The sequence below is a fragment of the Lissotriton helveticus genome, chromosome 4_1 (assembly GCF_964261635.1).
Source record: "Lissotriton helveticus chromosome 4_1, aLisHel1.1, whole genome shotgun sequence".
In the NCBI taxonomy this organism is placed as follows: Eukaryota; Metazoa; Chordata; class Amphibia; order Caudata; family Salamandridae; genus Lissotriton; species Lissotriton helveticus.
In genome coordinates, this window is record NC_136063.1 from 792,557,027 (window position 1) to 792,629,115 (window position 72,089).

The following is a 72,089-nucleotide window of genomic DNA, read 5'->3' on the forward strand; positions in this document are numbered from 1 at the left end:
TTGTTATTTTGTTTTTTCAGTGCATAGATCTTTTTATAAACATATTTTTATTAGTGATGCTGCAAACAGAAAATAAAACTATTTCACCATCCAGAGCGCAGACTCTATCACATCCTTTGGTAAGCTTGATAGCGCAAAGACGCCCCGCCCACCTCCACACAACCAACATTCTGTTGCCCCCCGCACCCCCTTGATGTGCATCAGCAAAGCAGCCGATGGAATCCAGGTCAGGAAATAATTCTCAATTATTCCAGATTTTACCCCTTTTTTTGAAAGAACCCCTACCTGTGTATTTCACTTTTTTCAGCCAGCATACTCCAGTTCTTGTTTCTTTTCCAATCCTCAATATCTGGAGGGTCCTTGGGCAACACACTCAAGCAATATTTCTTTCTGCAAAACTCAGGCCATGGACCGTTCATATTTTATGGTATTTTGGGACTTTTGACTCATCCCCTAATAACACATATCTTTTTGCAGAGTCATCAAGACCCACTCCTCCCACCCGGGACATACAATCTGCAGGCTCCGTACAGTATGACTGTATTGCTGGTCAGGCCGACCGGGTGAGAAAAAAGGTTCCCACCTGCCCACAACCTTCCAAAGACACATTTTATGTGCTCCTTTCAATATTAAATAGTGACGTCCTTGAGAAGTATGAGTGGCTCAGGATGTGGAACTGGGTGAGTCTGGACATGGATTTTATCGCAACCACTTGCAGGCCTCTTCCCATTCTCATCTTCAAGCCCCTAATGCCCACCTCGTCATGAGCTGCAACAGGCCGTCTGGAGAGTTGTGTTGCATTTTTTTGTAATCCAATGATATGGTGTTGCAAGGATTCTGCACATACACACAACTATGCGCAGGAAAACAGGACCTCAGTGAATAGGGGTGTACCAACCTACCACATCAGTACCCAAAATCCCAAACCGACTAGCTATAGTGTCTCATTCGTTCTGCTACAAAGATCACAGAGCTACAAATGATTAGACAACCCAGAACACAACACTCCCGACTCTCTCAGGAATCGCGGGAGCAAAACTTATTTTTTCACTCACTCACTCATACTTGTCCACAATGAAAATAGGCAGAGTCACTGAAATAGTTCAAAATATTTATTTTAACTATTGTGCTCTACAATACAGTATATGTGTCACTACTAGCAGCAAAATGCATAAACTCAGCACAGTTAGCATTGTTACAATTCCTTAGAATACAAAGGGAGAAGGTATTTATAAAGACTGTGAAAATAAGGGCTTTTAGGCCAAACCACTCTCCCTTTGGCTAGAAGAAGTTTATTTTATAAAAAGGACGGCCTCTGTGCTTTGACAGCAGACCCCATACCTTAAAGCCTGGATATAAGGTTTACATCATCGGAACATCGGAGCTCTTCTCCATGGAACGGCTTACTCCAAGTGTGTTAAAACAACATGCAACAACACAATATCAAAGCACGAGTCTTCAGTACTGAAGCTGTGTGTAGCATGTTATGTCTAAATGCTAGGGACTGACTAGAAGGGCATTTTTGATCGACCTTGCACATCTTGTTCAGACTAAACTCCAAGAAAGACAGAGAACGCGAAAGCAGCCCGTACTCATGTGAAATTTTGCGATTCCTTAAATGCAATGTGTGTAGCCAAAAAAATTTGCAAAATGCCCTTAAGGAATCGCAGTGTTAAGTTGCGAATTTCTTGAAAAATGCACATTTTTGCATTTTTGCAAGTGCCATGTGACGCACATACATGACGCACATGCGCCACATGTGCACCCATGCATATTTCAGGGGTGCAACAGGGTGTCCTTTGGACACCCCTGCAGCCCTGAAATTATTCTCAATTTGCGATTAGCAAATTGCGAATCCCAAATTGAGAATAACTTCCCATTCATTCCTATGGGCCTCCGGGCCCATAGAAATGAATGGGAAAGTATTCCTTAATTGCGATTCCCAATTGACTAATCGCAATTAAGGAATTCTAAGAAATCGCATAAAAAATGAGATTTTGTACATACATACCCATTTGCGATTCTCAAATAGCGATTTCTTAAAAATCGCTATTTGGGAATCGCAAATCGCAAATGGGTATCTTGATACATATGGCCCTAGATCCCCATAGTTGGCGATATTTAAATACAAATCCTCAACATCCAAAGCAGCATAATACTTCAAATCTGAAAACAATGCATGTACTGCTTGCACATCCAATCATCAGAATGTATGTCCCATGTCACCACATCTCCTAAAGAGACGCGAAACACGTATGGTACCCTACATACCTCGTTCGGACTGTGAATTTCGTAAGCTACTTTGTCCCAAACGATGCCATCTGCAACTGGGAATGCTGAAATGTGAACATGAGACTGATCACGTTTCATGGTATGTGATGATGGAAGAAGGTCCAGAATTACATCAACCAAGTTTACCTCAGAGCGTTCTGGAAAGTAATGACCATTGATTAGCAAAAAGAACACTGTCACAAATTCAATTGACATGAAGCGGTAAATCAGGATAAGCACCAACCAAATGTAGGTCCATGGAGGTACCAGGTAAGTCTTTTTGAACCAAGAGAAAAAAATACTTAATTTAGTCGGTGGGTCTGCCAAACGGGATGTCGAGGACGAGCCGTAAGAGAGGCTGGCATGATCTCCATAGTAGCCACTCGTAGGTCGATTAATCAGAGTTGGAAGTGTTGGGTCCGCTTGATGTTCTCCAGGACTGTTCGGCACCTCACTCATGGACTCTTCAGGATGATATATATACTCGACATCCATAGTAGAAGATAGAGGTCGGATGGGTGAAAGGTCAATAATAGTGTCCGTAATTTTCTTACCCTACGAGGACCAGTGGAAGATGATGAAGTCAGTGGATCCAATGAATTTGCATTGCACAAAACTGCAAGTGTGACACTATTTAGAATCGGCAACATGGTGTAGCTTGACATTGTTCACTGAAATGTATCTGTTGTCCTTGCGACCAGGTAAAGGTGGTAAAATAACTGTATGAGTACCCTTCAGTCCAAGCACTGGAACCGGTGCACGATAAAAGGGACCAAGGGACATATGTATGAAGCAGTTTTGCGATCGCATACACTGCGTATCGCAAAAAAACGGTGTTTGCGATCACAAAACACAGCTTTCCTATGTAAGAGACACATTCTGTGCGCAAAATTGCTAATGGCAAAATCAGCGATTAGCAAATTTGCGATTCATACTACTTAGCGATTATTCGGCGAATTCTCCAATTGTGGCCCAACAATAGCGCATATCGCAATTGTTGGGTACGCAATTTGCGAATTCGCAAAACGGAATGCATGAAAAAATCGCAATTTGCGATTTGACGAAATACACAATTTTGAGCAAGTGGTAACCAGGTGCAAACTATTTAAGGAGGCCCACAATGCAACATATTTTTTTCACAATGGTTGGGCTGTATGTGATAGCCAGGAAGCTGCGACTCAGAGCTGCTGCACAGAGAAGGAAACGCCAGGAAAGGATCTCTTGTGCGCGCATAACCCTGTTCCAGCGGACTGAGGAGGAGATCCATACAAACTACAGGCTGGATGAAGAGAGCATCCTTGAATTAATTGAGGAGCTCCTTGAATTAATTGAGGAGCTCGTTTTTCTCCCCTTTCAATCTTTCACCTTTCTGCGCCTCTGTTCTTTTGCGCCTTATTTCTGCCCATTTCCCTTTCTCTCCCTCTGCTCCTTCACTCGTTTTCACTCGTTTTTTTCCCCTTTCTATCTTTCACCTTTCTGCACCTCTGCTCTTTTGCGCCTTATTTTTGCCCATTTTCCCTTTCTCTCCCTCTGCCTCTCGTTTTCACTCGTTTTTTTCCCTTTCTATCTTTCACTTTTCTGCATCTCTGCTCTTTTGTGCCTTATTTCTGCCTATTCTCCCTTTTTTCTTTATCCCTTCTTTCCTCCCTTTACCTTTCCCCGCCGCTGCTGCCCCCGCGGCCCCTCCCCCCCCAGCACGACCGGCCCAATCCAGCGCCCCTCCCCGCTCCCGCCTCCCAGCTGTCCAGCCCTCCCCGACCCCTACTTAATGGCGGCCACTGCGGGGACAGGCGAGCAAGACCACTGACTCATTGTCAGTGAAATTGCTCTCCCACCCTCGCAGCTCCACCATTAAGTGAGGTGCCCCTCCCCCTGCACTCTTGAGTGTTGGTGATCGAGGCCCTCCTCCACCCGCAGGTTTCCCTGCGCCTCATCCCTGGTGGTCCAGTGGACCTCTGTCTCCTTTCTTTCTTTCTGCTCCTTCACTCGTTTTTCTCCCCTTTCTATCTTTCACCTTTCTGCGCCTCTGTTCTTTTGCGCCTTATTTCTGCCCATTTCCCTTTCTCTCCCTCTGCTCCTTCACTCGTTTTCACTCGTTTTTTTCCCCTTTCTATCTTTCACCTTTCTGCACCTCTGCTCTTTTGTGCCTTATTTTTGCCCATTTTCCCTTTCTCTCCCTCTGCCTCTCGTTTTCACTCGTTTTTTTCCCTTTCTATCTTTCACTTTTCTGCATCTCTGCTCTTTTGTGCCTTATTTCTGCCTATTCTCCCTTTTTTCTTTATCCCTTCTTTCCTCCCTTTACCTTTCCCCGCCGCTGCTGCCCCCGCGGCCCCTCCCCCCCCAGCACAACCGGCCCAATCCAGCGCCCCTCCCCGCTCCCGCCTCCCAGCTGTCCAGCCCTCCCCGACCCCTACTTAATGGCGGCCAGGCCGCGCAGCGGCCGCGGGCTGCGGGCGCGCCGCTGGTGCACCGAAGGCGCATCAAAGGCAAGCACGTCTGCGCCCGTCTGCGACCCGTCCGCGACCAGCACCAGGAACCCTGGACCTCCTCCCCGCCAACGCTACGACCCAGCAGCACTCCACGCACTCAACCCAGGCTGCAACAACAACTGCAAGCTAGCATCACCAGCCGACACCCATGGACCCTTCAGCTGTCACCGCTGCCGGCGCACCTGCAGCACCGCCAAGAACACGGATCCAGCACAACCCACCCACAAGAACACCACTGAAATAAAGACCCTGCAATGCATCCTCCTCAACGTCCGATCCCTCCACAAACACGCCACAGAAATCTGGGACCTCCTCGACAGCACAACCCCAGACGTAGCATTCTTCACCGAAACCTGGACCAACACCACCTCGGGACCGGACATCGCCATCGCCATCCCCCAAGGATACAAGATCTCCAGGAAGGACCGCCCCATCCACCCAGGAGGAGGAATCGCCATCGTCCACAAATCCAGCCTCTGCCTGAGCACACTCCCTGACGAGTCCACAGAACTGATGGAACACCTTCACTTCAAGATACTGGCCAGCCCCACTGCCGCCCTCCGAGGAACCCTCATCTACCGACCCCCTGGACCCCGCGGACCCTTCGCCAACTCCATCACGGACATTATCTCCCCGCAGGCCATCGCATCCACCAACTACACCCTGCTGGGAGACCTCAACTTCCACCTCGACAATCAACTGGACCCCAACACCACATCCCTCCTGGACAACCTCCACAACATTGGACTCCGCCAGATCGTGACCGAGCCCACGCACTCAGCAGGACACACCCTCGACCCCCTCTTCACTACAGGAAACTCCATCACCTTCAGCCACACCACCGAACTCCCATGGACCGACCATCGTTGCGTCCACTTCACCTTCAGAACACCCACCATCCACAGACACCAGCACCTGCTTCCACAAAGAAACTGGACCAAAATCACCGATGACCAGCTCACCTCCTCACTCAACAACTCCACCCCAACCATCGCGGAAAACGACGACCCCAACACCGCAGCCCGAACCCTGCATAGATGGATCTCGGACAGCACCAACACCATAGCCCCCCTCAAGAAAAACAACAATACCCGTGCCAAGAAAGCCAGATGGTTTACCACCGAACTTCGAGAGTCCAGGCGCACATGCCGCCGCCTCGAAAAGGCCTGGAGAAACACCAAATCCACAGAAGCCCACAACAACTTCAGAGCCGCCACCAACGCCCATCATCAACTCATCAGAGAAACGAGGAAAAAAGCGATTGAAGACAGAATCTCCACCCACGCACACAACAGCAAGGAACTCTTCAGCATCATCAAGGAGTTCGCCCAACCCACCAGCGAGTCTACCGACATCCCTCCCTCACAAGACCTCTGCGACAAACTCAGCATCTTTTTCCACCACAAAATTAAGAGCATCTACGACAACTTCGACGAAGACAACCAACACACTGAACCCTCACCAACCACACCCGACACCCGGAAACCAGCGATTGATGACTGGACAACCCTCACCACTGAAGACACACTGAAGATAATGAAGTCAATCCACTCAGGGGCCCCCACGGACCCCTGCCCCCACCACATCTTCAACAGAGCCGCCAACACCATCGCACCCATCCTCCGCCAAACCATCAACCGCTCCCTGGCGACCGCCTCATTCCCCGACGACTGGAAACACGCCGAGGTCAACCCCCTCCTAAAGAAACCCTCAGCGGACCCCACCGACCTCAAAAACTACAGACTCATCTCCCTGCTCCCGTTCCCAGCGAAAGTCATCGAGAAAGCCATCAACAGCCAACTCGCCACATTCATTGAAGAACACAACATCCTCGACTCCTCCCAATCCGGCTTCAGAAAAAACCACAGTACGGAAACCGCCCTCCTCGCCGCAACAGACGACATCCGCACCTTACTGGACAAAGGAGAAACAGTAGCCCTCATCCTCCTCGACCTATCAGCGGCGTTCGACACAGTCTCCCACCGCACCCTAATACGCAGACTCCACGATGCAGGAATCCAGGACAAGGCCCTCGACTGGATCTGCTCCTTCCTCTCCAGCAGGACGCAGCAGGTCAGACTCCCCCCTTTCCTCTCGGACCACACACCTATCACCTGCGGAGTCCCCCAGGGCTCCTCCCTCAGCCCGACGCTCTTCAACGTCTACATGGCTCCACTTGCCCCCATCGTCAGAACCTACGGACTCAACATCGTGTCATATGCAGACGACACCCAGCTCATCCTCTCCCTATCCAACGAGCCCAACACCGCCAGACGCAACTTTCGAGAAGGCATGGAAGCCGTCGCCAAATGGATGAAAAACAGCTGCCTACAACTAAACACCAACAAAACAGAAGTACTCATCATGGGCCCAAACCCCGATGCCTGGAGTGACACCTGGTGGCCAACCGCCCTCGGAAACCCGCCAACCCCCACAGACCACGCACGCAACCTGGGAATCATCCTGGACTCCGAGCTCAAAATGGACCGCCAGATCAACTCTGTCTCATCTTCCTGCTTCCACACCCTCCGCCTCCTTCGTAAGACCTTCAAATGGATCCCCCTCGAACACCGAAAGACAGTCACTCACGCCCTGGTCACCAGCAGACTCGACTACGGCAACGCACTCTACGCCGGAATAAACAAAAACCTCATCCGTAAGCTACAGAACATCCAGAACGCCGCCGCAAGACTGGTCCTCAACCTGCCAAAACACTGCCACATCTCCCAGCACCTGCGCACACTCCACTGGCTCCCCGTCGAGGCGAGAATCACCTTTAAGATGCTCACCCACGCACACAAGGCCCTCCACGGCACCGGACCAGCATACCTGAACAGCCGACTCAAATTCCACGCACCCCAAAGGACCCTACGATCAGCCCAGCTTTCCTACGCTGTGGTCCCCCGCACCAGAAAGACCAGATCGGGAGGCCGCTCCTTCTCCTTCCTCGCGGCCAAAGCATGGAACGCCCTTCCGCTCCACCTCAGACAGACAACATCGCTCCCCATCTTCACAAGAAACCTCAAAACCTGGCTCTTCGACAGACCCCCTCCTTGATGGAATGGAACCTGCACCCCCTAACCCCCCCCACCCCTAGCGCCTTGAGACCCTTACGGGTGAGTAGTCGCGCTTTAACAAACTCCTGATTGATTGATTGAAACCTATTCTTGAACACCCCACATGCAGGACACACACCATCCCCACCCACATCCAGGTCCTGTGCTCACTGCACCTCTTGGCATCAGGTAGCTTCCAGGGGGTGATAGCCTCAGCAGGAGGGGTCTCACAGAGTGCATTGTTGCACTTTTTCCACGCGTTCCTTGATGCCATGGTGCAGAGGCTGCATCACCACATCCACTTCCCCAGCACACCACAGGCACTAGACCAGACGAAGCAGGAGTTCTATCAAATTGCACAATTTCCTCACGTCATTGGATGTATAGATTGATCACTTGTCGCCATATCACCCCCTCCCAGAATGAGTATGTGTTCAAGAATCGCAAATCCTACCATTCCCTGAACATACAGGTGGTGTGTAATGCTAAGCTCATCATCACCAACATTGTCGCAAAATACCCAGGCAGCACGCACAACTCTTTCATCTTCCACCACAGTGGGATACACCATCGACACACAAGTGGGGAGTTTGGTGAAGGACACCTACTAGGTAAATGCATTTGTACAAAGGACACACTAGTAAAGGACAGCATTGGCAGGACAGTGTTTAACCATATTCCTCCCACCCCACAGGTGACAGTGCGGATGCGGTCCGTGAATTCATACTGACTCCTTACCTTAATCCTGCCAACGCTGGGGAGTGGAGGTACAACAGTGCCCACATAGCAACCAGATGTACCATTGAGCGGACCTTCGGTATACTCAAGAGCAGATTCAGATGCCTACAGATGCCTACACAAGAGTGGAGGGGCACTACAATACAGCCGCCAGACCTGTTGCAAGATAGTGGTAGCATGTGCCATGCTGCACAACATCGCCACCATGAAAGGCATACCAGTGGAGCTCAGTGCATCACATTCATCAGATGAGGAGGTGCCAGCGCCAGGACACATGCCAGCCGGTGCAATTGGTGCAGCTGCTGGGCGCCAGAGGCGAGATGAGATTACACAGAACTATTTCTAGGTAAGAAAATATGACACAATGCTAAATATCAATTATGAGACTGTGTTTTATTTCCTTTACTTCAGGATTAATGACAGCACACAACCTGTATAGCACACAATGAATTGTCCAATGCCCAGCACATGTTAGGATCACATTGCGAATGAACAATCAGGAGCAAGTGTCATGTACACTGGGTTGATGCACCCATCTCCTTGTCCAAGTTTGAGCACCTCAACTGCGGCACTGTCGGCCCGTAGCCCTTGGCTTGGGGTACACAGTGCCCTCCTCACCTGTCCCAGAAGCCCTACTGTTTTGCCCACTACGGCACCTATCCGGGGGGGTGTAATGCTGCTCCTGCCAGATTGGGTGTCCTCATCTATTGCAGTGAGGACTCCTAAGCCAGTAGTGCAAGCTGCCCGCAGCTCATCCACAGCACATGCCACCTATACCAAGACCCTTACCACGTCCTGGCTGTTGTGTGCCACCTTATGCTGCATACTGATGCTGCGCCTTGACAGCACACTGATTGCTGAGGAAAGGTGGTTGGCCGCCCTGGTGTAGAGGTCTATGTGATGCATATCCCTGCGTCTAGCAGCACGATCCGCCCTCAGTTCAGCACAGAGTGCCTCCAGGGCACCCGTCATTCCCATGAAGCCAACCCTCATTTGCCTCTGTAATGATCTAATGTTTCTCGCCTGCAGGCGCTGGACTTCCAACATGTGCCTCTCCAGCCCTCCGAAGACTGTGTACTCTCCTGGGACTGCTGCACTGGTGGATGCCTGGATGGAATTGGTGGGATCGGATTAGCACGTGCTTGAGCACGGTGTTGTGGCTCTGGCTGTCCCGGGACTGGTTGGACATCGCCATTGGTGTCCTGGGCTTCCTCCTCCAGTAGGGGCAGTGGTGGCACTACATACCGCCTGCTGCGTTTTGGAGGGATTACTGGGCTGCCCTCCTCTTCCATTTCCTCCTCCTGCCCTGTTGCCTCTGGGTTAGGGGATTCATTCTCGCCTCCACTGACTGTTGCCTGTGATTCTGATGGTGCTGTGGACGTAAATGCACACATTAATTTTCTGTACTGACTTCCACTTGTCATGCATTAAATTTCACTGTTTGGAGTTACATGGGTCCTGTCTGTCTGTATTTTGCCTTTTCTGATGCGCACATACTGTTTGGGACTGGATGGGTGTCAATGCTCCACTGTAATGTGCATGTGACTACATTTCCCATAATGCATTGCTGAGTGTGCTTGTGTACCTCCACTGGACTTTCAGTTTTATTGTATCCCTGGGTCTCTCCTGGGTGTGTGGGGGTAGTAGGGGGATATCATGGGTGTGATGGCATGCTTCGTACCTTGTCTTGGTCCCGGGGGTTCGGAGCTGTCCAGGTCTACCACGCCCATTACACTCTCTGGAAGTAGGGTCCCCTCAACCAGTTCCTCTAGTGGTGTGGAGGCGGTGGCAGTAGAGGTCCCACCACCGGTCTTCTTGGCCTGCTCCAACCTGGCAGCGACCCTTTCCTTGGAGCACTGGTGCATATCCTACCAGCGCTTCCTGAGATCTTCCTCGCTTCGGTGGGTGACGCCAATTGCGTTTACTTTGTGCTGGATATCAGCCCAAATCCTCCTCTTGCGTGTCTCAGGCACCCGCAGTGACTTCTTTCCAAAGAGGTGCTTGTGGCTAATGACCATTTCCCGAATAAGGACCTCCAGCTCAGTTTCAGAAAACTTTTGTTTTCTTTTTCTCTGTGTCTCCCCCTGCTGCTGTTTGTCCTGGCTGGCCATGTCTCCAGTGTCTGCTATTGTTTGTTGCAATGACGAGATCCCTCACCTCCACTCCTACTCTCTCACTGTGCTTCTGAAACTCAGGTGCAGCATGGGTAGTCACACTTCCTGGTTGTGATGTCATCAAGCTGCACCTGAGTTTCCGATTCTCTAATTTGCGAATTTCGCAAATTTGCGATTTTTTGGAATAAGTCATCGCTATTTGAAATGTCGCAATGAAAATAGCGATTTTTACAGAATCGCTTTTATTTGCGATTTTTTATTTACATACCGTTTTGCAATTCTTAATTTGCGATTCGTGAAAAATCGCAAATTGGGAATCGCAAAAAGGGAGTTTGATACATACGGCCCCAAATTCTTTTTTGTTCTCCAACTTTTCTCGTACCAGATCTCTGACTGGTGGAAGCCAACCGGCTACTGGAATTAGCCATACTGCATCACTGGAAGAGGGTAAATGTTCAGTTGCATAGCTGTCATGTGTCTTTTGTAGATCCTGTAACACAGTAGAACGATTTAATACGTCAAATGTTGTGGCAGTCGGCACAACGTCTAGACCATCTAGATCTGGCACAAACATTTTTATGCTGAAGAGCATTTCGTATGAGGTCCACCCACCCAGAGATCGTCTAGGGAGATTACTAAGTGCACGGTGAACCCCATACAAGTGGGCAAGCCAGTTCCTGCCAGTACCTAAGACTCTAGCTGTCAAGGATTGCTTTAAGTCACGGTTCATTTGCTCCACAATTTTATTGCCCTCAGGCCTGTAGGGAGAAGAAAAGTACACCCGCACCCCCAAAGACTTCATTGCATCCTTGTACTCCTTAGAGGCGAACGCTGGACCTTGGTCAGAATGGAAGGTACCACAAGCAAAAATCCTGACAAAGACACTCAAATCCCTGATGACATTTTGAGCGTCAACACTGTGTTGTGGCCAAACCCAAAGGAATCTAGTGCACGAATCAACTGCAACAAATATATATTTATACGCAGCATCAGAAGAAAGAGGACCGCAGAGATCAAGATAGATACAGACAAAATATTGATTAGAAATACATAGCTGTGTTTGGGGTGGGCGTGTGACCGTAGACAGCTTGATTTGCTGACAAATGTCACAAGAAAGTACATAATTACTGGTCTGTTTATATAAACCGCGCCACTAGTAATGTTGCTGTAAAATAGAGACTGTCGCCGATACACTGACATGCGGAGATGCTATGCCTTTGTGTGCTGCTTTGATCAAGGTAGGTCTGCGGTCCATGTTGGGAACCATCTGATCCCGAACCAAAGGAATCAAAGCATAAGGAACCTGTTCGGGAGTTATGTGATAAGAGTATTTTGAAGGTAAACGCTGAGGATAAGCAGTACCCTCCCTTATTGCAGCTTTTGCTGTCAAAATATCATTATCTATTTTAGTCATGGATCTTGTAACTGCTGCTACGGAACATGTGGCTGCAGCAGACCTGACCGCTTCATCAGCCAAAGAATTACCAAGAGCATGTGCTCCCACACGCTGATGGCCAAGAGTATGTATAACATGTGTGAGGGGCAGACGTTGTTTAAGATCTGCCACTCACACCCAAAGCATTTTATGCTTAATTGCGCTGCCTTTAGAATCTCAATAGTCATTCAGAGACCAAAAGAATGAGTTGTCATTAAAAGACTGGACACAGTAATAAGAATCGCACACAATAAGAGTATTCACATTTGGATAGGCAAACTCGAGAGCAAGTACAACAGCACGCAGCTCCGCCAATTGTGCCATACAGTCTCCAAGTGCCTGAGTGTGCACAATGGGAGACTTAAACTCTCCATTAACTATTGAGCCAGCAACAATTGCACAAGCAGCGGAATAAGCATGTTTAGAATCCGTGGCCAGTTGAACCGAGCCATCTCTATAAATGATGCATTTGTACTCATGTAAAGGAAGAAGAGACAAGGGAGGAGGATGAATGTGTTCATACTGTAAAAGCTCCTGTGTCTGTAAGGAAAGATGAAAGATAAACGAGACATCAGCCGATGTCAAAGAAGTAGCCCATTGTATCCAATGAGGATCTAGTGATTTCGAGTTAGGTACAGTCGCCATAGTCACGGCTTCTAAAGCAGGGAAGGGCGTGACCATAAAAATGCGTTTGCCTTGCGCCAGTGAGTGTTCCTTCAGAATCGCCATCTGTACTGCCGTCAATATTTTTTCAACAGTTGAAAAGTGAATTTCAGCAGCAGTGTGTAAATATGATTTGTATGCAATAGGTATTGTGTCACCCTCATTGAACGTCAAGTAAGTGAATCCCACTGTCCCATAAACGATAAGTATTACCAGGTTTGTGGTGTTATGGTGTTATCACCTGTCAACTAGTAGTTAGTTGCAAGCAAGTCAGTTTGCAAAGAATTTAGAATAGAAGTAGGTTCCGGAATCCAGCTGGCAGAAGAAAAAGTCAGTTGTATTAATGCATAAAGTGGTTTGATACACTGAGCATAATCGGGAATGTATGTACTCCCGAAATTTTAAAATCCCAGTTAGGACTGATGTTTCTTCAGTGTAGAAGGGGGTTGCAATTGTGCACATTTCTCCAAAAAGTGAGGGGCCAAGCCCTTTCCTTCATTATTGAGCTCATAGCCCAAAAAGAGCACAGCCAAATGGGCTATGTGCAATTTTGCAAAATTAAATTTATATCCATAGTCGGCAAAGGACAAAATAATCCTGTCGACTCGGACGGATGCGGCATAAGCTCGTCGTCCATCAAATAAATGTCATCTATGTACGAGAACGCATCAGGGTCAATGTCGTTCAACAAAGACACAATCCATTCCGCAAATGCCCCAGAACTATTCTTATACCCCATAGGCAATCGTGTAAAAATTTTTCTGATTCCTGACGGCAGTGAATGCTGTCAAATCACGGCTCTCATGTGCGAGATTGTGACTGTAGAAACCATTGGAAATATCAAGTGTAGTTTTGTATTTTTTACGAACAAGATTGTTCACCAGCGCAGAGCTGTGAGTGTTCTGCAACGAAATGTGTGACAATGTCTATTCAAATTTCAGTAATCCAATACAATCCAATAAGAACCATCAGGTTTTGATACCGTAAAGAGAGGATTATTCACGGGTGATGTACATGATTCAATCACTCCTTGATACTCCAACTGCATTAGAATATCACAAACGGAAGCCTTCGCTTCCCGTCTGATTGGATATTGCGGTTGTGGCTGTGGCATGGAGCATAAAGGTATTTCATAAGCTGGTGAATCAATGTCCCAACCCACCTGATTAAGATAAACTGCTGGGGCTAGGGCCTGAGCCCACTCATCTGCGAAAGTCTGTGCATGCTCCTCAGGGACACACATAACGCAAAAAACTCTGAAGTATCACGTCTTCCCCTCTGGAAGCGGCTAACACAAAGGGTTGAGGCCAATACGCCTCCGCTAACAAAATGTCATACGAGGAGGTTAGATTCTCCCATAAAACCACCTTGATTGGACGAGGTATATCGCCTTTAATTTGGAATATAATTTCATAGAGTCTATCCAGGTGGGAAACCCGGGTGTCAGCAGTCTCTACTGTAATGAATGTATCAGTTGCTGTCGCCTGCAGACAGGGACGCAGAGCATCTTGCACTATGGTAACCTCCACTGCGCTGTCGAGCATAGTCACTGCCCATGTCCAATCCAGGAGTCGCATTCGCACCGTCTGAGATGCATCTTGCTGTTAAAGCACCAACTTTTTTCTTCTGAATCAGGGGTCAAAAGCGAGGTAGATCCTCATGTTTTCCCTTGACTTTAAACTGTTGAGGCTGATCACAGCCCTGTGGCGCAGGTTGACTTTTGCCACGATCACCTCCACCAACTTGAGAGCCAAATGTGTCATGTGAAGAACAAGGAGAATGTGATCAGGGACTTGAAATCTATCAGGAGTCTTAATTTTCGCGCGGTCGCCCAAGTCATAAGTACGCTCAGAAGACTCAGGTGTCGGTGAACCTGCACGCAAACCTTGCTTCTGTTGTTGCTGCCCCTGTTTTTTTATTTTTCCAGTTCTTTATAGGAAAGACCGGAAGCTCACCTTTATCAGTCTGGGATTTTTGTTGAGTTTGAGATTGAGTTTGCTTTTGAGTAAAAGGCTTAACTCCAAAACTATTGCTGCCTATGGTCTTATAAGCCTTTGAAATAATCTTTGGCAATTCGTGTGGTTTGTCTGCATCAGGGACAGCCTCCAAGCGGTTTGTCACTTTTAACAGTACATTATAAAAAGTGTTGCACCTCACCAGATGGAAGAAATGTACAGAATCCAGTTCATGAAAAAAAGCCAGCGAAAGAAGTTAAATAGGAGGGGTTATAGTACTTTCACAGTCTCATCATTTTTTAACTGAAGCTTTTTCAATATTATTTACAACAAAGCCATAGTTGCTGCTAGTTTATTTTATGCTACTAACAACCATTAACAAAGTCAATAGTCCTGGCTTGTTGTAGGTGTAATGTATTATATACCTGGATGCAATAACTGAAGTCGGGCAGCACACTATGCTAAGCACAGATTTTTAGCTACCGTGTTTTAAGCCACGCTCTTAATTACATCTGAAACACCCTTTGAAGAGATCCCCAAGTTTTCTCAACCCACTTAAAGCCCTGGTAACAACACCCTGTCACAGTCACCTCACATCCTGGCACTGTGCATAATCCATGACTCATGACTTCCAAGTTTTTAGATTGCCTATGTGCAGGGGCATAGTGAACCTTCTCCCGCCGCACCCCTTGCTTTAGGAGCTACAGCGGGGGTGAAGTTCTTGATGGGCCTCTTCTGTCAGCAACTCTGTAGACACAGGCTCAGCTCATAATTAATGTGAAAAGGTGGATGAGTAAGTAAGTGAAGAAATGGGTGAATGGCTTGATGGATTAGTGAAAGAATGAATGGATGAGTGAAAGGGTGAATGGATGGATAATGAGAGAAAGGATGGATGGATGAGTGGAAGGATGGATGAGAGATAGGGTAAATAAATAGATGTATGGGTGAAATGGTGGCTGTATGAGTGGAATGGGTGGTTAAAATGGCAGATGGATGGGTAAAAGGGTGGATGGATGAGTGAAAGGATGGATTGATGAGTGAGAGGGTGGATGATGGGCGAGTGAATGGGTGGATGGATTAGTGAAATGATGGATGGATTGATGAATTGATAAGTGGAAGGGTGAATGGATGGCCGGATGAGTGAAAGGGTGGAGGTAAGGAAGGATGAGTGAATGAAAGGGAGAGTAGATGGGCAAAAGGACAGATGGATGAGTGAAAGGGCTAGAGCAAAAAAAAAACTGTGACCATGAGGTTGAACACAGGCCCCTACAGCGGATGGCTTTGTCCACTGAGCCAACAGACCCTGCATACACACATCTCTCTCTCTCTCTCTCTCTCTCTCTCTCTCTCTCTCTCTCTCTCTCCCTCGCTCTATCTCCCTCCCTCTCTCTATCTCTCTCCCTCCCTCTCTGTCTCTCTCTCTCCCTCCCTCTCTCTGTCTCTCTCTCTCCCTCCCTCCCTCTCTCAGTCTCCCTCTCTCAGTCTCCCTCTCTCTGTCTCCCTCTCTCTGTCTCCCTCTCTCTGTCTCTCTGTCTCCATCTCTCTATGTCTCCCTCTCTCTGTCCCTCTGTCTCCCTCTCTCTGTCTCCCTCCCTATGTCTCCTCCCTCTGTCTCCCTCCCTCTGTCTCTCTGTTTCCCTCTCTCTATGTCTCCCTCTCTCTGTCCCTCTGTCTCCCTCTCTCTCTGTCTCCCACTCTCTCTGTCTCCCTCTGTCTCCCTCCCTCTGTCTCTCTCCCTCTGTCTCCCTCTGTCGCCCTCCCTCAGTTTCCTTCCCTCTCTCTATCTCCTTCCCTCCCTCTGTCTCCTTCCCTCTCTCTGTCTCCTTCCCTCTGTCTCCTTCACTCTCTCTGTCTCCTTTCTTCTGTCTCCTTCCCTCTCTCTGTCTCCCTCCCTCTCTCTGTCTCCCTCCTTCTCTCTGTCTCCCTCCCTCTCTCTGTCTCCCTCCCTCTCGCTGTCTCCCTCTTTCTCTGTCTCCCTCTTTCTCTGTCTCCTCCCTGTCTCCCTCTCCCTCACTCCGTCTCCCTCTCCCTCCCTCCATCTCCCCCTGACTCCCTCCGTCTCCCTCTCTCTCTCTGTCTCCCTCTCTGTCTACCTCTCTCTGTCTCCCTCTCTCTGTCTCCCTCCCTCTGTCACCCTCTGTCTCCCTTTCCCTCCCTCTCCCTCCCTCACTCTTCCCCAGTTTCCCTCTCCATCTCTCTGTTACTCTGCCTCTCTGTCTCTGCCTCTATCTGTCTGTTCCTGTCCCTGTCTCTGCCTCTATCTGTCTTTGCCCCTGTCTCCCTTTCTCTGTCTCCCTCTCCATCTCTCTGTCTCTGTCTGTCTTGGTCTATCTCGGCCTCTATCTGTCTCTCTCTGTCTCTGTCTGTCTCTATCTCTATCTGTCTCGGCCTCTATCTGTCTCTGCCTCAGTCTGTCTCTGCCTCAGTCTGTCCCTGCCTCTATTTCTGTCTCTCTCTGTCTCTCTCTTTATCACTGTCTGTCTGTCTCTACCTCTATCTGTTTCTACCTCCATCAGTCTCTACCTCCATCTGTCTCTACCCACATCTATCTCTACCTCCATCTGTCTCTGGCTGTCCCTGTCTCCCTCTGTCTCCCTCTCCGTCTTTCTGTCTGTCTTGGTCTATCTCTGCCTCTATCTGTCTCTGTCTGTCCCTGTCTCTGTCTCTATCTCTCTCTCTGTCTCTATCTCTGTCTCTGTCTCTATCTTTGTCTCTGCCTCAATCTGTCTCTGCCTCAATCTGTCTCTGCCTATATCTCTGTCTCTATCTCTGTCTCTATCTCTATCTCTATCTCTGTCTCTGTCTCTATCTCTATCTCTGTCTCTCTCTCCCTCTGTCTCTCTCTCTCTATCACTGTCTGTCTCTGTCTGTCTCCGCCTCAAACTGTTTCTGTCTGTCCCTGTCTCTGCCTCTATCCGATTATTTTAGCATCTTTTTAGCACTTGAAGTGGCAATGCAGGGAATATGATTTATTGTCTTTAATTCTGGCAGGCAGCAATTTGCATTCAGCACTCATACATATAGAAAGAAGCTGAGAAAAAAGGGCAGAAAAGGCAGACCAATTTGAAGGAATGGAATAAAGGTTAGTAAGTTCACCATTCGGAAGAAGCAGTGCTATTTAAATTGTAGCAATATTATGTAAAATGTTGTCATGCCACAGACGCGATTTCTCAGATGTCAATACTTGAAAGATTAACCAGGCCCTGGATACATTAAGCCACTGTAGGCAGCTGCCTGGCCGCTTGCAACTGCAAGTTGGCGACAGATTGCATGGCAAAGGGAGTACCCAAACGCAAAATCTTATTTTGCCCGGGCTTCGAAAAAATTCCTGCTGTGAAGTTGAGCTTAATTAACTATGAAAGCCATCAGTAAAAGTTCCTGCAAAGGCACCGAGCATGGTCAAAATTTCTTTATGCTAATGTCAATATGTTTAGCAAAAGGGGCACAACCGAACCCCCCATGCCCCCTCCTCAGTCCCTGCTGTCCTCTGTCACCTCACCCTGCGCGTGTGTCAGCCCGGGATGAAGCAGCTTCCCCGGCGCACACAGCCGCACCCAGTACTTTACAGGTCTTTAAAAGACCATTTACATGTTAATGAGGCTTTGTTCACCTCTTCTTAGTGCCCCTGCAGCTGCCCTATGAATACCGCTGGAATCGCTTCCATTCAATAGAAAGTTTTCTGCATGTAAAAAACAGCGCCTCCCTCTGCCCTTTAATTATGCCTTAACGGTGTATACAGTTTCTAGTCTGTAGCACACTTATGTGCATCAATGAGAATCTGCAGTTTGCCGGTCACAGAAATGAAACAGCCCAAGCAGTATACTATTTCAGGTATGCAGGTAACATAAGGAGGTCTGATATACTGCTAGCAAGGTTATTATATAGTAATGTCAACTCCTATCTAACCATTCTGACCCACAATAATACCATAACACTCAGCAGTGTGCAGCCAATTATAGCTCATGCAAACTGATTAATGACTCCCTTTTCCTGCTTAATGCTCTTACCCTCACACAAGACCTGCCCACTATGGGTCTTATCCATTACTCAGCCCCTATGCAAGTCACCACCAGCTGAACAGAAATGGTATGCTTTAAGCGATCTGACATAAAGTTGGCCACTCAGAGGACCGCACTCTTGTTAAGCACTGCAGGTTCCAATTAGCTACATCCTATGCGTGCCACTTTACACCTCACAATGGTACTGATGTGTCTGTAAAACTTACCTTTAGTCCCGAAGTTTTGTCCTGCATTTTAATCTACTGTCCTGAATTTTTGTCCTGAATCTTGACCATTTTTTCTGAATGTTTACACTCACCTTCCTGAATTTGCACCCATGCCAGTTGGTCACCCTATTGGCGAAGAAGAAATAGACAAGGGCATAAACATGGTGAAAACAGTTAATTCTGCTAACTTTTTATAGGTCAATAAGTGGGCCCTAAGTGTGCCTTCACTAGTGTAATGAAACATTAGATGGGGGCGGTGTATTCGCGTAATTTCCCCTTTTGTAATGTCGGGGAAATTCCGTGAAAATACACGAATAGCAACATGTTTTGTTTATGTGAAATGTATCCGGGGCCTATTTTTGCCGCGAGGACCATTTTATGCTTTAAAATACCCGCTAAAACACACCTGAAGCGAACAACAGCCACTTACTTTCTGTTTGTCTCGTGCGTCTGCGTGAGGAATTTTCGAACGAAAAGGAAATTGCGTGCTGGGGCACAACTTTGGGCATTTTGAATAACAAAGAGTAATGCAAAATGCTCGAAATTATGCAAGATTGCACCAGAGTAACGGAAATGTAGTCGGGGAAAATGATATCGTTCCACCAAAGTATTTCTAGAACCCAGGACATTTGAAACAAGAATCCTGGCTGCTGCTTGTAAGAGATAGCCTCTGTTGATCCTGGGCACATTCCTCTCTGAAGATCCTTCACAACGTAGGCTTAAAACCACTTCTTATCTTTAGAGGGGTCCCTTTGTAAACAAATAGGGAGCATCAGAGGGGCTGCCCTTCTCAAGCCCTTTGAAATCTAGGCTGCAACACTCTACCAAGTGTGCGCAAACATTTGGACACATAAACCTGCTGTCGCTACATTCAAAGGCCATTGTCTCCCATTGGGTGGTATTCTCTGCATGAAGTTGGTGACTCGAAGTGAATGTTGATCAAACAAACAGATCCATCACGCAGCCTCAGCTGGTGCCACCGGCGGTCAATTGTACATTGTGCATATTTAAACAACTTTGCATATAATCGTGAGTAGTCAGGTTCAGGTGGGTTGTGTTTGGAGACAGGGCGAGAAAGGGCAGCATGGTCGGATTTTGAGAGGAACAGGGCCAGGGAGAGGGGGGGGGGCAATGTGACGTCGGGGACACAGGGAAAGCAATTGGCTACATGTTTTCATCCTCTGTGTCAAAGTATGAGCCTGAATAAATACTGATGAAAAAAGTCCCAGCGTGCAACGGTGCAAGGTTTAGCACTGCGGATTAGCGCCTGTATTTAAAGGAAATATTCGATTTCAGATCTCAGAAAGGTGGACAAGCCTGTAACTTTATGGCAGTCTTGGAGTAGAGGCTTCTTTCAACAGGTAGTCACCTGAAGGAATGGTCGCCAATCCATACCTCATATTGTCCGAACCTGCCCACCCACGAGGCCGTCCCTTAGAACAGGAGTTACATGGGAATACAGAAGTACAGGTACTTATAATGCCATAGCAACTGGTTGCACTCAAAAGTGCTGGCACTCTCCCATTCGAGTATTGTACCCCGTTGAGAAGTGCAGGTACTCTCTTATTCAAATGAAAGAAGTGCAGATACTCATTAGCATATAGTACCTGCCCATTTAAAGTACTGCCTTAGACCGAAACTTCCATGGTGAGATAACCATTCCATACCTTCTTGACTTCCAGTAACTCAGTCACATGACTTCCAAATACCGCTCTCCCTTTCAGTAACTTCCCAAATCACATCAAAGCCATTATAGTAGAGAAACAAGCAGCCATTGCCATGAGACAATCTGTATCTCTTTTGGAAACTATACTTCCAATCAAACTATATGTAAATATATATATATATATATCCATATATATATATATATATATATGTGTGTGTGTGTGTGTGCGTGTGTGGCTGTGCGTGTGTGTGTGTGTGTGTGGGTGTGTGTGCGTGTGTGTGTGTTTGTGTGCGTGTGTGTGTTCTCGTTCAAAGATTCAAGGAATCATATACCATACGACTTTGCAATCCATAAACAAACGTGCTTGAAAAACAAATGCTAATAATGACCCTGAAAGGTCACTATTCGTATAAAAAAACACACAAATATGACAAATGCAACTTTACTGTAAAAGAATTGTGCTGGTTGCTAAGTGACGTAAAACGATGCTTCAAATACACCTTTGTTAAGCCACCAGTCGGTTACATTAGACTACATTTCCAACTATGACCCTACCCTCTTTTGGGTTCTGCAGAAATATTTCATTTATTGTTTACAGTTAAACTTTTAAAGAATGTAAAAAAACACTGACATAATTAGAGGCCAGGGAGACATTGAGAATGTTCTCCAAGCAAAATACCCAACATTTTCACAAGCATTATGCATATTATACAAAATATTATTATGTGGCAATAAAGTAGCTCTTATAACACAAAAGGTTGGATACCCCTGATCTAGGCCTTCTACAAGGCAAAGGCTGCTGAGCCCTGATTGGTTGAAGCCGTGCATCACAACCCATCTTGCTGCATGACACTCGACCTTTAGCTCTCTCGTCTCTATGACCCAACCTGTCACTGAAGTTACATTTGTTTAATCAGAGCCGGTTCTGGCACGTTATATGTGTTTATTCAGAGTTGCTAGTAAACAGCAGGCAAACAGCCTTACAAGAGTTCAACAATAGCTCCGCACACAGGGCAGTAAATCCAAGCACTTGAAAGTTTAGGCACAGTAGACTAAGAGGTTTGGTTTGACTGAGGGTTTCAAAGAGCCGCACTTTATCTCCCCAGACGAACACAATAGCACTTCCAAACGTCGAGGAACCTGGTTAGGCGGTGGCAAAGATGGCTCGCGTGCTTGTATCTAAGACAAGCGGAGCATGGGGCTACAATGTGTACACACAAGCACACATAGCAAGAGTGCTGGCGCTACAGAAAATAAACGAGTGCAGCTGGGTACGGTATGGCCGCACCTCGCTCCAAGGATGGGATTTACTCGGAAACTCTCCTAACATTGCTGCTTTGCCTTGCGTGTACCAGGACCACTTCCCAGCCCCACTCACTAAGGGAAATTATTTCGCACTTGCCCCAGGCATCCCACTCTGTTGCACAATCACTGTCCGTTCTGGCCGTCGAGGGCCCCACTGACGCTTTGCTGCCCTTGCCCACCACAAGGTTTCGAAGTGAAGGGTAGACGAAACCAAATTTGGTGCTTGCCACTTGCAGAAAATCTCTTGGTTTCCAGTGCTTAATTTGAGCAGGTGCTTTCAGGTGCTCAGCACCGGCACTTCTTTCACAGGGCCGGGGTTACAATTTCTGACCCTTCAGGTGGTGGTCTCAATATTAATTGTTCAAATTCAAAATAAAAAGAATAACATACATTGCATGGTGACTGGCTGGTAAATGTTCATAGACAGGTCAGCATATGCCTGTCCAGGCAGGTGTGATTGTGTATCGCCACGTTAGTGATGATGTCATCACGCCGATCACAAATCCAAGAAGTCATCGACAAACTATGGCTTACATTCTATTCCCCGAGTCTGCCGCACCCTGCCTCTGCCTGATCCTAAGCCTCCCATTGGATAATTGTAGCTGGGGGCTGGCTCATGAGGGAGTTGAGGCTAGGAAGCTGCAAGAGCGCATTTAGAACTTGGGAGTGAGGGCTCTTGAGGAAGAATAAACGAAAGTAAGTGTGGACTTTCCACTTGCTGCGTAGCCAGAGTAGCGTATCCTGCAGCCCTGCATTGCTGCTATCCTCAACGTGCTCGATGCGGCTGTGGACCAACACAACTTTTGTGCGCCATGGCGTCACCTGTAGAATCTGTACGCTACACCGCAGCATGGTAATTACTGAGCATTCGTGAGTCCAGAAGGCACCACAGCTACGCTTACCGGTATTGGCAGCATTACGGCTGGGGACAATGCCTGTGCTGTAGCAGGAAGGGTCATAGCAAGCTGAGCAGTGGATGCCAATGCCGTCGCCATCCCTGGAACTACTAATTACAGGCAGCACTAGCAGTGACACCATTGCTGTGCTCGAGCAGCCGTCTGTTCCATAATAATAACCAGTCATACCGCACTGATTAATATATGCAAAAAAAAAGCATTTTCATTTGGTGTACATTTTGTTTTTGCACTCATTGTAGGTAAGAAAGTAAAACACACCATCTTCCACTTTAGGAATGACAACAGGAAAATGCAGAGTTCAGAATAGCAGCGAAATGTACAGGCTGATGGCAGGGGTCAAAGGCAGCAGCAGTGTTATAGATGAGAGAGAGAGCAGGAGTAAAGAGGAGAAAGAAACAACACGAGAGGAGAGAGATACGACGGAGCTAAGTAGAAGAAAAGGAGAGCAAACCAGATACAAAGAAAAAGCAGCCATGATGTGAAGAAGACAGCATTAAGAAGAGAGAAGATAATATGAAAGGATGTAGAGGACAGGACAGAGGAAAAAAAGCAGACAAATGATAAAACGGAGACTCAGCTAATCAGTGCTAGAGTGATAGTAAAAAGCCAAAATCAGTAGGGGGGGAGAGAACAGAGCATGGATAAAAGTGAAGAGGAAAAAGGGCAGGGCTATAATGAATAGAGGGAACATCAGAAATACAGGGAATAAGGTAACACACCAGGTGTGACAAAGATGATAGAAAACAATTAGAGAGGTCAGAAGATAGACTTAGAGCAACGACTTAAAGGACAGACAACAGATCAAGGTTAGAAGATAGAGACTGAGGCAGTGAGAGCGTTGAAAGTGGGGCTCACCGGAGGAAGAAGTGAGCTGTGACCTCCTTGGCAAACTTTTCAGAACCTGCACTTCTTTTTTGACAAATTAAGCACTGCCCTCAACCCTTGTGAAGTGTGTTGAAACAAGCATTGGCAAAGCCAATAGGTTCAACCTTTACCATCTATTGACGTTGGCCCTAATTTTTAGCGATGTTGTGCAGCATGGCTAAAGAGGTAACCCCCAAAAAAGTACAGTGACGCGGATGCTGTGGCCATGTCATTTAAAGGCACATGCTCTACGCATGGATGCACCTACAAAATGACCTTTTTCCGTTTCATTTTCTTTATGATTGATAAAAGAAAGGTAGTGCAAAACAGTTTTTATTAGAGTGGGCGTGGGAGCAACAAGGAGAGTGGGAGTGGAAGGAACACGGAGGATGTGAGCGGGGAAGCATCACAGAGGGCTGGGTCGAAGGAATATGGAAGGTGATGGTAGAACTGCATAACAGGTGAGAGAGTACAACATCTAGCATGGGGAACAGAAACACTCAGGCGAGAGAGAGCGAAACGTGGAACAGGAAGAAGCACAGAGGGAGGAAGCAATGCCATGAGAGAAGCACACCAGGGTAAGTACAACACAGAGGGGAGTGGGGGAGAAGCACACAGGTGAAAGCAAATTTGAGATCGGTGAAAGGGTGAAGAGTACACAAATGAGACAGCTGGAAAACACATGAACTCCCACAAAGTGCTCAACCAAACAGGAGTGAAAAGTAAGCATTGCAAGGACACAAGTAATGAGGTAATGCTCCCAGGAAGACACAAACACAACCAGAGGAAGGAAATACCATGTAACCAGGCTTTGAAGTAGGATTGACTGTGTTGCTTCATTAACAGCATGCCAAGTAATGCGATTAACACTGCTTTTTCTCATTCCCACTGCACAACAATTAAAATGCACAAGTAAAATGTACAAGGTAATGAAATATATAGCTTATGCAAATGTGAATCTGCCTGGCAAGCACTTGCCCTAGGGTTTTTTTTTTTTAATTCTTTATTGACAAGCAGGGCAAGGTGATCAACTAATAAATTTTTAACAAAACATATAATATAAAATCAAATAACGGTACAGATCAAAATACAAATAAAGTAACGCCAGACTCTTTGCATTACACATCCTTCAAATGTGACCATAAGGCAGAACAAAAAGCAAATGGAAAAATAATGTATATTCCTATATCAAAAATGACAAAGTGGAAAAACACAGATATATTCCCTGAGGCCTACTACCATTAGTGTCTTCTATAGTCATATACTATTCTAAAAAGGTGCCCCAAATTTTAACAAACTTCCCGGTTGCTTTTTTTCCCCGGTTCCTTGCAATTGAGCCCTCCATAGTATAGATCTCATTAACTAGCGCCCACCATTCCATTGTATGAGGAGGGTTCGGGGAGATCCAAGCTCTCGCAATAACCAATCTAGCGCTGGTCAGAAGTATATTTAACAAATCTGTGTTGGTAGTGCTGGATGGATATATAGCAAGTAAAATTGAGGCAGCTGATAATGCAGAACTGATCACTTTTTGTTTATATAAAATGTTTTCTATTACCGACCAATACCCTGTTAATACCGGACATGTATAGATCATATGTACAATATCTGCAGCCCCAGCCCACACTTAGGGTATTTAGTACGGTCACTGCTCAGATTGTTTTGTGCCCATTTGGATATTCTCAGTGGTGTATAATATAAGTGAGATATTGTTCTATACGATTGAAGCATTAGACTAGATGAATGAGTCACTTTATTAATGTTTACTAAAGCGGCTGTAATATTCTGAGTTGTCACATTAAGTCCTAATATGGAAGTCCATTTTATCGCTAATCGAGGAGTTTCATCCAGCTTGTTTTGATTTAAACACTTATATCCCATACTAATTAAAGATTTTCGATTTGTTGAATAAAAACAACTCCATAAATCTGAGCTATTTACAGATATCAGGTTCATCTTACGAATTAAATAGTCCCTTATTTGAATATACTTAAAACGCATCATTTCCGGTAATTTAAACAAAAGTTTCAAAGTTTCAAATTGTAAGAAGCCACTTGAACCATATAAGTCTCCCAGTTTTAGAATACCATATTTAGCCCAATCTCGTCCCGTATTATCACTAAAAATCCCTGGAAGTCCAGGATTACCCCAAAGTAACAGGTCAGTATGAAAAAAAGAAGTCTCACAATTAGTCATAATCATATTCCAGATACGTACTGCATCCCGTGCAGTCTTAAATATTACACGTTTAAAATAATTCGGGTCCTGCACCTTTGCCAAAAATTGTTTTGCCTCTCTGCCAAGCATAAATTGTTGAAAAAAAAATTGATTATAACTAGTAAACAGACTACGAAGCCGGTTCAAAAAGGAAGCAAAAAAGTAGGCTCTAAAATCAGGGAAGTTAAGACCCCCTTTTTCCAATGGTAATTTCAGAATTGCCATCAATCTTCGAGGCTTCTTATAGCCCCACAAAAAGCTATTAATAATACTGTCCAACTTTTTAAAAAACAAATTATTAACGCGCAGAGGAATACAACTAAAAAGATATAAGAATTTAGGCAGGATATTCATTTTAATCAGATTCAATCGTCCCAACAGGTTAAGCGGAATCTTATGCCACTTTTTTAAAAGAGCTGCCACTTCTTTCAATAAAGGTTCGTAGTTTAATGAGTTTATATCCGAGCTCTTTGAAGAGATTTTAACCCCTAAATAAACCGCAGCCAGGCAATATCCTGGAACTTGAGGATTAGACTGATAATTCATTATGACTTGCGTTTTATTTATGTTAAGTTTGTAACCTGCAATAGCCCCAAAGTTATTAGCTTCTTCTGAGATCCCTACCAGTGCTTCTACCACATTGGTAGTGTAGATGGCTAAATCATCGGCATAAGCAGTGATTTTCAAGATTTTGTCTTCATGATGCATTGGTTTTATTTTGGCTTGCTTTTGAAGGGCATTAATAAACGGCTCCATGGAAAGAGCAAAGAGTAGGGGTGACAGAGGCACCCCTGCCGTGTCCCCCGTAAGATTGAAAATTTAGATGAAACAGCCCCTGCATAGCTGATCTTGGCATTAGGATCTTTATACAAAGCTTGTATACTTCTTAAAAAACGTCCTTTGAAGCCGTATTGTTTCATCACCCCCCCTAAGTAATCCCACCCCACTCGGTCAAACGCCTTCTCTGCGTCTAAAAGTATCATCCCGAGTGGGGTGTGATTAGTTGCTGCAACATCAAAGGCGGTAATCGCCATGTTAACATGGGTAGTAGTGTCCCTCCCAGCTACGAAACCATGTTGTTGTTCATTTACCAACAACGGCATAAGTGGGGCCATACGAAGAGCTAATATCTTGGAGTACGCTTTAACGTCAGCGTTAATCAATGATATAGGAGGATAAGAGCCGCATTCCGTTGGTAATTTATTTTTCTTAAGAAAAAACATAATTTTAGCTGTATTCCAGGATTCTGGTACCTGCCCAGTGACGCCAATTAAATTAATAACTAAGCATAAAAGTGGTAAGATTTCATCTGCGCAAATTTTATATAATTCTATGGGGAGGGTATCCTCACCAGCAGCTTTATTAGAGGGGAGAGAAGTAACAGCATAGTGCAGTTCTTTTAACGTAACTTCTTCCTCGAGCCCATTAACACAATCTTGATCTAGGTATTCACGAACTGGAAGATTTTTATTAATATACATTTGTATCTACATTTCTGTACAGCTACCCTCTGTAGTGTATACATTTTTATAGTATGTTACAAACTGATCCATTATTTGTACTGGCAGAGTATATGATATATTATTAGGGCCTTTAATGGATTTGACTAATGTTGTAGCTCGGTCATCTGCCACCTTGTAAGCCAGGGCCTTTCCTACCTTGTCCCCACATTCATATTGTGCCAATTTATATTTAAGCAGCTTTGGACTGTTATTTTCCCTTAAAGCACATTTAAGGGTCGAGCGTGCAGTCACTAATTTAGTTTCTAATTGTTCAATATCTTGCGCCCCCAAACCACCAGCTCTCAAATTGTCGGCTAGTTGTTTTTCCAGCTGCGAAATACCATTTGTTACAATCTTATCCTTTTTTTCTTTGTTCTGCGTTTTGTTTATATACATACTGTTGCACGTGCCCCCTGATAGAGGCTTTACAAGCATCCCAAACTGAAGTGATGCACTTCCAAAATTGATTTCAATAAATTCTTTGATATGCGCCTTCAACGTTCCGACAAAAGCTGCATCTACCAATATATATCTAGGAAAGGTAAACAGTCTAACTTCCGGGTCCCTTTGTATTATACTGAATGACAATAAAATTGGATTGTGGTCTGACGAGACCTTTGGAAAGATCTCCATACGTCCAACTTCAATAACCTCGTCTGATGCCCACGCCAAGTCTATTCGTGAATACAGTTTGTGGGGTGAGGAGTAAAACGTGTAGCCAGGTTGATCTGGATACAAGCTCCTCCATACATCTTTTACATTGTGTATCCGGGCTAGTTCTAGTATCACCGCCCTAGTTTTACGCATGCGTCTAAATAGACCTCTCTTAGTCACATCCTGTTCATAGTTTAGCACGCAGTTATAATCCCCCATCATAATAAGTTCCCCCTCCCACAAGAGCAATTCAATATTTAACCAATCAAAGATACGCAGGTCATCAATATTTGGCCCGTATATGGCACAAAAAACAAATTTACGGTTCTCGACCTGCATTTGAGTAATGGCCCACCGGCCTCCATTGTCCGAAGCAGTTTTAATCACTACCCCCCATGGTTGCTTTTTTTTCAAGATTGCAACTCCTCTAATGGGAGCATTAAAAGTAGTGCACACCACCACCTCGTATCCCAGTTGACTCAGTATTTTCTTGTCTTTAAAGCAAATATGCGTTTCTGTTAACATAATTAAATGTGGATCATACATTTTAAGTTCCTGATACACCATACGCCTTTTGTTCTTGTTATTCAAGCCCGAAACATTCCAAGCTAAACACCTAAATTGCAGCATTATAAATTCTTAATAAAAAAAAAACGTTCTGCACCTCTCGTTAATTGCCATAACATTCCCTGTCTACAGTTTCTAACGTTAACCACCTTAAACCTTACCTTGTCCTTTTCTTTTTCTCCCCCCACCACGCCCCCCCACCCTTCCCTCCCTTCCATTCCACTGGTACCTTCCCCCCCTGTACCTACCCGGAAGCCTCCCTCTATCTTCTGCTGCCGTTAGAGGGGCAGCCACCCAGAGAGGAATCCACAGGAACCCGAGCCCTCTATATTGCCGTCATATAGAATGACCATCAGCCAAAAGGTGAAAGACAAAAATAAGAAAGAAGAAAATAACCCTAGTGAGTTATAAACAACAGTAGTACCCATACCAAATTATTCTGATGTGGTTTTTTCCCCCCTTTTTTTTTGCCTCTATTTCATTCTAACCCATTTGCTTTCTTAGTTAAGTTTTTAAGACCATTTTTGAAAGAAAATGCTCCGCTTCTTTAACATCATGGAAAAAGTAGCTATGTCCGGACTTAATAACTTTGAGGCGAGCAGGTTCTTGTAGATAGGCCATTGCTCCGTGGGATTTAAAAGAATCGATTAGTTTACGTAGCCCCCATCTTTTGTCCATAGTGACCTTGCTGAGGTCGGATTTAACAAAAAAGGTTACATTATCAATTGTAACTGGAGTATTTGGCCAAGCTTTCATTGAGACTGCTTGTCGCAGCAAATAGTTACCAAAATAGATTAGGAAGGGCCGTGGGTATTTACTCTCCTGGATTCTAGGGGTAATAGGAAGTCTATGTACCCGCTGGAGCTGTGAATCCCAGTCCGACAAATCCGGGAATGCCCTTTGTAAAATCTTGACCATGTAGGCCCTTGCATCTGCTCCCTCGGATCCCTCGGGTATCCCAAAGAGTCTCAGGTTCTGCCGCCTCTGTCGGTTTTCCAAATCCTCGACTTTATTCTGCAGAGCCCCTATTTCCTCATTATGGCGATCTAATGAAGTCGAAGTAGTAGCAAGAGTTTCCTCCACTTCCACAACTCTTTGCTGTAGTTCCTCGATTTCTTTTGTCACGCCACTTAGTTTATTGGTAACTTCCTGGAGGGAGCTGTGCATTTTAGTGTTATCTTCTCTTAGTTGTCGAAAGTTCTCTTGTACCTCTTGGCGATGATCCATTAATGTTTTTAAGATTAAATCCAAAGATGAAGCATTAGCATTAGCATTAGCATTGACATGAACAGAAGCCGGTGGAGGGGAGATGGAGATAATAGGTGTAACTATTGAACCGCAGTGTGGGGTAGTAAATGTGAAAGATTTGTCTTTCTGAGAGTCCCCAGCAATATCAGTGGCAGTGCTATCAATCCTGGTGATACCAATAGGTAGTGTATTTAAAGAAGCAGAGGGATCAGTTATGAAAGGCGACATTGGGGGGGCGTGGCTAGCTGGCCAACATGGCGGACGGAGTCTGCTAGAGCTCCGGTGCCGCCGGGAGAATACTGATCCTGATTGCCGTCTCCAGGGACAGCCTCAAGCCACTGACGGTTGGATCCTGCTCCTTGGTGGCCCCGCTTGACTCGACCGCGTTTCTGGGGCTCTGGGCGCTACGTGAGCCCGACAAACCGCCGGAGAGAGTCGCGGCCTGGGCCCGCGCTGTGAGCCGGGGGCTCAAGTGAAGACTGCACCCGGACCGCGGTGATGCCACCTGCTGCATCGCCGGGGGCCTGTCTGGACGCTGCGGTAGGAGAGGCGGCCCTGCGGCTTGCGAGACTGCAGAGACGACTGTACATCTTTGGTGAGCCCCCCCCTGCCCGCCCCTCCGCCCCCCCTGCCTTATGGAGACCCGCCCGACCGCGCTTTCGGGGACAGGGCAGGGAGGTGCTGACACACAGAGAGGAGCCTTTCCTGTGGAGTCCCGAGCCTGCGCTGCACTGCCGACCTGGCCGACCACAGTGCAGCAATCCGGTACTGTGGTGGGACGACGCAAGGACACGGGGAGCGGTGCTGCGCTGCGCTGGCGGCCCCCTCCCTGGTCTCCCCTTCCCCCCTCTTCCTCTGCGACGGCGGCGCTTGCTGGGAACCCGACATTGAGACGCCCGCTGACCCTGCTGCACCGGACCGGGGCAGCGGACTGAGTGCAGGACTGCCCTGGTGAGGACTGGGGACCGGGCGGAGGAGCTTTGCGGGCCGGAACCCACGCCGGGCTGGTGGGCCGGGACGAGGGCCGGCTGGCACTGGGAATAGTGAGGGTGATCGCCACCGGGTGATTGTGAAGTGCTGGCCTCCTGCCCCTGCCGCCCCCCCCCCCTAAACTTTAGTGCCTGCAGATAAGGGGGCTGCAGTGACACTGCCTGATTGTCGCGAGCGGATGGAGCCCACGAACGGGGCCGAGATACCGAATTTCTGAGGCCTGAAAGGGGTTTGGGAGTTTGCCCTACAACGAGCAGCATGGGGCAGAGAGGTATGAGAGCGACCGACAATAAGGATGGAGCTCCTGCCGAAAATATGTCTGATGAGGCCCTGGGCGGTCCCACGTCGGGGACTGGGCCCCCACCCCCCCGGAGGGCCATAATGGTGACAAGCTGGACCTGATCCTTCAGGAAATTAGAAACTCTAGGGCCGCGATGGAGGCACAAATGGGCACCCTTACCTCGAATCTCTCCCTGCTTAAAGCTGACCACGCCAAGCTGTCGGACAAAGTCAAAGATCAGGGTCTGGCGCTGACAGACCTTACTCCGACGGTGGCTGAACACACAGAATCTATCCAGCGAATCCAACACCAGGTACAGACACTTATGGATAGGGTGGAAGATGCGGAAGGACGCAATAGGCGGAATAATATCCGCGTCATTGGCCTGCCGGAACGCTGTGAGGAGCCCCACGCAGCGGAGTTTATGGAGAACTGGTTCCGGGAGCACGTCGCTGCGGACGGACTGTCCCCGTACTTCTGTGTGGAGAGGGCACACAGGATCCCTACGGGGCAGCCGAGCCCGGGTCGGCCACCTCGGCCTCTGATTGTGAGGATCCTCAATTACCGGGACAGAGACACATTGCTTCAGAAGGCCCGGCTGAAATCTGTCATTGAATATGAAAACAAACGCATCTTGCTTTACCCAGATTACACCAACCTAGTGAAGAAACAGAGGTCCTCATACTACAAGATTAAAAGGAAACTCCAAAAAGCCAAGCTCCGTTACGCCCTGCTATTTCCGGCGCGGCTCAAAGTGATCCACGACAATAAGACCCACTTCTTCGACAGCCCCACAGATGCGGAAGAGTGGCTGGAAGTGATGTACATTGAGAGAGACGTGGCCCCAACTCAGGGCTCCTCGCCGAGTGGAGCCAAAGACGGAGAGGCCCCAACAACTAGTGGATCGGGTCCACGAGGCGCGGACTCGAAGGGACGGAGACCTCCGGCCCACGAGCAGAAACAGGGTCAAGTGGACGCCATTGCGATGGTGGGTTCCTTCAGAGAAGACCGGGAACAAGTGAATACGGACACGGAGGACAGCACCGTGCATTCGGACTCTGAGAACAGCTTGGTGCTCTTCCCGAATGTGACGCCCCGAGCGGCGGATGAAATTTTGGACACTGCCTTGGAATAATGTCTACTGCAGATGTACTTTGACTCGCTGAGTCCAACTGGTATCCTTTTTACTTTTGATAACTTCACGAGGCTCCGTGAGGGGGGAGGGGAGGGATACGGGGGGCCCTGGAGACAGGGGGCATGGGTGTTGTTTTGCAGTACCTGAGAGCTCCTGCAATAATATGGTCCGGTCTGCTGCCCCCCTACAGTGAGAGCCGGGCAAGGTTCTCACCCTGAACATTTGCAGGCACAATACACTGACTTTGCGGGGATGAAGTGACTCCCCCACCCCCCAAGAGACGGCCGGTAACAGTGACTGATTATAAAAATGGCCCTCCCGGCGGCGCCGTTGAGCAGACGGCACAGACTGACATGGTCCATTGGATGTGGCTTAAGTATAGCAGACCCCCCAAGAGCGTATGCATGGTTCATTGTTTGATTTTGTTGTACTGTTTCATGTTCGGCACAGCTGGGTTCCGAGGTTGCGCCTCCAGAGTTGGGGTTTGGGGTTGGAAGGGAACTGTCTTCTGGCCACCGTGGCAAATGCACACACTGTACTATATATTGTTGTCTACTCGTGCATCGGTATGTGATTATGGCTGAAGGGAGAGGGAAGTACAGGCTGGTTACGTGGAATGTGAGAGGGCTAGGGGCGATACAGAAACGACATAGGGTACACGCCTTTCTAATCCGTCAGAAAGCACATATTGTATTCCTCCAAGAGTCCCACCTGACACAGCCCGAAGTGCACACTCTACGGAAGAAATGGAGGGGAACTGTTTTTTCCACAACGTACTCTGCCTTCTCCAGAGTAGCCACGATATGGGTGTGCTATGGTGTCCCCTTCGTGGAGGTGGACAGGAAAACAGATGACCAAGGGCGGTACCTATTAGTCAAAGGCACTCTGGACGGGGTATTGGTAGCCCTGGGCTGTATTTATGCCCCGAATTACGACCAGGACAGGTTCCTCTCAATTGTGAGTAGAGCTCTGGCAGACTGGGCGGATATTCCATGGATCCTGGGAGGGGACTGGAACATGATACTGGACACAGGGCTGGACAGATCGCACCCTCCACTTCAGGGGACAGGGGTTCATAAACTGACTGACTCCTTTCGAACATGGCTCCAAGGGTGGGGGTTGGCAGATATGTGGCGTACACTATATCCGACACATAAAGAGTACTCATACTATTCCCCACTACATAACTTGCATACCCGCCTGGACAGGTTTGTTTGCACCAAGTCCCTGACAACACATTGTACGTCCTCGGCCTACCTCGCCAAAACGTTTTCGGACCATAGGCCGCTAACGCTAGATTTGGATTGGGGCAGGATTCCCTCTCCGGTGCCCACCTGGAGGCTCAACCCTTCACTACTCGAAGACGGCCCGTTTCGTGCCCACCTGGAGGACACGCTCACCGGCTACTTCAGGGACAACTGGGACTCTGCGTCCTCGAACCTGGTAGTGTGGGACGCCATGAAGGCGGTTGTGAGAGGGGCTGCGATTGGCCGGTTAGTGGGTGCAAGGCAGGAGGTACATGACAGACTTCGTACGGTTGAAGGCCGGCTGAAAGTGCTTGAGACCGCAGTGGGAACGGATCCCGAACGCAGGGGGGATCTCCAACTGTGCAATATTGAGCATGCGGAGCTCTTAGAATCCCTGAGGGTTATGGATTACAAAGAATACTTGCGACGGCAGCATGCGGAGGCGGACAGGTCAGGAGCACTGCTGGCTCGTCTGATCAGAGACACCCCTGAAACCCCGATAATCACGAGTGTCAGAGATGACATGGGCAGACAGGTAAACACGCAGATAGAGATTAATAATGTGTTCAAGACCCACCTGGAGAGATTGTACGCCCCCCCTCCCCCCACTGATACTGGGGATGCCATGATGGCCTTCCTGGACGAGCTGCCGATCCCAGCCCTGCCCCGAGAGATCCAGACGGTCCTAGCCGGCCCCATTATGCAGCAGGAAATTAAGATAGCCATCCACACCCTAAACCGGGGCAAGACCCCGGGTATGGACGGCCTACCGGGTGAGTTTTACCAAACTTACTGTGATACGTTGGCCCCTATTCTGGAAAAAATCTACAAAACTGCGTATGAGACCGGCCACCTACCGGTTTCGACTATGCAGGCCTTGGTCGTTTCCATCCCGAAGCCTGGCAGAGACGCACTGGATGTGGGTAACTATAGGCCTCTGTCTATGCTCCCCTCGGAGTATAAAATCCTTAGTAAGGCTATCGCCCTGAGACTACAAGCCCACCTCCCTGGCCTGATCCACACGGATCAATGTGGCTTCCTCCCGGAGAGGAGCACTTCCCAAAATACGAGACGTCTGCATGCCCTCATGTCCACTGCCCCCCCGGACTTGCCGCGTGCTGGATGCATAACCCTCGATCTGCGACAAGCGTTTGACTCCCTGACTTGGGACTTCATGTTTGAGGTTTTACGTCACTTTGGAATCCCAGACGCCCTAATCAAATGGGTCCGTCTACTATACACGAACCCGACGGCTCGGGCACGCACCGGCAGACACACTTCGGACAGCTATGACGTCCATAGGGGCACCCGACAGGGCTGCCCGCTGTCACCGCTGTTATTTGTACTCACGCTAGAACCCCTGGCGATTGCACTCCGGACTAGGGCGGCAGAGGTGGGCATTCAGGTTGGCGACACCCATAACCTGGTCTCCATCTACGCCGACGACATAATGCTGTTCCTACGAGACCTACAGGGTGATCACACCCACCTGGCAAATATCTTTGCGCGCTTTGAAGGGATATCGGGCCTGGCAGTAAACCCCGGGAAATCACTGGGGTTCTTCTTCCGCGACGGACGACAGCTTACCCACATGCAGTTTGGGGGGCACGTGATCCAGGTGGCCCCGACTACATTTAAGTACCTTGGTATTAATGTATACCGGAACCCTGAAGACCAGATTGAGGGTAATGTGCGGAGAGCAATTACTGGCCTCCGCAGCAGTGTGGCCTTCTAGACGTCCCTGCCCCTGTCTGTCATGGGCCGGGTGGCGATTTCTAAGATGGTCCTGCTTCCCCGAATATTGTATTATTTTGTGAACCTGCCGGTCCTTCTACCACAACCCATATTTACCGCGCTGAACTCGTTACTGATCACCTTGATTTGGGGCTCGGGGAGAAGACGGATGAGCCTCAAGAAACTACAGCTATCCACCAGACATGGGGGCTTGGGAGTGCCAGACCTGCGCGGCTACTACTACGCTAGCCAACTTCAGTGGTTGACAAGGAGGGTGGCGGGTAGAAACCTTCACGAGATTGCTTTTACGTCAAACGAGCTGGCACGGGGAGATCTCCATTCCCTTCTGCTGCCTGCGGCCAGGACTCCTAGGGATTGCCACCCCTTATTGTCCGTGGCTTTGAAATGCTGGCGGAATGCGCTTAAATACACGGCGGGGACCCCTCCCTATGCAGACAACATCCCCCTACTGGGCCTACCGACTCCACAGGGACCCCTGACGAGACGTAGATTACAACCCTGGATAGATGCTGGGGTAGACAGAGTTGGAGACTTATTTGGGGACGATAATTTGCTGGACCATGCCACCTTTACACAGTCCACGGGAGCCCCGCAACGGCTATATCTTCTGCACGCCTCGGTCTCCCATTATGTAAGACGCACTTGGGCTCCACAGCGCACCACACCGGCACAACACGAACTGGTCCATCTCCTCCACTATATGGGGACGGGCGGACATTTAGTGAAATGGCTATATGTGGGCATTAGAGAACACGCAGCTGGATCCCTCACCCCACTTAGAGAGGCCTGGTGTACAGACACAGGGGAGGAAATTACAGACGGGGACTGGAAGATCATCCTCGGACACCCTAGGAGAGTGTCCAGAAATGCTAAATTCAAATTTATACAGGCCATGGTGCTCCATAGGGCTTACCTCACTCCACATAGATTACATAGGTTATTTCCCAACACCCCCCACTGTTGCCCTAGGTGTCGTGGTGATGACGCTGTTATTGTCCACATGCTGTGGCCGTGCCCGAGACTGCGCACCTACTGGGAGACGATCCGACACACACTTCACACTATAACGGGTGTGCAGGTCCCGGAGGGCGTCTTACCCTGCCTGATAGGTAATAGGAAGAGACCCAAGGCCTGTAAGGCACAATTGAAATTTATAGACCTAGCTCTCTTGTTAGCACTCCGGACCCTCACTATGAGGTGGAAGTCCCTTAGACCCCCGGATATAGGGGTGTGGAGATCCCACATGTTGAAATGGGGAAAGGCGGAGGCAGTGGAACTGCGTAGGGAGGAGGAGAGGGGCCACCGGAAATACCCTGTAGCACAAGACTGGAACCGCATGTTACTGGAACTAGAGGATGCGGATCCGGACTTGCCCCGGGATGAGGATGCTTGAATACACTTCAGCTATGGAGAGGGGCAATATGTAAGACCGACTAGCCTAGACAAACTGGTGACCAAGCCTATGAGTTGTAATATCTATTCATACAGCCACATAACTGCCAGATGAGTGTTTTAGATGATGTACTTGAAAATGACCAGAAGACGGAAACAGGGTGGGGGGAGTTGGGGGGGAACGGGGAAAGGTTGGGTAATACAGTATCCTATTGATATGTTATATGCAATAACCGGACTTGTTATCCGGAATTTTACGAACTGTACTGAACGGACTGATGTATGGAGCTCTACGCCAAAGTTACGTTTCAGAAAACGGAAAAGACTGACAGTATGTTAAAGATTGATATGCAAACTGTAATATCTGGTCCAGTCATGAATAAAGAGTTTAAAATTTTTTTTTTTTTAAAAGGCGACATTGGCAGTTCAGAGTCTCTGTTTACATCCGTATTAGATAAGGTGTCACTTTTGGACGGAGTAGCTTGTGGTTTTATTAAGTTGGCTCTAGGGCTCACCCCTACCATAGAGCTCCCTCCCGATAAACTTGGCGGAAGAGTTTTGGCCTCTCTTTTTTGAGCCTGAAACCACTTACCGAGTGGGCTCTGATCTGTAAGCAGCTTCCCCCCGCTAATAGTTGGTGTCAATGTATTTAATAAAGTTGCAGGGGTCATATTTCTCCCCCCCTTCTTGACTTTATTTTTTGTCTTCCTTTTTCTTAGAGCAGAGGATCTGATAGCCTTTAATTGTACAGAGGTGTATTCTAGGTCCGCACCTGTATCTTCGCCACTCTCAATATCACCAGTTTCAACCAGCTCCTCATATTCTGCATCGTCAGAGTTAATCTCTAGATGTGTCTCGCTATCAGTAGCATCATTTACATCAGTGACATTACAGTGGCCAAAGTTTCTCTCGTCAGCTTCGGTTTGATCTAAAACCGGTAAAAGTTGGGGGGACTTAAGGTGAGGTTCAATAACAGCATCCGCAGTATCTGTGGTAGGAGTGGTAAGAGTATCGGCCGTAATGATCTCATTGTGCTCAGTCTTATTTGCGCAATCCACCTTATCTGTAGCACTCTTGCCCGCCATATCTAGCGCCCCCTTACAGTCTTTAGCTGAGTTTTCAATAGATTGTTCAGAATTATTGTCATATTTTCCTGCAACTTCATTTTTATCCTTTCCTTTGTCCTTATTTTTGGCAACAGTAACAGCAGTGGTGTTAACTTTAATAGGAGTTTTTCCAGAAAATTGAATAACTTGCTGTTTACCAGTTTGTTTATCCACCTGGCGAGGCATCCTTGCTACCACTGCCAGTGAAATCGGTTTGAATATTGGAGAAACCCCTTCATCAAGCCCGAATTCCATGGGAGTGCCTCTGGTTGCTTTGTTCTTGATATTTTTAGGAGCCATTGGCACAGTAATTTGGCACAGTATACAATAATACCAATATGCCAGTGTACCTGAGCCCCTAGCAGCCGCAGCGTTGTTACTGGAACTAGATCAAAAGAAAAAAAAGGGGGGCCCGATATGTTTCGCTCCTTTTCTTTTTTTTTTCCCCCAGCGCTCGGTGCTCATCAGGCAAAACAAAGCCTTGAGACCGACTCCTTGCAGTGGTGCGGTCCCTTTAATATCCCAAATGGTTTTTCACGCAGCCTGAGACATAATACTTCAAATGTTTTGAAAAAGAAGAAAATTCAAAGATTACCCCCCGTGGGTTACTGGTGGTAAAGCTCCTAGAACCTCCAAAACAGGGGCTCCACGGCTGCGTCTCCTCCACCGCGGCCGCTTCTGCTACTTCCGCTTTTGCGTCTGCCGTTTCTGTTCCCCAGCCCAGCACTTGCCCTAGGGTTCACAGCAACATCCTACTATAGAGTTAATTCTCAACATTCACAAATGGATTTCCATGTAATAGGCTGACAGTTTGATAGATAGCTATAGATGGCATGTAAATGTTTCTTAGTCTATGGAATGACTTAGCTTTACTAGATACCTAGATGCATCCTTTCAGGAGAGAACAAGTTACTCAGGCGTAAATAAATGAAAACGTAGGCCACGACTTTCCATAAAAACAACAATCAGGTAATGAGTTAAAAATGGTGTTAAAAATGAAGCCCTTCTACAGGAATTGAGAACCTTGTTGAGTGAATGGATGGTGCTGGTTGTTAGGGTAAGGAAATTAGAGTGGAGGGAAGCATGGTGGTATTGGTCAGAGTAGTGATGAGGATAGTGGGGTGAGGGAAGAGGTGAGAGGGTAATGGTGGTGGTTAGGGAGGGTGATGGTGGTTAATGTGGTGGTGAGGTAGGTGGTGGTGAGGGTGGTGAGAGTGATGGTAGTGGTGGTGGTGGTTAGAGTGGTGGCAGTTTTACAGTGGTGGTTATTGGGTGGTGGTGTTAGGGTGATGTGGAAGTGAGGATGGTGATGGTGGTGATGAGGGAGGTGTCTGTAGTGGTTAGGGTGGTGGTGGTGATGGTTAGGGTGTAGTTGTTAGGGTGGTGGTTATTGTGGTGCTGGTGAGGTTTAGGGTAGGATGGTGGTGTGGTTAGGGTGGTGGTCAAGGAAGGGTAGTGGGGTGGTTAGGGTAGGGTGGTGGTGGTGGTAAGGGTAAGGTGGTGATGTTTGTTGCTGTTCGTGGTGGTGGTGGTTAGGGTGGTGGTTATGAAGGTGGTGGGTGGGGTGGTGGTGGATAGGGTGGTAGTAGGGAGGTGGTAGGGTAATAGTGATAGCAAGGCAGTGGCAGTAGGAGAGTGGTATGGGGAGGGTGGTGGTATGGTGATGGTAGGATGGTAGTTAGTGTAATAGTGGTGGTGGCAGGATGACAGCAGTAGTAGGGTGGTGGGTATGTGTTGGTTGGGTGTTTCTGGTGGTGGTTAGGGTGGTGCTGGTTAGGGCAAATGTGGTGGTGGTTGTTTGGGTGGTTGTGGTTATGATAGTGGTTGTGGTTTGGTGGTGGGGTTTGTTTGGGGAATGGTTAGGGTACGGTTGTGGTGGATAGGGAAGAGTGATGGTTATGGTAGGATGGAGTGCAGGGTGGTGGTGTGGGTAAGGGTGATGCTGGTGGTGGTTAGAGTGGTGGGGGTCAGGGTGGTGTTTAGTGTAGTGATAAGGTGGTGGTGGTTGATGTGGTGGTAGGGTGGTGGGTAGTGGATATTGGATGGTGAGTGTTGGGTGTAGGCAGTGGGTGTATGTGCTGTTTGCATTTTTTTGTGCCCGAGTGTGCCTGAGTGGGTATGTGCAAGAAGGTTTTTTTAAGATTTTATGATACGGTTTTTCCCAAATAAATATAACCCAGCAATATTTTTCCAGGAGCTTACATGAACTATCATTTTAAACAAGGAAAAGGAAATATTGAAAAAAGGCAGCCTTAGGGACAGGATGATACCCACACAATGTAATCATAACTTAGTACTTGAATGATAAGACAGGAAGCGCTGTGATGCCCTATCAATGACAGATGGGCCATATTGAAGAATAAATAATACACAACTAGTTGTATTGAGAGAGATATCTATAACTGCTCCTCCTACTAAACATATTGTGGCATCAGAAACAGCGTACTGATCTAAACGTCAACCTACTGCTATCCTGAGACTGCGAGTGGAGATGCCCATACTCTGACGTCAGACCCCAAACTGAGTGGAGCCTGCAGAACTTGCTTTTGCACTTGCATTGGGAGAGTGCAGATTTATGGGGGTGCGGTGCCTCGGCCGGAGGCTGCCACACCTAGGGTGACCAACTGGCATGGGTGCAAATTCAGGACGGTGAGTGCAAAAATTCAGGACAGAGGATTAAAATTCAGGACCAAAATTCAGGACAGAAGGTCAAAATTTAGAACAACATTTTGGGACAAAGGGTAAGTTTTACAGACACATCAGAGGAAGTTGCACAGCAGTATATAAGGAATTAAATAGACAACTAACATAAGTACAAGCCAAATAAATTTATATGAGGTTGAAATTCTGCAAAGAAGACAACACCTCACCTGTGGCCAGCGACTTCCAGAAACGCGAGGAAGACTGCTTGCTCTTCAACAAAGACCGGATCTCCCGAAGACAGCGGCCCTGTCCAGAAGAATCTAACTACAAGGACTAAGGATCCAGATGGAACCAGGACTCCTGTCCACTCTGCACCTGACGCCCACGGCCTGAGTCTGAGTGGCTCACCTGTCCAGTGAAGTTTCTCCAGCGATCCTGACCTTAAGTCCAGCATTGGCTGACCCCTACTGGACTCTACGATAACTCCTGCAGCCTAAATCCAGAGGCTCCCCTGACCACAACACTCCCCAGTAAGAACACCCCAACATCTAAAGGCTCCCTTGCACCCAAAGCCCATGTGCCTCAGTAAGCTAATTCAACGGTGCCCCCATGACCACCCCATCTCTACTCACATCTGCTGTCATTAGTCCTCCTCCTTGCAACCTCCAGTGCAATGCCTGCAGCCTGTTTATTGAAAGCAGAAACCTCATTGAAAATGCATTGGGAGCCAGACGCTGAATTTGCACCCTGCACATGGCCGCCTCTGTGCCGCTGGTGGTGTATGTTTTGGCCTCTGCAGCTGATTTACTTACATGCAAGTAGAGTGGCTTTGAGCACCCCCAGGCTCCTTTGTAACGCATTGGGCTGAACTCCGAGTTTGGCCTCTGCACCTGTAGTGTAGTTCCTATTATCCCAATAGGCTCTGCGCATTGGAATAATATCTTCAATAGTATAGACGTAGGACTGAGGTTAACTAGGTCTTCTACCGACGATATTAGACTTAAAGTTATGTGTGTGCCAGCTAGCTCAGAGTTCACTAGAAACTGTCTCGAATAGGCAAGGAGGAGTTTAACCTCCCTGGATAGACAAGAAGGGATTTAGTTTCTGACAACCATAGAACATGACAACTTTGCTCTCCCCTAATCAAGAGTATATCTCTAGAGTCGTGTGAAAACAAAAGACAACTTATTTTACTCAGTCAGTATGTGCATTCTTAGTTTCACCAGATTGTAGAGAAAAGGAAGAGACGGGCGTGTTCAATAAAAAGGTGTTATTTATTGATCAGTCTCCTTTCTCATACAAGAGAAATGAATCGCTATTATTGCAATACTTATAGTTAAGTAAAGTGCATACAGTAAAAACAGAATTATAAAATAATACTGCAAAAGCATTGATATGGTTTCTTAGCCATATGATACTTAAAATGGATAAAAGGGGGGGAGGAGCCAAGCTCGCGACCGTGATGGCCGCGTTGTAGCTCGGCTCCGTCAGCCTTCCTGCTTGAACTATCTATCCTGCGCCTTCTCCTGCCCCGAGAAGTCTTATTTGATGGAATATGGAATTATGACGTTTTGCTGGCACTTACCGTCTGCTCCGGATGATCCTAGGTGCCGCGGATCCTGAGCTGTGCCCTTGTTCGCTTCGGAGCCTCCGGGGCGGGCGGGCCTGGGACTCGTCTGCGGCGCCCGGGCGGGGCGGAGCGCCGGGGCCACCCCTTGGTGGAGGAGTGGGGTCGGCCGGAGTGGCCACTGTGCGGTTGGTCCGGTGGCGACTGACCGGGCCTGGTCTGGCTCTCCGGGGACCTGGTGGTGGAGCGCTGCCTTCCGCGGACGGGGGTTGACCGCATGGGCGACTCGTCTCCCCTTTGTTCTCCTGTCCGGCCATCTTGAAACCCTCCGCCCGGTCTTGGCGGGCGGCGCCTGTGGGTCGGTGGCGCCGGCTGCCTCAATATTCTGGTGGCCCGCCTTTCTGCCCTGGAGGTTCCATTGCTTGTCGCCGGCTGGATTTTATCGAGCCCCGCCGGTGGCTGGATTGGGGTCGGAGATTGCCGAGGCCTCGCCGGGCTAAAAAGATGGCGGCCTGCGCCCTGTATCTACGCCCAGTTGGAGATGTCGACATCGGCTGGCCGCACGGCACGTTTGCTGAATACCGTAAAGGTGAGCCTACAGTTGGCGACGTCTTCGCCGCCTTGTGTTCCTGGCGTGCTTCCATGACTGTACCTGTCGCTGGGCCGGATGGTGGTCTTGGTACCGGGCTCGTTGGGCCGTCCCCTGCGTGTGCGGTTCCACCGTTTCAGTGTGCTGCGGGGTCCTTCCTGGAAATTGAAGACACCGGGGCCACCGCTTGTTTGGACGTACAGATGCCTACTGCCTTGTATCGTCAGGAGTTCTTCCCTGTGGTGGATGTACTGGAGGGCCTCCAGCCGAGATCTGTCTGGGTCTGTCTAGCCGGGTCTCCCGGTGTTTTTTTGCCTCGCCCTGCCGAACGGAGATCCTGTAACTGTCTCACCGGGGCGATTTTTTCCCCTTGGTCGGCGGAGCTATGCTTGAGTTGCTTGCTGCTGTTGCTGTCCTTTCTTGTTCATCCGGTCCGAAGCCGTTATGACTTGTGTGGTGTATCGACGATTGGAATCCCTGCTTTTCACCTCTGGCCCCTCATGTTCTGGTTCTTTGTGCACTCTGTGCCCACGGCACTGGACAGACGAGGACAGGGATGAGTTACACTTGTACCGCCGGACTATTACTTCGTGGCATGGCCGATGACCACCTTGCAGCTGTACGTGTATGATCGATTCCTCTTCATATTCCTGGTGCCTGTTTTTTTAAATGACTTTTAGCTTCTCGTGGGATCTAAAATGTGTTCGAACGGGGGGTTGGGAGCTGATAGTTTTGATTATGTGTCTCCTCTCCCACTAGAGATTTTTTTTAAATTTTTTTTTCTTCCCTTCCTTTCCCCTTCCTCTCTTTTTGCCTATGTGGTTTCCTCCTTACTTTTTGACTCTTCTATATTTCGGGTTTCCTGTTAGGGCGACAGGCACGCTGCTGGGGGGGTAGGCCGTAGCCTTCTGCAGGGGTGCAGGGTGGGGTGGGTGGGGGGGGCTGTCTTTTTGTTTTTTCTTTGTTCTTGGTTCTATGGCTCTTATGTATCCTATTTTCTGGACGCTGCGTCTACATGTAGGCCTCTTGGGGTGTTTTTGCCAGCGTGGGCCTCATGACCTCCCTGCCACCGATGTTCATTGTGCATCCACTACTCCTATTTCCTTCGGTTCCATTGGCTGACCTTTCTTTTGTATGCTTTGCTTGCCAAGGGGCGCATGATGTGGTGCCGCGTTCTCTTTTCCCTGTTTTTTCTACCCTTTTTCTTGACGTCCTTTCCCCCTTTTTCTTTTTCTCTTCTTTCTCCCTTTCTTTGGGTTGATGTAGCGGATGGCTCTTTGTATTGCAATCCTGACTTCCTTTTTATGTATTGCTGCGTATTTTCGTAGTAACGGGTGGGCGTTGGGCAGTGGTTGGACTTGCTTGCAGATGTGGGACTTACGTTTTGCTTTTGCTATAATATAGTTGTTCTTTTTGAAATTCGCTGTGTATTGTTTTACTGCTTGCTGACAGCCCGCCACGGACTTTTGGACCCTAATAACTGCACTATGGAGAAGTGTGGCTCAGGGGTTAGAGGCGGCAGACCCGGAATCTGAGATCGGTCCTGGACCAGGGTTCAATTCCCCGCCCCGGCGGGTCTTGGGCTAAAAATTCCACGGACTCGATAATTCTCACCCCGGTGCCTCCTCGACTCACGGGTTCACACTCTGCGACTCTGGGCAACAGCTTGCTTAATCTCCACAACGGCCCCTCGTGGCGGGATGCCTGACTTTCACCTTGTGGATACCCTGCTATCTCACAGGGGAATATCAGGAAGGGTTCCCTAAGCAAGCGCCGGGACACCTGCTTTGCGGGTAGCTGTGCGCTATATAAGCTCAACTACATTTACATTTACATTACTATTCCTGCTATTCACCCTATTGTATTATAAAATTAACCTTCACTTTTCCTTCTCATGGTGGTTTCCTTGTGGCTTTCTGCCTCGCCTTATTGCATCTGTTATATCGGAGACCTGCTGGAGCTTCTTTCCTGGCCTACGTGCTAATACAGTGTGGTGGCCGGCCCGATGGGTTGTAGGCCCGTATTTGTAAGCTATATCTGCACAATAAAGGTTTTAAAAAAAAAAATTAAAAAAAAATAAAATGGATAAAAGTTATATACATATATACATTGACTAATCGTACTCAACTGGTGCTTCTAGCTACGCCTACCCCAGTGTACCTGACCTAAGCCTAATACGTGGGCGGGAGTAGATAAGTAGCAGTTTAAGTTAAGTTTGTTTTGCCAAGGATCTGATTCAAGAATTCTCTGTGAGGGGTTATTCAGTTCAGTACCTGGGATTTAGAAGGCTGGAGGGCTGGTATCTCAATCTCAGGACTCGATATCCCAGTTGCCCGCAAGGGCGGCTGGAAACGCCGGGGCTGGATTTCTCGGCAAGAGAAAAGGCAGCGTCTCTCTCTCAGCGCGTCAAAAGGGAGGGGCAGCGTCCGTGGGCTTTTTCTGCATCAGCTGGGCTCCTCGGCAAGTATCGCTGCTCCAATCTCGTCACCACCGTGTGTTTGCTTAGGGCAATGTCGGTAATATTTATACCTGAAAGGTGCCGAGATTGACGTAAGGATGGACATAAATACGTCAATAAGGATGTCATAAGAACTGGTCGTTCGTACATTCTTTACTGGAGTTCGTGGTTAAATCAAAACAATAGCTGCGGGGGATTTCCCAGGTTGCTGGAGGTTTGATTTGTTTTGAGAACTCGGTATGCTTTCTATGGGGGCTGGGGGAATAGTGCTTGCCTAATGTGGTAGCATGCGCTATGACCTAATCAGAGAACGGGTTTCTGTGCCGTTGTATGGCCACTATTGATTTATTAACCGGACAAGGGTCAGAAACAGGTATATTGGTACAGTTCCCATAGGAAATACATCACACCCACTCCACGGAATCTATGTCCATATTTACTAACCTAAGCATAGTAAACATAACTAATATTGTATGTGTATTCAAACCGCCCCAAAATACATTAATTTGTATTAAATTTGGATTTGCGTAATACATGAAAAATGAATATAGTTACTGTATGCATTCAAGCAGTGTAATCATTCAAAGAGGATGCACATTTTATATCTGCACGAATGATTTGCGAAAATAACACATGAAATGGCTCTTAATACAGAAGAAAAAGTGCGAGTCCATTTCATCACATAGAAATACAATCGTATGTGTAAATAACCTAGAGGTCGAGGTAAAGTTTTTTTGAGGTACCTAAAAATAGAAGTGTCTGTTCTCTAAGAATAGTTTACTTTAAGCAGAAGATAAGTGCCTGAAAGGTAAATATTTTGGATGTTTGGAGAACGTTCCTGTTTGCCGGAGCAGACTTGAAAAATTCGTAGTGGCTTTATTTTTAAATTTGAAGGCCAAATTCAGAGTTCAGGGAACGCTGTGTGCACGTTTGCTCAAAGTCATTCTTTCTGTTCTGGTGAAAACATCATATCATTTAGATGTTCGAAAAAACAGTCAACAGCTTCTGGTGAGAGTTCGACAAGTTGGAAAATGACGCTACCATGCAGTCATGAGCATGATTGCTTTCAGTGATGGTTTGATCAGCATAGCTGACAGATGGTCGTACCTGATCGATGCTGCTTTCATCTTGTACTTCACTACCCTTCAATCGCAGTGGTGAAGTCTCCACGAATGCCGTCATCAGGATTGGTAGCCGCTGGGTACAGCACAATGCATGAGCCTTAACTGGACTCAACAAAGTCTCTGCATCCAATGGCACTTCTGATTGTAGTGTGAGACAGGTGTCCAACACGCATTCTTCGCCACATAGCAAGCACCTTAATACAGGCATAACACAGGTCTGCCACAAGGGTCTGAATGAAAGAAACCAGGTCATATTTAAATCTCGTAGCTGTGCTAATCCAAGGACTTTAGTTATGCGGTCCCGGTAGCGGATAGCTAGGATCGTTTCTTCCATTGTTGTTGGAGTCATGTCTGTGACACGGTTTGCCATATCGAAGCAAAAGTAGCAAAAATAGGACGCCTGCTACTAGTCCCAACAGGAGTGGTAGTCCGCCAAAGAGAGAATGGACGAAGTTTTGAAAAATACCCAGGATCGCTTTGAATGTAATGTAATGTAAGCACACATTTTTATAGCGCGGCTATCGCTCCGAGGAGCATCTTGGCGCTCCACACCCAACCCTGATGGAGATGAGTTGGTAGACAGAAGGCAGTGACACACTGTACAATTATTACACCAAAGCTCTGCAGGCTGCATCAGAGAGCGAAAAGATCCATGTTTTCAATGATCTTCTGAAGTCAACCTCCTTGACTATACAACGGAGCTGAGCTGGCAGTTTATTCCAGGCTTTTGAACCCAGCACGAAGAGGGACTTCCCTCCCTTAGTGGCTAATCTAAATCTAGGGACAACTAAAAGGTTTTGATTGGCAGACCTCAAACATCGCGTTGGCGTGTAGTGTTGAAATCCCCTCCGAAGATATTTAGGGCCTTGGGACTGAAAGGCTCTGAAAGCAATCACGAGAATTTTAAAAAGAACTCGCTTATGAATTGGCAACCAATGTAAAGTTTTTAGTGCTGCCGTGGCCGATGATCTTTTTGGCCAGCGTAAAACCAGGCGAGCTGCAGCATGCTGAACCATCTGCAGCCTATGCAGCACCGTTTTATTGGTGCCTGCATAAAGACTGTTGCAGTAGTCCAGTCTGGATGTTATAAGGGCCACTGCAACAGTCTTCCTGGCCTCTAAAGGCAGCAAATCAAAAAACTTCTTCAGTGATCTGATGATCTGGAAACACGAGCCCGCCACGGATACTGCCTGCGGTTTAAAAGAAAGTTGGGCATCAAATTTGACTCCCAAATTTTGTGCAGAGGCAATAGTGTTAGGGGGAGCTTCAGTGCCCTCAGGCCACCATTGTGAGGGGGAAAACATGTTTAGAGGACCAAAAGATATTATTTCTGTCTTCCCCGAGTTACACTTGAGGTGATTGTTGGTCATCCACTCAAAGGTAGCCCGGAGACAGTTCCTCAAGTTTTCTTCTGCCCCTGGCAGCTCCCTGTCCAGCACCAGGATCAACTGAGTGTCGTCAGCGTACGCTATGACTTCAATCCGATAAGACACAATCAGCTCTAACAAGGGGACCATATAAAGATTAAATAAGACAGGACTCAAACTAGCGCCCTGTGGGACCCCTGAGTTGATAGTCTTTTCCTCCGATTTGTAGTCACCTAGTACTATTACCTGACGACGCAGAGACAGGAAGTTAGCAAGCCATGCCAGCACAGTTCCACCCACACCTGCATTCTTCAAGCGGTCGATCAAGATTGGATGGGCGACCGTATCGAAGGCCGCCGATAGATCGAGTAAAATCAAGACGGCCTTCTTCCCCTGGTCCAATGCCATGCGTAATGTCTCGGCCGAGAACAAAAGAGCGGACTCAGTCGAGTGCTTGGACCGAAACCCCGATTGATTGGAGTGAAGGATGTTATTCTCCTCTAGGAAATTTGACAGTTGATGATTGACAAACTTCTCCGTCAGTTTAAATACTGCCGGTAATAGGGAAATTGGTCGCAGGTTAGACAGGGTGGTTGGGTCTGACAGGGCTTTCTTTTGCAGCGGCATAACCGCTGCGCATTTCCAATCCTCTGGGATTACAGCAGTAGCCAGCGAGGAGTTAATGATACTGTTGATTATTGGATTTAAATCTGCAACCAGAGTTCGAAGAACTATGGGCGGGCATGGATCAAATGGGGAACCAGATTTTATGGCCGAAATGGCTTGGTATGAGTCCTCCAAAGAGACCTGTGCAAATGATTCCAAGCAAGAGGTCCTGGATGTCAAGGCGTCTGTCCTCATTTTGTCCGGACTAGGCGGAATGGGGGAGCTCGCTGGAAAATCCCTGACAATATCCACGACCTTCTTTTCGAAATAATCAGCTATATCATTACACAATGATTGCGAGGAGGGGATCTCCTGGGAAAGCGCAATGGGATTAGTAAAACTCTTAACTATCTTGAAGATTTCCTTCTGTCCCCCTTCAGAGGAAGAAATAGCCTTCAGATAGTAGTTTTTTTTTGCCAGCTTAATTGCCACGTGATAGTTGTTACGTGCAACTGTATAGATATGACGTGCAGCTGGCTCATATTTCCTTCGCCATCTGCGCTCCAGGGATCTTACTGCACTTAATTCCATTCTCAGAGCTAATGTAAACCAAGGGGCGCTCTTTTTATTTATGGAACCATGTGTGTAACCACACTTTTTCCTTGCATCTAGGGATGAGCCAAAAGTTGATAACCAATCGCAGTATTGCTGGTTATCTGTTAAAGTGCAACCCGTTAAACCGGGTTTGCTAGCCCTCAGCTTTTCAATGAGCAATGGACGCGCCAGGGCATTAATCCAATTTGGCTTGTGGTCGGCCGTACTTGAGTCTGCCTTAGGAATCGGAACCTTCTGTTTTGCAGAAAGGTTGAATGGAATGAGTTTGTGATCTGACCATGTCAAGGTGTATGGGGCCTTAACAGACAAGCTCTCCATGTTAGTACAGATGCAGTCCAGGACATGGCCCGCTGCATGTGTAGGTTCCGATGTCAGCAGAGTAAGGCCGAGTGTGTTTATGATATCCATAAAATCACTAGTTCCTGGCTCTTTAATGGAGTCCAGGTGAAGGTTAAGGTCTCCCAATACTGTACAATGTGCGAACCTAAGAGTGAGCTCGCTCAGAGTGTCTCCCACACTGTCCAGAAAAGCTGTCCGCGGGCCAGGTGGACGATAGATTAGAGCACCAGAAAAAGAGAGGGTGTCATTAATAGTAAGACAGAAAGCCATGGCCTCAGCTTCTTTGATGTCAGGCAGTTCAAATGTAGAACATTTGAAGGTGGTACGATGGATAATGGCCAGGCCGCCTCCCCGCTGCACTGGTCTATCCCATCTTTGAATTGAGAAGTCAATTCATGAATGCTATGAATGGTGTTAAAGCGCCTGAAAAAACTGTCTTAAATACACTGGCGATACCACTTGTATCAGAAATATTTAAGATTTCGTTCCACATTTCTGCGAAGTGTAGGGGGCTATTCGTTGATAGCAGTGAATGAATCTCTGCCGTTGTCCTTGCAACTTGGAGATCATACGTTTCTTTTGATGACGTCAACCTGGTTGGCGTCTGTAGGAGCACAGTCTTCATTCTGCTTAAAGTATCAATTTGAATAGAAGAGAAATTAAAACTGGGCCATAACCTTGCCTCCCTGTCTGGAGTATCGTTTGGGAACAATACTCTTTCACAGCACATGACCCTGGTAGTCACGCTCACGAGATAAGGTTTTCCGGGCATTAGGCTGCAACATCTGCGATCTACAATTAGAATGTAACTCCCGTTCGAGAGTCTCCTAAAGAATGGTTCTATTCGTGTTGCAGGTGTGCCTAGCTGGTGACATGAAAGGTTATTTGAAGTCCCTTCACAGGCCCCATGCAAACTTAAACCCTGACACAGAAGTATACCACTTAGTGATTTTGCACAATTATTGCCACTAAGTAATACACTCTGTCCTTTATTACTAACACATGTGTGTGTATAGGGCAAGTCCCATGTCGACTTAATGTATCCTTTACCCAACCTTTCATACTGGCCTGCCTGTATATATTTTTGGCAGTATTGAAACTGGAAAGTAGTTATCGGAATATTTATTATCCCATGTATTATCCATTCAATGACAGGTCGTTCTGACATTGTCAATGGTAATCTCTCAAGTTTTTCAATGCTCAGAATTGTATAGTCAGCACCCTTCTGTGCCAAACTGATTTGTTTATCAGTAAGGTTAAAGATATTAAACAGTGACGTTGTGTTGATTAAACGCCAAGGCACATAGCCTGAACGCAGATTTTGCAACGTCCAGCCAAGCTGTACAATAGAACGTAATTGAGACTGACCGTGTTGTAACATCAGTAAGTCTTGCTCTATTATATCGATTGCTGAAGATACAATACTGTCCGGTGAATATATTCTGGAAGACAGAGTCATTAACCCATTGTCCACAACAGAAAGTGATTTTTCCAAATTAACACGGTCAATTTCCCGTATTTTTTCTGCTGTCTCAATTTGAGTTTCTTTCCAGGCTTCGTTATAAGCTGCATATATAGAGGCCGCTATGAAACGTTTTTGACGCTGCTTGCGTGGTCCCATAATGAAATCGCGCAAGTCAGCACCTTCTTTAAGTAAAGTTAGGTGTTGCTTAATTTCCGCCAGTGTGGATGTATGTAGCCACTGAAGGCAGAGCTTTCCCACACTGTAAGTAGTTACAATCCCTGGATGTTGTCTCTGGGAGTATCTTGGGTCTGGCCTGGTCAATGTGAACCCCTGTATTTTGTTCAGGAATCTGTCTTGACAGTTATTTGTGTCTGTGGGCCAGATCAACCATTGTTTCCATTCAGGATGTGTTCTGTTTTGGTTTAAAATACTGGTTACGTCTATCTCAACATCAGAGGTGCTATTACTATGCATTGTTGGTTTTGGAATAGACGGTTTGTTTAAGTCTTTGATTTTGGCTAGACCAAGACAGCTGGTCTGCTGAATTGTGTCATTCAAAAATATAATTTGTTCTGGGATCATGCAGGCTCTAAATAATGATTCTATACCTTGCACTTGCCAATCTTTTGTGCCCCAGATCGTTTTCGTTTCAATGTTATCGTTCCAGAAATCAAAACCAAATGTATTCATTTTTTCAAAAAATGAGTCTGAATATATCAATTTTGTGTTTGTAAGCATGGTTTTCACTCCTGTCTTATTTAACAATTTGAAGTAGAATGTTTCTGCATTGCTTGTGTTAAACCCTGAAAAGTATGAATATTTATCATAAAATGTTTTTGAACTGCCTTTTGGTGGAGTTGCACAATGTTCCCATTGGTTAAAATTTAAAACATTTCTAGGCTGAGTAGATTTATGCAGATAATAGTTACCATAATGGTTATAGCAAAACATTTGATCGTAATTTGATGAACCTTGTAAATAATCATGTTCTGTAAATTTGGCTGACATCACTAGATCAGACATCATATCATTAATACTTTCAAAATCCCAATCATCAGCGAATGTGCTTGGTTTTACAAAGTCACTTAATGAAATCTTAAATTGGTGTGGGTACTTCAGTAGTTCAACCGGACCATATATTTCATATTCAGTTTTGTCCCATGCTACCCCGACGGGTATAGGATTGGCTGTGAAGTTGACAGAAGAAAGTTCTCTTTTCTCGACGTGTGAAGATTTGTGTGGTTTAAGGACCAAGTTGATATTCTGGCTTGCTGTGTCCATTTTAGCATATTTTCCCTCAATGAAATGTCCCAAGCATAGTACCATGATGAGCCAAAGTATGAGGATAAATGCACCAAATGCCACCCAAATTTCAATCCATGGAGAAATCAGATAGGTTTCTTTTAGTTGATGAAAAAGTTTCTTTGCTTTGTCTTTAAAAGTTCTTTTTGTTGGATGATCGTCAGGTTCATTCAGATCTTCAGAAAAATCATCGAAGTTGATGAAGTAGCCGGATGCTGTTCTGTCAATTGTTTCAATTGCATCTGGATTACTTTTTGTTTTTAGGATTTGCTTTGTTTCATTAGCATAGTCTGTTACATCATTGTAGAGTTGAGTTTCTTGATGTAAAGTTTTGATTTGGGTTTTAAGAGGTTCAAGTTCTATTGCTTTGTTGCATAGTCCTTGTTGGTTCACTGTAGATTTTTCAAATGTGATCAGTCTTTCAGTTGGAACCTCTGTGGATGTAGCAAACTTAGGTGTTCTACTACTTCTTGGGAGTCCACTTGGCCTACTACTTGTTATTGGCCACATGATTGTGGTTTAACCAGGTCGATGGATACAACTCGGTTCTCCTTTTTACCAGCAAGGGGCGGTAATACTACTGATCTCGTCCCGTTGACAGACAAGACAGGAACTGCTTTTCTGTAAGAAGGCCCAAACTCCTTCTTTACCGCGATCTTCTCTCTGACCAGATCCCCGATTTTTGGAATCCAGACAGGCCTTGCTGGGACAGGTGGTTTCTCTTCAGTGGTTGTTGGCTGTTGTTTCAACTTTATGTTGCTCAGGTCTCTTCTTGTTTCATTTAAGTCCTGTAAAATAGCCAAGCGATCTTTGATATCAAAGCATTTTTCTTTAACCACTGAAGTCTGACTATCTAAGTCCTGGACTAACATTCTAGTCCCAAACAATAGTTCGTACGGACTGAGACCTCTCACAGAATTTCTTGGCAGATTATTAAGACTACGTTGGACACTTATTAAATGTTTGACCCACCCAGCTCCCGAACCTAATACCTTTGCTGTTATCGATTGCTCTATGCCTTGGTTTTTTCTTTACACCATCCTGTTTCCCTCAGGAAGGAAGTGAGAAGAGTCCCGCAATGCAATGCTCATCCTGGCCAAGCACCCTCCCACAAGCTTTTTTGGAGCTAAAGGAAAGATTTTGGTCAGGACGTAGCCTGCTTCTAGCGTATATGCCATTATAGACTCGCAAATCTTTTATAACAGTTCAGACGTCAGCCGAAAGTTGGGGTCTACATTACAAGTGAAAATAGTCTCTACATGTTAATAAGACACATTATTCATACTGGGTGTGTTTATGTTGTTAGCTTATTCCGTATTGAGAAAAAAGCCGTGGGAATACACCGTTTCGTTCACCACTGCGATCTCTGTTGCAGTTTGAACAGTTTTTCGCGAATAGGTGTTGGTCCAGACTCATTCCTAGCCACCAGTATGTTGATTGTAATTCTGCTAGAGAATCCTTAATTGTGCGATGTCTAAGACCCTCGCCAATATGTGCGTCTACTATTAACAAGACTCTCCTGTTCATGTTTGGAATCACTCTATCCCCCACTCCAGGGATTCGAGCAAAAGGAACGGAGTTTGCATCGATTATGTATGTATAATTGAGTGGATAGTTGATCGGTAAAGCTGAGCAGTCGCCTTTTGATGACGTTTTCACCGCCAGCACTGTTTCACCGTCAATGTATTTTACTGAACGCTTTTTTGTAGCTACGGAAGCCGATTTAGTTGCTACCGCTGTGGCTGTCTCAGCCAATGAATTCCCTGCAACGTGAACGCCATCACGTTGATGACTCAGTGAATGTATCACGTGAGTTTTTGGTAGTTCTTTCTGTAAAAGAACTACTTGTTCCCAAAGTGATTTTTGCTTTATTGTTGCACCTGTGTCATCTTTGTAACCGTTTTGAATCCATTTCTGTAAATCGTTATTGTATGATTTGATGCAGTAATACGAATCGCACACTATAAGTGTCGGGAATTCGCGATCAGCATTATCTAGCGCCATTTTTAACGCTATTATTTCAGTTTGTTGTTCTGAGTTATTTTCTACTGAGTGTGTTTTTGTAAATAGAGGTCTCAGTTTACCTCCGCGCCATACGTCTTTTACAATCTCGCATGTGGCGTTGTATGCTTGCTCTCCCCATACTGAGGGTTGAGCATGTCCGTCTGTATAGATTACACAGGCGTACTGTCGTAAAGGCAGAATGTCGATTGGCAGAGGATATTCTCTCTCATATTCTAGATATTTTAATTCATTCATTTCTGGATCAAAATAGTATTTCACTTTGTCTGTAGCAACAGAATTTACCCACTGTATCCATTCTGGATTCAGTGCCGTTGTTGGTAAGTTACATGGGGTTGTTAATGCCTCAAAAGCTGATTCTGCTGTTCTGACTGTAATACGTCTACCGTCAGCTTGGTATTTTTCTCTTGCTACAGCTGTTTGAACCGCATGAACAATGTTTTCTTTAATGCTGAACCTTTTTTCAGCTTCTGTGTACAAGTGTGATTTGTATGCTATTGGTACCTTTTCTCCCTCATTAGAGGTCAGGTATGTGAATCCGCATCTTCCTGGGATGACTCGAATCACAAGGTTGCGTGTGTTGTCACGTGTTTGTAGTTTTGTTTTAATTAACATGTCTGTTTGTAAAGATCTCAAAATTTCTGTGTGTTTTTGAGTCCAGTTGATTCTTTTAAAATCTGGTTTTATTAAATCATAGAGGGGTTTAACCCTCTCTGCATAGTTTATAATGTAAGTTCTTCCGAAATTCAGGAAACCTAGAATTGATTGCAAGTTTTTCAGTGTCCTAGGTGCTTGGATTACAGCACATTTCTCTAGGAAATCTTTAGCCAGGCTTTTGCCTTCACTTGATAATTCAAATCCTAAAAATAGGACAGTCAGATGGGCAATTCTTGACTTCTTGAAGTTGAATTTGTAACCCTCTGCTGCGAACCCAAGTATTATGGTGTTCACTCTTTTCAAGTGAGTATCCAAGTCATCGTCTGTTAGATAGATGTCATCGACATAAGATAATGCCTCATCATCATACATTTGTAGTAACTCTGTTACTCTTGCTGAGAATAATCCTGGGCTGTTCTTGAACCCTTGGGGCAAACGTAGAAATATTCTGCGAGCCATTTATTGAGAAAGCGGTCAAATACCTGCTTTCAGGTGCTATATTTTGACAAAAGAATCCATTAGAGATGTCTAATGTTGTTTTGTATTTTTTGCGCACTATGCTATTCATTAGTGCTGCACTGTGTGAGTTTTGCACTGCAAAAGTTTTGCAACATGAGTTCAAGTGTCTGTAGTCCAAAACAAGACGATATGAATTATCTGGTTTGGAGACAGGAAACAAAGGATTGTTCATTTGTGAGGTGCATGTTTCAATCACCCCCTGGTATTCAAGTTGATCTAGGATCTCTTTTACCTGTTTTTAGCTTCTTGCTTAATTGGGTACTGCCTCTGTGCAGTAGGTTGTGATTTTAACTGGATTTTGTGAGGAGGAAAGTCCTCATCCCATCCCACATGGTTTTTATATAATGCAGGAGCTTGGGCTACTGCCCACTTTCTTGCAAGTGTATACTTTTTATGTATTGGAATATGATTTGAGAAGGCAGGCATAATTATTTCTTTGCCATGAGGGCACTCCCTGACAAACTCTGGTGGCCAGTCTTTTTCAGCTAAAAGGATGTCATAGCCTTTAGAGAGATTATCCCAAAACAGACCCCTTATCTTCCTAGTCTTATCCCCTTCTATACGCAATGTTATTTCATATATTTTATGAGGTTTGCTAACTCTGGTATCTGCAGTTTCCACCTGAATGTACTCATTCGTGTCCACTGTCTCCAGATGATTCATCAGGATCATGCGAGCTATGCTCACTTCTGCTGCGCTGTCTAGCATTGTCTGAGCCCATTCTCCGTTTTTCAGTTGTGTCCTCAGTATTCTCGGCATGGTTGATTACTTTAATACTGGCTACCTTCTTCTTTGGAAATTGTATTTTTTTATTTGGATGAGGAGGTTCCTTGTATTTGGACTTTACGTGCTCTTCCCTCTGTTCTGATCGTCCTCTTCTTTCCGATTTCTGCGAGGAAGTCTGAAAAGATTGAGAGGGACGTGTATCAATATCTTGATATCTGTCAGGTTTCTTTATATTATCCCTATTTCTAAGGTTGTATTTTTTCACAGAGGGCTCCCTTTGGGGAGACTTGTGTCCTTGGTCCGGAGATCTTTCTCTCCGCCGAGGAGACCTTCCTCTGGTTTGGAATCTTTTTTCTTTAGGAGTGGATTGTTTATTTCCATCCCAGCTCTTTTTTGGAGTGTTTAGATTATTTTTAATAAATATCTTTTCAGGATTTTCAATTAGTTGGGGTTTCACAGGTATTCCACCCAAACTATCTCTTCCTAGTTCTTCATAGGATTTTTCTATGATTCTGGATATTTCAAATGGTTGGTCTGCTATATCTGTCTCTTTCAACCTCTGGCGGATCGCCACATTTGCTGCTTCTCCCTATATATTGGCTAGTAATATTGCCGAGACCTGCTTGAAGTCTTTTAGTAATTTCATACCAAGAGTTAAGGCAGGTTCTGGACCGTATTCATCTTGAATTTGTTTTAGCACATCTGGTATTACTGACATGGATGGAACACCATGTGTTTTTGTGTAAACGGAAGCAAAGACTGTACCCCAAGTGTCACAGTCCTCTATATGCGGTGCGATTCCCATTGGAAGACAGATAGTCAGAATCCTGTGTTTCTCAACCGGGGTGGTATCAGGAAATACCGCCTCTATTTGAGTGATTTTTTGTGCTAACCAGAATGGAATTTGTTCCCGTTTTGCGGGTACTTTACCTAAACAGGACTGTATGTTCTGAGGTGTAATTTTATTTGTGTTCCCCTGATGAGGGGTCAGCTGTGGAATTTTAATAGCTGGTTGGACTGTTGAAGTCCGCATTATATATTGGACTAATTGTCTGTGTATTTTACTTAGTTGTTTTAGCTGTGCTAAAAGATCTGGTGCAGACATTTCTTCAATGTCTGGATGTGGTGTGTATCCGGCTAGGACCGGCCACGTTGCTCCTGGTCTACCTAGTGGACCGAGCCTGGTGATGTGATTATTATGTTTTAGGGCGCCTTTAAACCAGAGCAGGTGCTCTTGGTATTTGAGTGATATCTCCACTTCCTCGAAGGGAGTGTAGATATCCGGTGGTTCCTCTATCTTATAATAGTGGAACTCTTTTGTTACAGCGTTTGCTGCTGGAAAGTTTATCCATGAGTAGAATACCTCTGTCTGCCGATATTCGTGTGCCTCAATTACGAATATGACTGTACCACCTCTTGGTGTCAGTCCATTTTCTATAAGTTTTAAGGTTATAGTTTTTCTTATGTTGACCGGGATTAGTATTGCCTCCGGGTCTTGTTGTAGGAGACTGTTGTCATTCGCTAGGAGTTGAGCTGCTATTCTAGCTGCCTCCCTATCTTCTTCAGTTTCTGACATTTTACTGTCAGGAAGGTTATTTTCTTTATTTGCAGATCAGGTTTCTATGGAAACAAAGATTAGATGCAGAATATTTTGGAACAGTGTATCCTTCAACGTTGAATAAACCAAGAACCTTACATAGGAGTCTCCCCCTACGAAGTTTTGGCGGATTTACCTTTCACCCACTCCAGACGTCTTTGGAGTATTATGGGAAAAGGGATCTGTGTGAAAAAGCACGACTGAGTTACTCTAATGTCTTGCGTTAGATTTATCGCCTATCCAAACGGTTGGGCGCCATGTAGTGTAGTTCCTATTATCCCAATAGGCTCTGCGCATTGAAATAATATCTTCAATAGTATAGACGTAGGACTGAGGTTAACTAGGTCTTCTACCGACGATATTAGACTTAAAGTTATGTGTGTGCCAGCTAGCTCAGAGTTCACTAGAAACTTTCTCGAATAGGGAAGGAGGAGTTTAACCTCCCTGGATAGACAAGAAGGGATTTAGTGTCTGACAACCATAGAACATGACAACTTTGCTCTCCCCTAATCAAGAGTATATCTCTAGAGTCGTGTGAAAACAAAAGACAACTTATTTTACTCAGTCAGTACGTGCATTCTTAGTTTCACCAGATTGTAGAGAAAAGGAAGAGACGGGCGTGTTCAATAAAAAGGTGTTATTTATTGATCAGTCTCCTTTCTCATACAAGAGAAATGAATCGCTATTATTGCAATACTTATAGTTAAGTAAAGTGCATACAGTAAAAACAGAATTATAAAATAATACTGTAAAAGCATTGATATGGTTTCTTAGCCATATGATACTTAAAATGGATAAAAGTTATATACATATATACATTGACTAATCGTACTCAACTGGTGCTTCTAGCTACGCCTACCCCAGTGTACCTGACCTAAGCCTAATACGTGGGCGGGAGTAGATAAGTAGCAGTTTAAGTTAAGTTTGTTTTGCCAAGGATCTGATTCAAGAATTCTCTGTGAGGGGTTATTCAGTTCAGTACCTGGGATTTAGAAGGCTGGAGGGCTGGTATCTCAATCTCAGGACTCGATATCCCAGTTGCCCGCAAGGGCGGCTGGAAACGCCGGGGCTGGATTTCTCGGCAAGAGAAAAAGCAGCGTCTCTCTCTCAGCGCGTCAAAAGGGAGGGGCAGCGTCCGTGGGCTTTTTCTGCATCAGCTGGGCTCCTCGGCAAGTATCGCTGCTCCAATCTCATCACCACCGTGTGTTTGCTTAGGGCAATGTCGGTAATATTTATACCTGAAAGGTGCCGAGATTGACGTAAGGATGGACATAAATACGTCAATAAGGATGTCATAAGAACTGGTCGTTCGTACATTCTTTACTGGAGTTCGTGGTTAAATCAAAACAATAGCTGCGGGGGATTTCCCAGGTTGCTGGAGGTTTGATTTGTTTTGAGAACTCGGTATGCTTTCTATGGGGGCTGGGGGAATAGTGCTTGCCTAACGTGGTAGCATGCGCTATGACCTAATCAGAGAACGGGTTTCTGTGCCGTTGTATGGCCACTATTGATTTATTAACCGGACAAGGGTCAGAAACAGGTATATTGGTACAGTTCCCATAGGAAATACATCACACACCTGGCCGCCCCTGTGCCGCTGGTGGTGCAGTGTTGGTACTCACCTGACCCTTGCTCCTTGCTGACCTTTGATCCCAAAGACTGGAATTGTAAGTTGCGTACATAACTGTTTTTCCCCATAGGATAACATTGAACTGTTCAGAAATTGCACTGTGCCAACTTTTAAAAGTGAAAAGTATTTTTTATTAAAAATGTACTTGCCTTATTGCAACGATCTTGGTCTTAAAATAAAGTACAAACAAAGCTTACTTTTCTAAAATTGGTGTGGATCCCCTTTTCTGAGTCGTGTGTCCATTATCGGTCATTGTTGTGCAATAAATGTATTACATTCCTCTGTGTTAGGCCTAAGGCTGCTTGCCCACACTACCACTAATAGGGCATCTTTGGGTTTACATTGAGCCCTGTACACTTTTGGTGAACCCCTGGACTCTGTGCATGGTATTACCACCTAGTGGCATAACATATACAGCGACAGCTTCCTACAGGACGCACACAAAAACGTGGGAAAGAGCAAGGAGAAAGTAGTGAAAACGAGAGATAAGCAAGGAGGCGGCGATTGCAGAGAGTGCTTCTGCACAACCTAAAGTAACCCAAGGGCGGGTCGCCTTAAGCTGTTCTCTATGGCCCTGAAGCACCCTTGCAATGCTCTGTTAGTTTAAAAAAGATTGACAGAATGTGACCAGCATAGCATGGTGACACCTGGCAGCTATGAAAGAGAGTGAAGCCCGGTGTGCCCTGTTGTGATCCCTCTTGCTATATCTCCACCATCTTCACCAATCAGTGTTTCTTGGAAGCACTTTATCGTAAGATTGTTTTCAGGTCTCAAGAATGTGACAGTTAACTAGCTTAACGAAGCTCTTCTAGCACACACTGCTGTCAATCCTGATTGGCGTGGCTTTGTTAAAAGAAAAAAAAACAACAACACCGCCTTGCATTACCTTCTGTCAGGTAGGCGTTGCATGGGTGTCACATGGGCGTCGCATGGGCGTTTCCGTGCATCCACCCATGTATTTTGATGGAAACTCATATTTACAGACTTGTACAGATGGGTTTATGGCAACATTGTGTGCCTAACCGAAGCTGGGGTAATGAGGAGAAATATCTTGATTTCTCCTTGGTACTTCCTGTTTGCACACATGCAAATAGGAACTGGCCTCAAAGGACAGTTCTCTCTTCCTGCTCAAATAACGTACCTGATTACAATGTTTTGTCTTGAAGCAGCCACAAGTGCAATAGAACTAGGAGAGAGCAGAACCGTCCCATATATTTGAAAATATGGTGTTATTCTGCTCTTTACGCTTCTCGGAGTGCAACAGCTTCATTTGCTGTGCTGTGTTACATGAAATGTTAGTAAAAACGCTCCTCAATGATTTGGCGCAGACGTCCAGACATAAATCTTGTGTTGGACCTTGTAAACCATTCTGCAGCCTTTTTTGACTAGGGTCACAAATTAGAAATAAAATATACATACAGAGAGAAATTGACTATTTCTTAAGAAACGGCTATTTTACAAATAATGAGGGTGAAATCCGTCCAAGATTCCAGCACAAGGCATTTGCCTGGCAGGTTAAAGTGTGGCACTAGAAGATTTTGGGATTAGTGCACACCAATCTTGTATGTTAGACATTTCTAATCGTGCTCTTCATTCCCCATTAACTAGAAATGTTGAAATAAATACTGTACAAAAATAGGGATTACAATCAAATTAAATCCCTCTGTGTATAGACTATGCCTTGCTACCAGTCCATCCCACAATCAGCTCCTGAAGTGCTTTTGTCTTAGGGCCTGGGGCACTGCATAGGCTACAGGAATAATAACTACATCCCTGGCAGGGACGGCTTTACTGCTGGTTACACTTGGTGTGACAATCTTTGTTGATGCCGTCCCCAAAGACCTCCTTTTCCAAGTATTCCCTCAGTAACACCATTCAACAGTGGCCCTCATTTCTCAATACACCCTGTCCCATGTGTATTTATTTCTTTTATAGTACTACTCATTCCAATATGGAGTGCCAAGAGTGCTTCACATCACACACATATTATTCAGAGAGAATGATTTTTGTGTGTCTAAGTCAATGTTACTTAAGACAATGAGGGTTGCAAGGTGTAGGAGTTACATGCCAAGTCAAACTGGTAGGCATCATATGCAGGGCCACTGGAATTATGCGGCAGGGTTGACTAAATTAAAATTATGCGGCATAAGGGGCCAGATATTTTTAAGTATTATTTCATTCTTTTTTTCATTTTAATACATGGTAGTACTATCTTAGCAAAGATTTCCCCTCATCAGTACCAGCTTGACAACTAAATACATAAATAAGCATAAGAAAGATGATCAGTTAACCTTGGTGAAGAGCCTTCCACTGCGCATGAACACATCTCACCACTTTTACTGAATTTTTTAATCCATTTGAGCTCAAAACAATATTCTGCTAAAATCTGCAGATTATGTAACAGATAATGGTTTATGTGGCAAGTGCGGCAAATAAATAATTTTGAGGAAAAAACTGCAGCCGCAGAAGTGCTTGATTCCATTTACCCTGAATATATGTTAAGAGCACTTGGTCTGGAGAAATACAAACTCAGGGATCAAAACATAACATAGTGGTTTGGGGTTGTCCTTACTAATACATCTTTATTATTATACAAAGGAACCCATTGAACTATCTACATAAAAACAATTATTTGAGCAGCATGTTACACTTTGTGCTTTGCAAGAAGAACATGATCCCCCCTGCTCTACTTTATGATGAGTAAAAATTGAGAATAGTCAAAGCTCAGATATCTCTCAAGGAGATACATTAATCACCAGAATTAAATTGACATTTTTATGATGGTCTTATAATTGCAGGAAGGCAAAGAACTCAGAAGTCTTTGCCATTAGCCCTGTATTTCAAAGTCAAGCGCATACCTTGAACCCTAAAGCATGGCTCCTATTTCAGTGGCACATAAGTTGAAATTAGTTGGTTATTCAATTAGTCTTCTGAACACCAGACAGAATGTTACTATTAGGTAGGCCAGCAAGAACAGTTTTAATAATTAAAAATCTAAATAACAGGTCTGCGTGTCTCCAAAAGGTTATGCAATCCTGCTGTGCTCTAGGCCGATGCAGGCACAGAGGCACCACATGCTGTAACTGCAGCATGGCCCATTGTCTTTCTATATGAAAGAATCACCACAGACAGAATGACAATAGGGCTAATTGACAGGTCCAGGAGGAGCTGTTGAAGCCTCTTTTTCACTTCAAAGAAATGCGAGCTGGCCCCCAACAGAGAGTGCTGTAAAACTCCTGGGGCTTCTCACAGGAGGCATGGCAGATTCCTGCATACCCGAGAATTATGGACAAAAGGTGTCTGTAAAAAGACTGATTACGGACAACGGACTAGACAATAAAATAACAGACTGTCCATGAAATTTACAGATGGTTGGTCACCCTACCCACACCCGCGACTGCGGTTGGAACCGTGACTGAAGTGAGGCAGAGGGGAGGTCATCATGGATGCTGGAAGAGCGCGGGGGTCACCCCAGAAGGTATGGAAGGGGCAGGGTCAATCCACCACCTCCCTCCCCTCAAGCCCTCAACAACTAGGTCACAACAACCGGGATGTGCTCTCTCGCTCCCACGCCCACTGTTAAAACTTTGATGCAACCCCTTCTCCAACCACTGCTCACTGCCAGATCAGTCCCCACCCTGCCAAGCTAGCATTAGCAGTGAACAGCATACATAGTGTTTTTTTGGGGGGGGGCACAGAAAAGTGTGGTTGTGAGGTGTGCAGCAGGGCTAGCTCTGCGGCTGCAGGATTGAGCCGGAGTGGGTCAGTGATGGTCAGACCAGGTTCCGATGCGGTTTGTCTCTCTCCGTGTGATCCCCGCCTCACTCCCCAACACACTAGTCATCATTATTAAAGGAGAAAGCACAAAATAAAGCAAAATCGCCAGGACATAGCCCCATTCACACTAAGCCCGCACCAAGCCAGCATCAAGCAGCAGAGGTTTCTCCGTCTCCCCAGCGACTCACCGCAGAGTGTTATCTGCACCCACAGCATTCTCAGAATTTCATCATCACAACTCGCTACAAGCTACAACAGTCAGCCTACAGCATGCAGCTTCTTATATTTTGTGTTAAGAGAATTCTTTCAGGGAACTGTTGCAATGCTTGCTTGTGATTCTCAGGCTGCCTTCTACTAAAGTCAGCCAAAACTGCCACCATATATACGTGTATGTCCCGCACTTCAAAAATGCCTTGAAATGTCATTTCCTCAAACTATAAGAGTCAGGTACGGTGGTTCCTCAGGAACAGTACCCTCAAAAGTCCCACCTTCCAGCAGCTCCGTCTCTGTAGTTTAGTTTTCCAGAGTTTCAGGGTGACCAGACAAGGAGAGGGTGGTTGGAAGAGTACTGCGGGCAAGGAGACCTGGAAGACATTGCTGTCAGGGTTGATATGGAGTGTTTTAACTTCCAAGTACTGTCCCCACCCCGAGAATCTGAAATCCACTTGACCTGAAAAAGAAAACAGTGGGCTTGGCCAAGATATGCTCAATATATTTCACTTTTTAGTTAAAAAGTTCTGTGAAACTGCCCAATAGTCGCCATGAGAGTTATTCACTTGGACAAGCAAGGAAATAGCCAGTAGTTTTAAAGTACTACTTTAGGCTTTTCCTCCTCTACAGCTTTCTGACAAGCACTCCGGTTTAAACCTTCACTGAAATAAAATTCAAGGTTCTGACATATTATTTCTGCATAGTATGTAACTTTTGCTCAATCTCTTATAATCAAACGTGGTCTTTTGCTGGATTCCCTGACTGTGAACACAGTCTTTCTCACTTAAGATTCCGTTTCTTTGGTCAACAAAACACAGGGTGTCTTTGGTTGAAAGCTTGCCACTACTGTATGTTATAAACAGTGATAGTTCAATGAATAGCAATGTTACAGCAGCCTCAGGGTTATGAAAAGAATAATGGAAAAGTCTTCTCTTACTGTATACAATGGGTCTGAGGATAGGTGTTCTCTGATCACCGGTACTCACTGCTTCTACAGACTAGGGTAACGTGCTGGAAAAAACAGGCATGGCCATTCCAAAATGGCAGCTGAGATTACCCGACTCCCATGAGATCTTGTCAGTCCAGTAGTGAGTGCTAGAGCGCACCCTCACATACTGTGGAAACAAGGAGGGTTAGCAAAGTCAAGGCATTTATTTCATGACACGCAACGCAGTACTGAAGTTACAAAAGGCAAGCATTTACAAAAGGCAAGAATAAAACATTCTTTCTCCTGGCAGCTGGAAATGCAGGTACATTTTTAGCCATATATTCAGGTAATGGAGGAGCAATGTCATTTATTTGCAGAAGGTGTTTTATTTGCTAAGAAATGTTGAAAGCCATATATCCTGAAATGTGTATTAGGGACAAGATGGGCCTTTTCCACTACTCCATTCCTGAGAGTAAGTGATTATTGACCGAAGCTGACCATACATTCAAAAATGCATAGAGCTAGATGTTCTATTAGTCAATTCACAAAAAGTGGTCGCAAATTGTGCGCTAACTTTATGGGCTAACTTTATGCGAATAGAAACGGATTTTGCAAACTAACCTAAGTATTTTTAAGTCAGTTTACAAAATAATGAATCGCATGGGGTCACAGAAGGTCCTAGCTAATTAATATTCATTTTAAAGAATAGTGGCTTCACTCACAGGATTGGTGGCCTGAATTGCAGCAGAACACCGTCCCTGTGATTCGAAAACAGAAATCTTTTTTTTAAAGCAAATGTAGAACAGAATGGCAGAGCGCGTGTCATGCCATAATGGCTAACACCGCGCTCCGACATTCTAAAAATTCAGGGATGCACCAGATTTACAATGGTATGGAGAACCCCTGCATTTCCATTAGCGGTGACGCTAAATTTAGCTGCCTAACGCCAACACAGGCAGCCTTGCACCATAGTGCAACGGTGCTTGCGTTGCAGGGAATGATTGTTCACGTGCAAGAAGATGTCCCTTCCTGCCCATAAACAATCAATACTGGTGGTTTGCTCTTTATATGTGTGCTGCATTCTGCAGCACACATAGAATCAGCAAAAACAAGGAGGTATTAATGATTTTTCCTCGTTGCCCTAGGTTAAGACCAGGTTTTTACTGGTCTGATTTTTGATGCTGCACCATATTTACACAACCCTTGTAAATAGGGGCCAACGTCGGGTGTTTTGGTGGAACGCCCACTGCGACACCCATTGCCCGCCCCTTTCATGCTAATTGCTGTGTGAATAAGGGCATTATTTACAAGTCGGCGTTAAGCCACGCTAAGTGGCTGAACGCCGCCTTGTAAATAAGGTGAAGGACTTAGTGCCACCAGAACATCTCAAAAAGTGACGTTATTGTGGCGTTAGGTCCTTGTAAATATATTGCCACCTCTTCCTTAAAGGAAAGGTACAGCTTTAAAAAAATATTCCTGTTTTGATAATGTTCAGAGGAAAAGGGAGTGGCCCCTAGACCACTTCCCTCTGCCACAGAGGCTGGCATCCCAATTCCCAAAGGGGAAGGGGTCCCAAGGAGATTTAAGGATCCACAACTCGGATCAGTAAATATAAAAGTAAATAAAACAGCACCTGCACGGTTTGGTTGGCACACAAATGCGTAGAGTCATATGCACATGCATACGTCATCAAACATACACACACCTACTAAATTAAATGGTGACTGTGTATGCGTGTTGTGTCATGACACATTATTTCTCTGGCATTCTTCTTTTATTTGTCAATGCTGAACAGCATCAGAAAAAACATTTTGCTTTAAACCAATGCTGTACACCGTAGCCAAAAAACATTGGCAAAGGCGCAACCTATTTGCTTTGCAAATGCTTATTATTTTATTCTCACCATCATTTTCAATGCCACTGATAAGGAATGCTGAACCCATATGAATTGTTAGAATTTAGGTGTGCAGTAACTTCCTGTAGTACATCACACATTCCTTGTATCGATATGCCCTTCATACTAATTGTTTCAGCATGCAATAATTCCACCATGGTACTGGCCTGCACACAAATGTTCATTTGAAGTTATGCTGCCTTTGCCAATTTCTCTTCTTCTTCTTCTTTGCGTTAAACATTTAGGGGCCTATTCCGATGTCGTTCGGAAAGCATTCTGACCGAATCGGTTCTGAAATGCTTTCCGAACGACTCGGATTATGGGATTCCAACTGAGCGATTGGGATGCATCTGGATGCTTCTGGATACGAGTCGGTTAGACTCCCATTGACTTCTATGGGAGCCTGTGTTCCGAACAAGAACACAGGCTGCCATTGAAGAAAGCGGTGGCTGGGGAAGAGTGTGCACCCTATGGCGGGCACCCCATGGTGCCTGGCACACTGTGCATGGTGGAGGAGAAGGAACCCATGGGTACCCCCACGGGCCTGAGCCGGAGGGTCCTGAGTGAAGGGGGCTGCTATGGGTCCCCAAAGACAGATTTCGGCAGCCAATTTGTTCCAGAGAAACCGAATCGGAACGGCTGTCCGAATCAGTCATTGTACTCGCTCGCTCGGAAACCAAGTCCATAGAGCTGTACAATTCGGCTCCGAAAGACGCGACCTGTCCGAATGCCTCTCAGAACTGATTAGGACAGGGTTAGTGGTTTCCAGGCATCGGAATAGGTTGTTGGGAAGTGTGTCCGATTCGGTCAGAAACAAGGGTTCCGGATCAGAATCAGCAAACACGAATCCGATTCGGAGCCCTTCCGAACGACATCGGAATCAACAGTGTGTCTGGGGTTGTTACCATTTCAGAATTTCTCTTTGCCATCACGTGTGGTGACAACAATGGAGCAGACTTGTTGGTGAACCTATCAGATAGTCCTTTTCACGTTTGGTTGCTTTTCAATCACACATTTTGGATAAGTCTTTCATAAGCCACACACAATTTACAAAGTACTGAGATGATGTATTCTTACATTCATTAAGCGCATTAGCTGACATTGTAGCTCATCGTTACAAGGTTGTCTTGCACAGTTTCAAGGCTTGCAGTGTCTTTTGAATACTCTGCATTACTTTTTTGCAGTTTCTTGTTGTGTTTTCTACTGATGAAGATTTTCCTTTGCTACCAACCCGCCATGGTGGTAGATGCCACACTTTCCTGCATTAAACACTGACCTTTGACTTCTTTTAGCTTTTACAGTGTTGCTAAATCTTCATTTTTAATCACATCATGTACCTACAGAGTCTTTTGTCTAACTTACTTGTCTGGCTAAACCTTCATGTTTCCCCCCTTCCTCCAATGTATATAAACCCTGATCACTCTGTATATACTGTACACTCATTGAGCACAGAGCACAACTGACACATGCTTCACATTGTATATATGTATTGTATTGTATTTTGACATGCCTTAATCTACTTCATGTGTAAATATTGACAAATTATTTAATTCTGATATGATATAAACAGTAGTTACTACTCTTGAGTCACGACCTTTATTGTCTGCTCTACTCAGGTGGTTGAGATACATATGGTAAAGTTATAATCTTCATAGTTGTGCGACTTCAGGTGCACTGCAAAGCAATTGGTTCAAACCAGACAGAGCCACTTTTTGTTTATCTATTCATACCCAGGTTCTGAGGAACACAGGGTCACCCCATTTTTGTTTAACTCCCACTCTGGAAAGGCATGCTTATTTACTCCTGGCAGGGGTAGGAGTAAGTGCATTTAGATTGTGCGGGGGCGTCGGACGAGCAGCCTCATATGTGATCGGGGTGTAGACAAAGAGGTCTTGTGATGGGGATTTTCTTTTAACTCAGGGTGAAAAATAATTATTATATGCAAATGCATTTTTGTGTCACATTTCTTTGAGTTATGTCAATCAAGGGCATTGACCCGAGCTCCATGGATCAGTGTTGGTATAATTATGGTCACACAATCACACACGCACACATTGAGATGCAGTTTGCTTCCGTATTTCACCTCACTTTATAGTTAAATCTACGAAGGAAAATGGAATGGTACTGGCATTAAAGGTGATGCCGCCAAATGTTTAAACAACTTAAACATCCCCACGTAAGCACGTTAGATACCCTTCTCCAGCTTCGGATGTATGACGGTACGATGCGTACCGTCACAACGCGTTCCTTTACAACGCGTCCCTTACAACGCAAGTCGTTACAACGACTTGCGTTGGGGGCGCGGATTTAGAATAGTATAATTTACTATTCTAACACCAGTCCCCGTGGACACTAGGGAAGGTGTTGGAATAGTAAATATACTATTCTTAATCCTGTAGCGCCCTCCAGCGCAAGTCGTGGTTACAACTTGCGTTGTAACGGACGCGTTCTAAAAGCCACGCGGAGTAAAATCCGCGTGGTAAAGGATGTTTCCCTCCAGCTTCAGTTCACTCAATAGTGAATACATTTCACTCATGAAACTGTTTCTAAAGACCAGGATTTTTATTTTCTGTGTTTTACCATCCAAACAATTATCAAGAGAATATTCTTGTTTTAATTGGAAATTGTCTTTAAGGCAATTTTTGGTCCATTAACACTGTTACGGTAATGTAGACCTAAGTGGTAAATCAGGGCAATAGCCTTGTCATTTTCTTTGGGGGCTCCAAGTTTTTTTCATCTTCTTTACTGATTAGGACTACAAATTAACAATAATGAGTCAAAATGATACTTGTGTGCATTGTGCGTGACTTCTTGCAACCAGCGTCATGCCTTTCATGGGTAGGCAACACCAGACAGATGGTGCTTGGCCGTAAGTTCTGCTTTATAAATATTAAGTGCTAGTTAAAAATGTGTGCAAGTGTTAAATTGTGCTATATTTTAGGCTGGTGCACGGGTATAAATGGCACTAAATTATATGTTTTGTTGGGATTGATACAGTTAATATAAGGGGCATTTTGAATGACTGTAATTGGAATCCAGAAAAGTCAGTCCAATAGATGCTGAATATACGGCAGGCAAAAGAACAATACAATCGGGGGGTACAGCGGACGTGCGTGAGGGGTCTGACTGTGCGAAGATCAAGATAACTCCCTCATTAAGATCTTTCTTTAAACTACAAGAGCAAGGCCAGGAAAGGAAGCGGGAACAAAAACTACAGTCAAAGTTACCCAGACCTGAACAGAAAAGGATGGGGGAATCCCCCTGTTTCAATGCATATTCCATCTAGGCTCCCAGTAGGCCCAGCAATGTCAGCAACAGGGGAGGCAGACACAATCAGCCTTAACCAAACCCAAGGGCTAGACCAAACAGAGACTCTAATCCCAACCCAAAGCCAAACCCAAAGTCAGATGAAAACCACCACTGATATATTCCTAGAAAAAATGCTAGAAGAAATCAGGTCGAGATTCGAGATCTCAGAAGGGAACCAAAGCAAGATCCAGGAGGCCTGCGAACTACTAGACACAAAACTAAACGTCTTAGGTGAAAGGGTAACAGCAGTAGAAGCAGAAGTGGTTTCACTAAGCAGAAGAGTAGAGTCAAACCAGAAAGAAATTAGAACGCTGAGGGCAACAGACAAAACCATCACCGACAAGCTCGAAGCATTGGAAAACCAATCCAGAAGAAGTAACCTTAGAGTTTTAAATGTACGGAAGGCAGAGAAGGTACGGATATTAAGAAATTCATCGTCACACTTCTAGAGGAATTTTTTCCATGGAGTAAAGACCTTGGCTTAGAAGACGACATCCAGCGGGTGCACAGGGACCCATTTGGAAAAGGCAAGGAAAGAAAAAATCTGAGGAAAATATTGGTTAATTTCCGAACATACTCCCTCAAAAGAGAGAATTTTAAGTGAAGCTTTAAAAACTGGATCATACAATAAAGACGACTGGTCCTTCAGGATACGTTCTGATATAGCAAAAGCAACACAAGATAGGCAGTGGGAGTTGGGGCAGATGATGCCTGAGTTGAAATCCCTTGGCACTACAGTCCAGATGAAATTCCCGGCCTCCCTCCGGATCATGTGGAGGAACAAAATGCATAACATTAGGGACCCTAAAGAAGTCGAATCATTCCTGGAACAGTTGCGCGACCAGACGCGTGATCAGACGCAGAAATAAATATCACTGGAAAATCATACCACAGTATTCTTAGCTTAAAATAGACAAAACACGGAGCTCAAAGAGGGCTATCAACAAAGCCCAGAGAAGAAAAAGGGAGGTTTCTCCAGGGAGGGGGGGGACTCTTAACTTTTAACTTGCACACTACAAAAAAAAAAAACACAGAAAAAAATCATGCACGGGAGATGGGAGAAAGTTAGGGGAAAAAAGCAAAAATATGTCCTCAGCATCACACAAAATATAAGAAAGAGGGGGAAATTGGAGGCCGGTAAAAGGAAAAAATGTAGAATAAATGAAAAAAGATATAAAATGTGTGAAAATAACTAGCTGGAATGTTAACGGGTTACGAACCAAGAGTAGGCGAAGGAGAATATTAGAATATTTGAAAACAATAGATAGTGAAGTTATAATCCTTCAGGAAACACATTTGTTAAAAAAAGAGTGGGAAGAAATTATGAAAAAATTACACTGGGTTGATTCGTACATTTGCACGGACCAAGATTGTGTTGTCAAGGGGGTTGCCATCCTCTTTAAAAAGTCTTTAAAAGCGAAAGTGGAATCAATAGAAACAGACCCAAAGGGGAGGTGGGCTCTGGCTAAAGTGAGGATATGTAACGATGTCTTAACAGTGGCAGGCTATTATGGTCCAAACACGGATGACCCAGTCCCCCTATAAACTCTATATTCACAATTACTCACGGCGTCATCTCCTATTATCTAAGGTGGCGATTTTAATATTATACTGGACCCGAAAATAGACCGCCTCCCCAGTGGAAGACAAACTAGTCTGCCAAAAATGAGAGACTGGTTAGGGGTGTGTAAAAGGGATCTGAGTTTAGTAGACATTCGGAAAGAAAAAGGGGATAAACAAAACAATTTCACATTCAAAAATAAAAAACTTGGAATACAATCAAGAATAGATTACTTTCTCGTAGACCAAGGGCTAGTCGAAAAACCTTAAAGGTAGAGCATATTCCTGCTCATCTCTCAGATCACTCGGCGGTCCTGATTACCTTACAACTAAAGGTTAGTACGGAAGGTACAAGATGGACTATGGATCACACAAATCTCCTAGATCCCCAGATTGTTGAGCAGCTTAAAAAACAGACAGAGTTTTTCTTTGAGGACAATAAGGATGGCACCTCAGTACAGACTACCTGGGATGCATATAAAGCAGTGGTTAGGGGGAAAATCCTTAGCCTGGCAGCACATAAATCAAAGGGAATTAAACAAAAGATCTATAAATTAGAAGATAACATCAAAAATCTCAAACTACAAATAGCTGCGGCAACATCCCCTTCCTGCAAAGAACGACTAGAGGCGGATAGATTGAATCAAAAAGAAAACATAACAGAAATTTTGGAAAATAAAGTTAGAGAAAAATGGGAAGCAAGCAAACTCGCCCACTACGAGTATGGGGAAGGCTGTGGCAAGATGCTTGCATGGAAGATCAAGACAGATCAATCTCGGAATAAAATCGCTTGCATTGACCCTCGAAACCCCGATCAAAACGGCTCAGAGGAAGCTATAATAAAACAAGAATTTTTCGCATTCTTCTCAGATCTCTACAAAGAAGATTGCAAACCCGAAATTGAAGAAATAAAGCATTTTCTAGGGGCCCTGAACCTTCCATCTTTAGCACCAGAGTTGAGAGAAGAATTAAACCAAGAAATTACAATCCAAGAAGTAGAAGAAGTTTTAAAAAACCTCAAGAGAGGCAAAGCAGCTGGCCCGGACGCTTTGCCGAACAAATTCTACACAAAATTAAGGGAGACACTGGTTCTCCCTTTAACAACTATGATGAATAAAATTTTCCTGGAAAAAGGTGACCTCCCAGAGTCTTGGAATGACGCCACAATCTCCATTCTCTTAAAGCCAGACAAAAGCCCCAAAAAAATGCGAATCATACCGCCCAATCTCCATCTTGAACTGCGATTATAAGATCTTTACGCAAATTATGGCTAAGAGACTGGGGAAAATAGCACTCTAATAAATAGCAATCAAAAGGGATTTATACCCGGAAGACACATACAAGATTTAACACAAGAACTGATCGGCGCCATAGACATAGCTATCAATGAAAAA